At 37.1% G+C, this 72,089-nt stretch overlaps 2 protein-coding genes and 1 long non-coding RNA gene across 3 annotated transcripts; 1 reads left to right on the top strand and 2 right to left on the bottom strand.

Annotated features, from left to right (window-relative positions):
* The first annotated feature begins 36,360 nt into the window (after positions 1-36,360).
* On the top strand, positions 36,361-37,898 carry LOC145066139 (Nucleic acid-binding, OB-fold-like protein). The gene is made up of 3 exons (XM_079013327.1): positions 36,361-36,519; positions 37,023-37,290; positions 37,686-37,898. The coding sequence occupies exons 2-3, from the start codon at positions 37,035-37,037 to the stop codon at positions 37,748-37,750; spliced, it is 321 nt and encodes a 106-aa protein (XP_078869453.1). The 5' UTR covers positions 36,361-36,519; positions 37,023-37,034; the 3' UTR covers positions 37,751-37,898.
* A 27-nt stretch (positions 37,899-37,925) lies between these two features.
* On the bottom strand, positions 37,926-40,129 carry LOC145066138 (F-box/kelch-repeat protein At1g57790-like). The gene is made up of 3 exons (XM_079013326.1): positions 39,972-40,129; positions 38,211-39,320; positions 37,926-38,135 (listed from the first exon to the last, which is right to left on the bottom strand). Exons 1-2 carry the CDS (start codon positions 40,001-40,003, stop codon positions 38,219-38,221), a joined length of 1,134 nt encoding a protein of 377 aa, XP_078869452.1. The 5' UTR covers positions 40,004-40,129; the 3' UTR covers positions 37,926-38,135; positions 38,211-38,218.
* A 5,519-nt stretch (positions 40,130-45,648) lies between these two features.
* LOC145070496 (uncharacterized) lies at positions 45,649-46,614 on the bottom strand. The gene is made up of 3 exons (XR_013689966.1): positions 46,265-46,614; positions 45,975-46,017; positions 45,649-45,907 (listed from the first exon to the last, which is right to left on the bottom strand). It is a non-coding gene; the product is annotated as an uncharacterized LOC145070496 (long non-coding RNA).
* Positions 46,615-72,089: the final 25,475 nt, after the last annotated feature.

Genomic DNA, 72,089 nt, shown 5'->3' with positions numbered 1-72,089 from the left:
CACTGGTCCGAAGTTTAACCACAAGAGGTTGGGGTTCTGTGACCTGACTCGCCGAATCCAAGAATACACTCGCCGAGTCCAAGGCAATCTTCAACAGTCTCACCGAGTTGTTCTTCCAACTCTTCGAGTCCATGCCCATCTTCATATGACTCTCCGAGTCCACCTATGCGACTCGCCGAGTCCCTTCAGTCCTTCATCCATACAGAGGCTTTTCGAGCCATGCATGTCCTCCAAACTGTAGACCCACTCTTCTAGGGCATAATCCCTACGTAAAGTTACAAACTGTACGTGAAACCAAAGAGTTAAAGGTCCAAATCACTCTGGGGCTTGGGTTTTAGACAAATGGGCTTCACCAACAACTCATTGACTGACGCTTTATGACATTCTGGACCAACACAGGTCTAGATCTGAAGTAGCAACCTCAGATCTAAACTCCAAACCCGAAATATGTCTCAAACATACCCAAAACGGCCCCAAATCTCTTTCATGAATAGATCTAGATGCAAACGAGTGAAGGTAACAACTTATTACCTCCAAGATGTGCCCAAACTTAAGTAGATTATGGATCTACACCACTCCCTTGATGCAAGCCCTTTTTGATCTTCAAGTTTCTTCCACAAAAGACAACTTCCAAAGCTTCAATCTCCCTCCAAAGGCCTCACACACACGGGCTTAGGGTCTTCTGGTTCTCAAGGGAAATAAGGAGGCTGAGAGAAGGACATAAAGTCCTTCAAATAGGGTGCAACCCTCGAGATTAGGGTTTTCTCATTCCAGCACCAACTCGTCGAGTACAGCTTCCGACTCGGCGAGTTGGCCACTTAACTCGCAATCAAATCCCGCTCCGAATCGACGAGTAGCATACCTACTCGTCGAGTAGCTTCCTTGATTTACACTTTAAGCTCTTCACTCATACTTCTGGAATTTGGGATGTTACAACTCTCCCCCACTTAAATTAGGCTTCGCCCTCGAAGCTTACTACAGTATACGATACTAAATAAACCTCTTGGACTGCAGACTTTGATTTTCCAACCAACTCAGGTCCTTCCAGACCCTACCACTGCACCCCATTTAAAATTTCTTCTTCTCGCGTGGCATCCTTGCCAGTTATTCTAGGCCGACCATTGACCTTCTTTTCCCTGATGACAACACATAGCAACTAAGTATCACCTGATGATACTACCATATTCCCATCTTACACATTCATTCGCATCTTGCGAAAACTGGATACCATTATAAACCATCGGGCCCTGACGCAATACTAATCTGCTATCCCTTGCCCAACAGGCACAACTTCTATCAAATTGCACTGTTGGGAACTCATCCTACTTCCTTCCTGAATCCAATCCCTTTCCGCGCTGACATGATAACACATTTTTCAGCTTCCGAGCAACTCTCATGAACACCCATCTATAAAGCATATACACATCGTACTTGGCCTAAACAGCCTTGGGCTGGAAGACTAGGCACACCTACGATGGGTTCATCCATCCCTAGGATGGAACACCTCCACATACATAACTCATGACTACACCCCTAATTGGACCCCAAGGGTCTACCCTTGCATCACTTCTGAACCTTCTGCTTCGACATCAGATCTAACCATTCCACAACCTCACGAACATCCAACCCGGATGTGCTTCCACACAACTGGTACAATCTCAGTGCTCACTATCAAAAACTGAAATACTTTCGATCATCATTTACACTACTGCTTTCTCTTCCGATAACCAATACTCCTTCTCGGAGCTACATACCTTTCCCTTCCATTCTTTCAGGAAGTCTACTCAACAACCTTTACCACACCCCTAAGTGCCATGGTGCTAAAACTCCACTCTACACTACCCATGTAGAGCAACTACTATTCTCTAACTCACATATACTCCGAATCCGATCACATAACTAACAAGCCCATGCACAACCTTTAGCTAACTCCATCATCATGATCAATACTTGGGGCCAGACCTTATCAATTGCTATTTCATGGCGACATACTCACTCATTCTCGGCATACAGGTCAACTAACACACACAGGGTCTTCAACATGACTGGATCGCCTTACCAGGCCTTCAGCCTATCTGGACCACCCTCAGAACCTTCAGCATGTCTGGACCGCCCTTCTGGGCCTTCAGCCTGTCTGGACCGTTCTTCGAGCCTTCGGCCTGACTGGTACGCCCACTGGCCTTCAGTCTATCCGGACCGCTCAAAATTTTCGTACATCACCCTGAACCATTATTTCTAGGAATCTCTCTCATGCATACTATTCTCCAGCTCCATTTCATATACTCACATTCCAGCCTAACCCTAGGCCTCACAACAATCAATCACTTTCTCTGAAAACCATGGTCTGTTCCCTGTCCCACGTGTCTATCACCACATTCTCGGCTAAAACATTGTTGGATCCAACATTTTAATTAAAACACCCATTCAGATCCACTCTCTGTCCCCAACTGGAGTATTACTCGATCCACAAAGATAAAACCTCGGAGACACTCCGAACTGATGAGATCACCAAGATCCTTTGAACTCCGTTCGACCACTAATAACAACTTCCGATCAACCAAGACACATCGGAGTCCTCAGCCTACTCTAGCAGCATGCTCAATACGTGGAACAAACCTATTGAGTGCTAAAGCGTAGCAGCCTACTCAATACCCAAACGTAGATCTATAAACATAAACAGAGTCTTCAGCATGACTGGACCGCCCTACCAGGCCTTCAGTCGATCTTCAGCATGAGTGTTAAAGCGTAGCAGCGTACTCAATACCCGAACATAGATCTTATCAGTAACCTGTCCTTTGGATAAGGGATCATATATTCCTCCATTCTAGATATCGTATAGACATGAGACATGGATTGAAATCATTCTTTCAGTCTATGTGTTGTTTCCCGATTTCCGATTTACGACGACTGACTAATTGAACAAATCAAATTATCCCTAGCTCGGCCGAACATTTACGTTTGTCATCACTAAATCATCGAGGAGCCCACAAATATCGCTTTTATCCCACTTTGGGTAAAACGAACGGATAAACTTCAACTCAATGTTTGCTTGCACTCACTCACCAAATCACACACAAAAATAAGTTTTATAACACCAAGTTACTGGTGCGTTTACATATTATCAATGTGTAACCGATTCGCAAGATACAACTCACACATCTCAGTTTCAAGAATACAAGATATTATCGTCTCACCAATCGCTCGTGATAAAATCCATGAAGCAGTCCAAATGAGCGTGGGTTTAATCCAATGCTCAAAATCATATTCATAAGCACTCATGAACGTTGCAGCAAACCTTTGCTATGTCTAATACACTTTAGACAATCTGCAAACCAATTCATGACAGTCTTCATTCATACCTACTTCCAACATATGAACGACTGTGGACCATTCGAATAATTCGATTATTCTTAATAAACTCAATTATTCTAGAAGTCAAAACATGCAAAGTGAAACACAAGAATAATACTAATCCTATATGGTCCCAAACCTTTGAGTATAAATAAAACACCTTTTATTTATCACCATATCGATTACTCATTATTTGTTGTTTCGGTTAATTAACTTATTACTTGAATTATTACTACAATTGTCCCATGCTCTTAGCATGCACTCAATGTTTACCTATGGTCTTTACTTTGTGGAATAGATCAGTTGAAACTTTTCAAATGCAACTCATTTCATAATCTCCAATCCTTATATTTAGTGTAAGAATACCAAATTCTTGCCACCTTTTAGAATATGTCAAATTCTAATATTTTATGCAATGATCCTCTTGTGAAGTCACGGCACAAAATTCACAAAGACTCGGCCAACGAAATCACAAGGTACTCTATCAAAATTGTTACAGAACAAGTCTATAGATGTGATTCCTTTGAACATCCTTTTGCATAAAATTTTCTAATCTAAACATAAATTCTTAATTTCCAACTCCCAATTATGGAAACATTTCCATATTTACCATATGGCAACTCATTCTTAATAGAATCTTATCTATTCATAATAATGTCGATATGGTCCATTCAATACCATACTTCCAACTACTCACAAGCGACCGATCCTCAGCAAAATTTTGGATCGTCCTTTGACAGTTGTTTAATTATCTTAGTCAAAACCGATTCTTATCCTTTTTCCTTCTTAATGTGCTAGACATTTGGAAAAATTTTAGAATGGTCAAATATTATAGCACTTGCAATCGATCCTTTACCCGAAGCGTATGCGACACGATGAATAATGTCTTACATAAAGATACGATACTCTATCAATCTTCTGCCATAATATTTTATGTGTCACGTTCTTACAATTCGAACTATGAAGAGGGATACCGTAATCATAATCGAAATTTAAGAAGACACTATGTATCCTTTGACTAAATTTATTAAAATTTCTCAATCTAAGCTTTAGATTATGAAACGAAGTACAATATTCTCTCCCTTAATTATAGAAAAACAACTTTTCAACCCTTACGAATTTGCAAAGTATAACTCTTGTTTTCTATAATTAATATTGCTAACTTGCAATACTTACCATAATGATCATGCTCCCACTTACATGATGATTATTTCTTTACCAGCATAACACTTATGCTCTCACTAGCTTTGACATGTATTCAGAAATCAGCTGAACTTCTAGAAAAACAATATCTTAAGTTCATATTTCTAATACTAGATGCTTCGATAAGACTCTATCTAAGCTTCTCAAACTCATACACTTTTCCTTGGACAACTCATATGTATATGTCTAAACGATTCTAGGACTCATATCAATAAGTCTAAGATGTTCGAACCTATTTGCCATTTCCCACAATTCGAACTATGAAGAGGGATGTCGTAATCAAAGTTGAATTTGAGAAACCCAAATCATATAATGCTATCTTCAAAATCTTTCTTAGTGAAGGCGTTTCCTCACAATCATTCTCATGAATGAAAGAAACCTTATGACACTTAGATTTTGTGATGTATACGTTCCCTTCCATGTGAATTCTTCATAACCATAATCACAAGATAATGTTAGTAACAAATCCAAACTCTTATGGATATAACTTGTTCTTCTTAATTTCTTGCTATCAAGGGTCCCACCATTGCTTACAAGTTATTTAGCAGCCCACCCCTTCATTTCAGTGTACTTTCCATTGAACAAGGTGTCTTGCCCCTATACAATCCATTGAGAACTCGTAGAACTCACATGCATAATTAAATCAATTGGAATGGCACTGAAATAAAATAGCGTCAAAACGATGGGTTGTAAACCTCAAGTCATGTGCTAGTGATGAATGATAAGGTCTATTCTTGATTTGTTCTTGAAACCTTTCAAGACCATTAAGACTCCCACTGACTCCTTGACATATGAGATTCTCTTGTCAAGACACATTCCAAACAAACAAATATTCAAGAGTTAGTGTAGCTTTTATCAAGACAAAACACTTCATATGATTGGTCCTAGTTGGTCTTTGTCTTATCCAAGACATCACAACTTACCAATTTCAAATGTGTGAGAACAATTTTTTTTTCAAGTTCCACATTTGATGAAAGTTATAAACCTTCTTAAGACTTGTCACCCAATTCACAATCTTGGAGTATAACTCTAAGACTTGATATTGGAACGAAGTATGATTGACTTCTTGATTTAACCATTTCCACAATTCTTGATTCCTTTTCTTAGACATACAAATTGTACTAAGAATCACTTAGAGGATCAATTGAGATATGGTTCTTAATCATTAAGTCCTATCATAAAACACAATAAAAGGTACTCTCCCTTCTTCTTAGAACGGAGAAACTTTTATCTTTCTGCCTACTTGATTCTTCTTATTCATTCTGCTATTGATTGAAACTATTTTAATCAACTCAGAATTATACTTAATCTTATAAGTACAATCATATTCACTAAACTTTAGTAAATCATGATGAATATCTTTGTTACTCTTATGTTAGACTTGATCAACGTACAACCTAGTGTACTTAATCTCTTAAATTGACACTTTGTCAAAGTCTAGTATAAATTTCCCAAATGTGAAAGTTTTTCTCATTCATCATACAATACTTGTTGCATGATTCCAAGTTCATATCCACTTGAAACTTGGGCGATGAGAAACTCTCCTTATTTTGTAAACTCTTGACACTTCCACAAATAACCTAATTAAGAATCAAATCCATTTTGCTAATGATAGAAGTACACAAACATCAATTTTCATATATGCCATTGTAAGGATGAACAAATAAGATAAAACCAAAATTTATTTTATTCATCAAAGCAGCGGAAAACATGTCCTTACAATGCAAAATTCAAATGAAAACTATGTATTCAAATACTCCTAACAAATCTATCATGACTTCCTAAGCTCAAAATTTGATCTTCGAATCCATGCGATCGTAATCCATTTCTTCGTGATGAGACTCGTCTTGGTGTTCCATACAACTTCCTTTCTTTTCTTTGATCTTGCAAAACATGCAAATGTAATCTTATCACATAATGTATAAAGAATAGGAATCTAATGGAGTTAGATAGAGGATTTTATACCTGAAGTAGAGCCACACTTCTTGACTCTTCCATATCTTAGACTCTTCAGTTCCTTTGGGCAGCTTCGTATCCATTTCCCTTTCCCTTGGCAGCAGAAACAGGTGGATTCTCCTAGAACGTCCACAGAAGCATGGTTGGTTGAATTACTAGACAAATATGCTCCATTACTTCGCCAAATCATTTCTGATTCAGCAGCAATAAGCATGTAAGTTAAGTCAACGAGGGTCACGTCAATATCCATCATATAATACTCTCTTATGAACTTATCATATGATTCAGGGAGTGACTGAAGAACCCAGTCCACAGCCACCTTATTGGGGAAAGACGCACCCAACATAATCAACCTATCGATGTGTGATTTCATCCCTAGGACGTGAGCACACACGGGTTTACCATCTTCATGTTGCATTGCCAATAGGGTCTCGGTGATCTTGAACCTTTCAAATCTTTGATCTTGTGGGTCGGGGAGAACAACGGGAGGAGGAGGAGGGAGTGAGATCAAGCTAGTCCACATTGATCCTTCACTTTGGAACAAGCTATCACTTTCAATAGGAACACCTTTTCCTTGGGATCCGGGAAGACCACGATTAGAGTCAGACATCTACAAAACGGGAGAATTTTCAAGTTAGTTCATTGAATCCATAATGAAACACCCAAATGAGATATTAAGGCTAGGACCCAGCACAATACTCTACAACTTGGGAGAGGGATGTCGTAACCCAAATTGCAGAACATTTGAAGGTAAGTGAATGACGATTCACTAATTTCCACCATGAAAAACGAAAAAAAAAAGAAATTTAAGTTTTGAATCTATTGAAAATTCCTAGATCTTTTGAGATTCATTGAACTTTTCAATGGCATGTTTAAATCTCGATATGCCCCTCGATATGTGATTGGGATGCCGAGGATCACAAAACAGGGTGTGAATAACCATGCAAACTTACATGGTGCTCCCAATGTTACAGTCACCTATTTGATGTGCCGGTTAACCACACATGCTCAACCGAACTATGACAAACAATGAGTCACCCTTTGCTACCTTTGATTAGAACCATTTAGTGTGCCGGTTAACCACACGCGCTCCACTAACGTCTTCGCAAGGGCACAAAGTGTAATTTCATGGAATTGCATCAATTCACTTTTGCCTAAAGTAACTAGGATTGGGAATTTGTAAAATCGTTTAGTTACTTTACATAGATTCATTATACTTATTAATGAAGAGAGGATTGCCCTATCCTACCCGTTCGGCTAACAACCCTCCACCAATCAAGGAAGCGGTGCGTAAGAGTGGATACACATTAAACGACTATTTTATAGGCCATAACCTTGTACCCCCCTTATAGATCGGCTTCGTGAATGAGGCCTACTAACGGTAAGACTAGCATTTTAGTTATACATATATAATATTGGACTTTTAATGTTATACATAGTATAAGGGTGTATTTTACACTTTTAAAATACTAGGTGGTTTAATTTACACTTTTAATTAACCAATATCATTATGGATTTATTAACTCTCTTTTAATTATACACTTAATTAATTTAATAAACCATAAGGGTTTAATTTCAACTTTTTCAAAATTAGGGTTTTAGAATTTAGACTTTCAAAATTAAACTTTTAATCAACTATTTAAATTCCAAAACTTGAGGGCAGGTTTTGAAACTTTGCAAAACAATTAAGTTTTAATCTCACTTAAAATTTTTGAAATTTAATACTATTTAAATTAAAATTTTAAATATTAAAACTCTTGATTTAATAATTATCTTGAATTAAACTATTAATTTATATTATCAAATCACAAGGGATAATCTAAATCATAGGGATAATTACCATTTAAACATTTAACTTATCCTAATCCCTTAAACTTCTACATAGATTTTGAAAATAAGGATAGGATAATGCAAAATCTTTAATTACCATATATAACAATTAAAGGATAATTACAAGATATGGGATAATCCAAATCTCTAAAATTTAGGGTCTTATCTTGGGGAGGAGGCTAATTTCGTAAAACTTGGGGTTTTGCAAACCCTAGATTTCGAAATCTTGGGGCTTAAGGAAAGGATTTGAAAAACCCTTTCAAATTTTCGCAAATTAGGGTTAGGAAACCCTAATCTCGAAATTTCTTGCTTCCTAGGGTTTATTGGCTATAAACCCTAATATGTCAAGTTCATATAATTATCTAATACTATTTGAAAACATGTTAACCAATGGCTCTGATACCGCTGATGGGTTTTATACAAACAATCCTATGTGTGCATGCAACCCTAGAGTTGGATCTATGTTATCACTATTAGTTATACAACATTATGAGCACTTGAAGAAACCTAAAATGCTTATAGGAATTTCGAAATCCACAAGGAAAGATGAAATACATACCTCTTGTTGTTATGTTGTAATAACAACTTAAATCTTGAATCTTTTTGTCTTTGAAAGCAAGTACCACAAGTGTAGTACCTCTAATGGCTCACAAACACCAAGAGAAAATGGAGAGGATATATAGAGAGAAGAGGAAGGTAGAAATCGGCCCTATGATCTCTTAGAATCAAGTGTACGAATTCATGAGGCCTAGGGGTCTTTATATAGGTGTAGGGATTAGGGTTTCAGTCCTTATCATTATCTAGTTGTTTGCCCACCAAGTAACCATAAGATAAGCCTTGAAAACCCTTATCCTTATCCTTTGGACGATTTCAAGGATATCTTATCTTGAATTCGTCCAACCTATATCTAGGATAACCATTACCATATTTTGTAACTATCACATAATTACAATTCAGCCCCTCTAGTTTAATTAATTACACTTGATCACTAAATTAATTCTTAATTAATTATTGACCAATATTAATTAAACAAATATGATTCCTCCTTTAATATATTATTCTTATAACATATTAATAAATCATAATAACCTCTTTCTCTATTATTTCTCCAGTCAAGTTGCTCTAGTGAAGGCAACCCAAAAGGACCATGCACAATCGGGTCAAGTACTTGACAAATATGGTTACGGGCTTAGACACTAATCCAACATAAACAACTCCAAAACCCAACCCTAGGGGTTGTGACTTCCTTGCTACGCGTATGGGTCCTGTGCTTTCAGTAGTACGGGCCCATACTACCTTCCACACCTACCCATATTTGTCTCAAGTATCATCACAACGCCCTAACAATATACATAAATATAGCAAGCGCTTAAATCCTCACTCCTAGAGGAATGCTGAACATCTCATAACTGGCCTCCCGGCCTCTAACTACCCACCCAATCCATGAAACTTCCACCAACCCCACAACATTAGTGTATACTAGCCACACATAACGTTGCACCTGATAGACTTTCGAATATCCAATTCTACCCTAAGGTCGAATCAAACATTCTCCGGCTATAAGATCTTGATGATGCACAGCCGTGATGCATACACTAAACAAATACAGTAAGGATGTCAATCTCATATAAGAAAAACCCTAGGCTAGTAGGCATCATGAAATCAGACAATTCTATCATGCAATTCCTGAAGATCCCTAGCCTAGTACTAGCATGCTGTTCTAACATATCACAATATCAAATAACAGTATGGTATTTTGGGGTCTACTTACTGGCTCCAGCTAATCGTACACTTCACATCCTCTTTTATTTATTTTGAAAGCCATTTTAGAATTCATTTTGAAAACCTTTCCTTCATTTGAGACCAGAGTCACGTGAATGTTCCTCCAATTCACTCAAACCAAGGCTCTGATACCAACTTGTAACACCCATAAAATTCAAGCCAATTTAAAACATTTTAACCCATTCAAAAACCATTAAATTATACAACTTGTTTTCAAAATAGTTTAAACATCAGAGTATCCCCATAACCAAATCACAAAATCATGAAGTATGAGGAGCGGTACGATCACGCCTTTGCCTTGCCACGATCCCCTAATGTACTTGAAACAATAAACTAAACTGTAAGACCGAAAGCTTAGTGAGTTTCCCCCAAAATACCAACCACATACAACCATAATCATATCATATCAAATCTCATTACAGAATAGCCATGCCTCTAAAGTTTGCAGTGTGATTGGTCTGCCCTCAACAGGCCTCCAGTCCACCTGGTCCACTCTCTGAGTCTATAGTACGACTGGACCGCCCGCACCGGGCCTTCAGTCTATCTGGATCTATCCCAAGCATTCAGTATGACTGGACCGCCATACAGGCCTACAATCTATCCGGACCGCTCATAGGGTATGTTGGCCTTCAACATGAAGCAGGACCACCTCAACCCAAACATCAAGCAAATAACCATGTGCACATATAACAGGTAATCACATAACAGTCCATAGACAAACAAATCGATCTAGCAGGTCATAAAGCATAGCAACATCCTAACCAGGACACCGACCTAACCGGTCACTAACATAACATCATCCTATATACCAGGATACCGACCTAAACCAGGTCACTAACATTACACTGTCCTAAATACCAGGACGCCGATCTAATCAGACCAATAAGCACATCAAACCGTATATGTACAGATATCAAATATAACTATCTCACAGATCATCGGTCATAGTAATCTCTCATAACCAAAACACCAACCTAACCAGGTCACTAACATACTAACCCTAATGGATCATAAGAGCATGACAACATACTGTCTATCCGGATACCGATCTAACATATCATAACCACATGTAGCATACTATAGCCAAGATAACAACTAAAAGGGCCGACTTTGGTGCCTTAGACCCTATTGATATATTGAGGATAACTCACCTTGCAACTGCCGAACCGAACCATGAAAGCACTGGCCCGAAGCAGTGCTCCAAACTCCAACACCTGATGCCATCAATGGACCATGACATAAATATCCAAAATACATAACACCCCTGAAGGTCAAACAGGTCAAAGTTAAAGTCCTTGCCAAAGTCAACCTTCATGATTGACTCTACTCGCCGACTCAACCCATCGACTCGTCGAATTCTTATACTCAGAAAACTCCCATAACACGACTCAACTCACCGAGTCGCCCCAAGACTCGTCGAGTTCAACGATCTTTGAATTCCATCTTGTCCAACGATCTTCCACAAAAGACAACTTCCAAAGCTTCAATCTCCCTCCAAAGGCCTCACACACACGGGCTTAGGGTCTTCTGGTTCTCAAGGGAAATAAGGAGGCTGAGAGAAGGACATAAAGTCCTTTAAATAGGGTGCAACCCTCGAGATTAGGGTTTTCTCATTCCAGCACCAACTCGTCGAGTACAGCTTCCGACTCGGCGAGTTGGCCACTTAACTCGCAATCAAATCCCGCTCCGAATCGACGAGTAGCATACCTACTCGTTGAGTAGCTTCCTTGATTTACACTTTAAGCTCTTCACTCATACTTCTGGAATTTGGGATGTTACATATACACACAATCAGACCGATCTAACATATCACTAATCATAGCATCCTTCTATAAAACAGGATACCAACCTAACATGTCACTAAATGTAGCATCATCCTATATACCAGGATACCGACCTAACATATCACTAAGCATATCCTCATACGATAATCAGGATAACAATCCAAAAAGATGGGTTGGCATTAGTGCCTTCGACCCTGTTGATATAGTGAGAATAACTCACATCTCAATGTCAAACTGAACCGAAAAGATCAAACTCCTGAAACATGGATCTCAAACTCAAACTGAACCGAAAAGATCAAACTCCTGAAACATGGATCTCAAACTCAAACACCTACAACCACCATTGATCCAAACCCATGAATTCCAAATTACCAAGATACCATCAAAAGTCAAACCGGTCAACCATTGGTCAAAGTCAAAGTCAACGGTAAAGGTTAACATTCCATGTTGACCCAACTCGTCGAGTTCCTTCAGAACTCAGAAAATCACAAAAACCTGAGTCAACTCGCCAAGTTACCAAGTAACTCGTTGAGTCCATGCAACATCCAGAATATTGGGTAAACCCTAACCAACACGTCGAGTTATCTCACTAACTCGTCGAGTTCACGCAGAATCCAGAAAGCCGGAAACCCTCATCCAACTCGTCGAGTTGACTATGCAACTTGTCGAGTTCCTTCAGTCATTTTCTCATTCAAATGCTTTTATGCGAAACCAAGGCTCCAAACTATAGATCTAGCCTCCTATGGTGTAGTTACCACGTAGAGTTGCTAACTTTATGTGCATGCAAGGCATCAAGAGGTTAAAATACCCAAAACTAGCCTTAGGAAAAGGTTTAGGGTATGGAGAAATGCCAAATCTTGCTAAAGTCAAGAACTTTATGTCCATGAGGGCATAGAGGAGTTCAGATATGAACTCCTCAATTCAAAATGTGCTCAATACCAGAAATGCCTCAAGAACAAGCTAGAAATGACCTTAAACTCTTGATTGAAGAGATCTAACAAGAAAATGATCAAGGTAATGACTTTTTACCTTCAAATGAATGCCAAAACGAAGTAAATGTTGGATCTGATGGGTTATGGCCATAAGAATATCCTATGTGCTCATACAAACCCTAATGCTTGGATCTAGGTTTCTCTATTGCACATGCAATTCATCCAAGACTTTAAACCCTAGATCTAGCATATGATAATCAATATTGACATAATAATGGATTTAAGATATTTACCTTGATTGTTATGTAGCAATAACAATCTCAAATCCTCCTTGTATTGACTTTAGAAAGCTTAGAGTCACAAATGTCACTCCTCTAATGGCTCACAAACACCAAGAGCAAGAGGATGAAGAGGAGAATAGAAGGAGGCTGCCCAAAACGTGTGGAAACCCTAACCAATTAGTTCACCACGTTTTTGGGGCTTAAGGGTTCCTTAAATAGTGAGGCTATTAGGGTTATCTAACAAGGAAACCCTAATTTGGATGCTTAGGCCCTAAGCAACCCATGGGCTCCTTCCTTAAAGGCCTTTGGACGATTTCTAATGGGTTTCCCCATTGAATTCGTCCACCCCTTTAATTATGGAGTCCATTAGCTCAATATTCAACTATCATACAATTGACAGTTCAAGTCCCTTAAGTTTAATTCATCTCTTTTAGTCACAAACTTAATTCTTATTAATTCTTGACTAATATTAATTAAACAATATGATTTCTCCTTTAATATATTATTCTCATAATATATTAATAAATCATATTTAATCCTTTATCTCCATAATTCATCCTATCAAGTTGCTTTGGTGAAGGCAACCCAAAAGGACCATGCACCATCGGGTCAAGTATATACCAAAATAGTTATGGACTTAGACACTAATCCAATAGGATCTACAAGCTCCTTCTCGTTCCAAGCTTCTAAATCTTCAAGTCTCTTCAAGAAATGCACCAACCACACACTTTTAGCCTGGCACACACTCAAAAAGTAGGTTAGCTTGATTAGGGTTTGATTATGGATGTGAAAAGTGGTAAGGAGGCTAGAGGGAAGGACTTAAGGTCCTTTAAATAGGGTGTAAACCCTAAAAATTAGGGTTTTCATGTCCAACTTCAACTCGTCGGGTTGAGTCCTCCAACTCGTTTAGTAGGTTTTAGAATCCATGCAACTTTATCAGTTTCTACACGACGAGTTGGGACGGCCAACTCGTCCAGTGCGTCTATAATTATGAATATAAAAGCTTTAAAAATTTATACATGAGAGTCGGTATGTTACAAGTATGCTGATGCGAGGTTGGGACGGGACTTCGAACACGTACGGTGGGCGTACATTTTTGTACGCGGGGGTGTACATGAGGTATGTTGAAACCCTAATTTAGGGTGTTGTACCCTATATAAAGGCCTTAAGACCTCATGGCTGGCCTCTTACCGACCTCTATTTCCATAAAAACCCTAATTAAGAAAACCATTTTATTGTAAAAATCTTTTAGCCCCTTAGTTTGAGTCCAGACACCCCTGAGGGCGTGTCCGGATCCCTCAAACCAGGGCTCTGATACCAACTTGTAACATCCCAAAATTCAAGCCCAAAAATTCCATTTTTGATTAATTAATTCATAAAACATTCATTAGAAAGTATTGTATAAACGCGACATCTCAAAACCAAGTATCATATTTGAAACCCACAACCATGAACAAATGTCATATCAGAGTACAATCCTAGAAAACACCATGCAGAAAAATTCATATGTGTGTGTGATGTCATGCTACGCTGCCGGCTCCTTCCCCTTAGACGAAGAGGTACCTGAAACCAAAAACTGAAACCATAAGCACAAAGCTTAGTGAGCCCCCCCATCATACCACATACCATACAATACCATCAGTATCTTTCAACTGGTAATCATCATCGGTATCTTTCAACCGGTAATCGTCATCAGTATCTTTCAACCGGTAACTGGGGACTATGCAACCCCCTACTACCAGCGTACAATAGCAAGACATAAGCACACATTCAGACATAACCGGGTACTGACCTACCCCTTGGTCTTAAGGTGTAACACCCAAAGTCAGAAAGGCCAAGAAAGGAAAGGAAACCCTAAGTTTAGGGGACGAATCGGCGAGTCCAAGGAGGAACTCGACGAGTCCAAGCGGGATCCGGGTCGAGGTGTAAGTGACCAACTCGGCGAGTCGGCCAAGTGGACTCGGCGAGTCTGGTCTGTGTGAGGAAAACCCTAAATTCAGGACTTGGAGCCTATTTAAGCGCCTCATTCTCTCCCCTAGGGTTCCTTTACTGCCTCTTTCACCCATAACATTAAACCCTAGCCGCCATATCCTCTATTTGAGCCATTTGTTGCCTTGGAAGGTGCATTAAAGCTTGGAGACGGAAGAAGGAACTTGGAGGAGCAAGAAAGGACTATAGATATGGGATTGTGAGTTCATTCTGAGCATTTGGAGGTAATAAACTAGTTCCTGGACCCTTTTTGCACCTAGATTTATGTGTGGTTGTTGGGGATTTTTAGCCATAATGTTATTATTTTGAGTTAGAAGCCAGATCTGAAGTTGCTACTTCGGATCTAAGCATATTATGGTCTTGAGAAGCATAAAGTAGCAGCCCTTGAGTTGATTATGGAGCCTCCTTGCCTTAAACCCTAGTTTGTGGTGTATTTTGCCTAGATCTCCTTCTCTATACGTAAAGTTTGCAACTTTACATGAGGAATGGGCTTGGGAAGGGTAGATCTACAGTTTGGAGTCCATGCATGACTCAAAATTCCTCTACATGTTAGGAAATCTGAATGGACTCGACGAGTCCTTTGAGTGGACTCGGCGAGTAGCATGAAGATTTGGAGGAACTCGACGAGTGGGATGAACAGCTCATCGAGTCAGATGAAGTTGGGCAGGAACTCGGCGAGTTGGAAGAACAACTCGGCGAGTCTACTGAAGGTTGTCCTGGACTCGGCGAGTCTGTTCTTGGACTCGGCGAGTCAGGTCGCGGAACCCCAAACCCTTCGAGTTGAGACTCGAATCAGTGAGTCGGGTGGAGACTCAGCGAGTTGGACAGGTCAGGACTCGGAAATCGTTGGACTCGGCGAGTCATGGACTGACTCGGCGAGTCGATTTGCGAATAGAAGGACTCTAAACATATGAACTCGGTGAGTCAATAGGGTGACTTGGCGAGTAGGGTTGACCTGGAAGGTTGGCTTGGACCAGGACTTTGACTTTGACCAGATTTGACCTGGTAGTCTTTCGGGGGTCAGTTAGACTCAGTGCTGCTTTGACATTGGTAGCTCGGGGAGCGAGTGGAGCGGGAGTTCAGAGAGTTGTCGGGTCGCAGCTAGTGGGTTCATCAGCCAGTTCAGCCAGTGCAGGTGAGTTTCCCTTTGTATGAATGGGTCTACGGCCACAATGCCATCCCATGTAGCTATGAGTAGAAGTCCTGGGGGTTAGCCCTAGGCACAGTATGCTAGTATGATATTCGGGATGAGGTCCAATGATAGAGGGAGGGTGCCCAAGGAGTGGTTTATGTGATAGTTCATACTTGTTGTCTGCGTGATACTTGTATGTGCCTGGTAGGGAGGTGAGTGTGGGCGAGGTTCTGTGTCTCACCAATTGCAGAGTGTGGATGGTGTTCCACATCTCATTAGCAGCAGATCAGGGGCAAGGCCCAAGTTAGGGAAAGAGTGAGTGTGGGCTGGGCCCGTATCTCACTATCAGTAGGGGCATGGATGGGGTTCCATGTCTCATCAGTAGAGTTCGGTTTTTAGGACCAGAAGGTAGTCAGACGCCCCAGAAACGTCTGACAGTATGTGACGATATGTTTATATGCTGGCCAGTTATGTTATATGTGATAGTGGTAGTAGGAGGGGAATAGTCCCCAAGTTCGGTCGTTAGGACCGAAGGGTAGATCGGACACCCCAGATATGTCTGATAATATGTTGTGTTATGATATATGTGATAGTAGCAGTAGGGGGTGAAATAGTCCCCAAGGATCGGTTGTTAGGACCGATGGGTAGTCAGCACCCCAGAACGGCTTGACATGGGTAGTCAGCACCACATAATGGCTTGACATGGGTAGTCAGCACCCCATAACGGTTTGACCCGGGTAGGTCGGCACCCCAGAATGGCCGTACCGGGTAGGTCGGGCACCCCAGAATTGCCTGGCAGTGTGTATGATATGTGATTGTATGGTATGTGGTAGGGTGGGGAACTCACTAAGCTTCATGCTTACGGTTTTCAGTTTTGGTTTCAGGTACTTCCGGTAGCAGATGGAAGAGCTCGGGGTGATCGCATGGCACACACACCATAGAATAGACAGCCTGGGAATGTTTACTCTGATAACGAACATGTATTTTGTAAATTAATACTCTGTTTATGTTTTGGAATGATGAATTTGCTTAAAGAAATGTTTCGTTAAAAGAAATTTTTAGTCTTGAATTTTGGGACGTTACAAGTTGGTATCAGAGCCTTGGTTTGAGGGATTCGGACATGCTCTCGGGTGTGTCTGAACTCAAACTGAGGAATTGGTATAGAAGTTTTCAAAATGAAAAGAGAGATTTGTAAAAACAGAGTTTTGGGAAAGAAAACAGTTTTAGAAAAGCAAAAATAATTCAGAAAGAAAAGAACTTTGAAAAGAGAAAAAGGGTGTGGTGCATGCAATCAGCCGAGCTCAAGTAAGTACCCCAAAATACCCATACAAGTTTATGTTATGATTATCAGTTAGTAGAACAGCATGCTAGACAAGGACTAAGGATCTAGGGAGGATGCCTTATGTGCCTATTATATGTGCTTTGAGCTGCATGATAGTGCTGATTAGACAGTAGTAGGATAGCCTATTTAGGTTATGCCTGAGTTTATGAGTTTGTGTAAGTCTATGAGTTTGTGTTGCACGCTAGTTCGGTTTCTTGCTACGTGGACATGATTGCTTGAGTATGTTGTGGTTAGATCTTCCCTTGTCTGAATGTTTCTTGCTTTGTGCATTGTGGGATTCTGAGTGTTAGCCATTAGGTGAATACGTCATGTCACATGTGATCAGGGTTGAATAATCTCAGAGTGCTGGATTTGGCCCTATTGCGCAGCTCTCGTTTGAGTCTAACCATTGTAGGGACGAGTCTTTTACTCGAAGGATTATCTGAGCCTCGTCACATGTGATGGTATCCAGGTAATGGCTAATTGGCATCACAAGGAGACCTTCAGCAGCTGAGGACTGCTTGAGTTGAGTCAGAGGTTTCCCTAGGGTAAGCCTAGGATGAGATAGTGCTGGGTGCAGTAGTAGTGGATAAGGGACCTGGTGGAGTCGAAGCAATTCCTGAGGAAAGTACGGATAGATGTGGAAGGTAGTATGGGCCCGTACTACTAAAAGCAGAGGATCCGTACTCGATTCGGGAAAGATCGAGACAAGACCGGGAACCTGGTAGGGTGTGTTTTGGTCTTGCATCAGTGATCAGTATTCTGATAGGGGTTGTGGTATATTTTCAGCATGGTGACGTTGCGAGAGAGACCAACGGGCGGATCAGGCGCCGGAGAGGGATCAGGCTCGGGTTCAGGGGCCGAGCAGCTCGAGGAGCGAATGAGGGAGTTGATATCCGTCGAGGTTACGCGCAGTATTTTGAATCAGACTCATGTGATCTTTGGCACGGTCAAGGAGGGTATATTGGAGATTTTGGATGAGAGGCTGGGAGACTTCCGTACTGAGATGATGGCTTTGATGGGAGCGCGTACCTTGACATTTCGGGAGTTCAGGGCTTGCGGGGCACCAGATTATCATGGGGCTAGGGACCCCATCGCTAGCAGCAAATGGTTGGCTGATGTTGCCAACGCATTCCGTACGAGCCGGTGCCCTGAGGGGGACAAGGTCAGACTCGCTTCCTGTCTTCTGAAGGACAGAGCGAGGGATTTGTGGGAGGAGATTGGTCATGCTTTGGGTGATGATGCCGCGTTGGACGCGATGACTTGGAGCGATTTCTCGGCCAGGTTTAGGGCGGAGTTTTCGCCGATTATTGAGGTGCAGCAGTTGGCACGGACTTTCAGGATTTGAAGCGGACCACTGAGACTGTGGCAGAGATCACCGCCAAGCTCAGGGAGAGGGCTCTTCTTGTACCACAGTATGTCGCGGATGAGGAGACGAAGAAGGCCCGGTACCATGAGATGTTGAGGGATGACATCAGGGAGTTCGTGAGCAGATCCAGCTGTAAGACGCTGGAAGATATGATTTCTCGGGCTAGAGAGGGAAATTGATTTGGAGCAGATCCGGAAGAGGAAGCCGGATGAGTTTCAGGTAGCTGCAGGTTCGGGCAAAAGGCCTAAGGGATCGGATTCGAGGTCGAGGGATTATCAGGACCGCAGCCGGTGCGGGAAGTGTGGCAAGGCACACGGGGGCGCGTGCAGGAGTGGTAGCGGTGGTGAGTCTGGCTGTTTCAAGTGCGGTCGGACTGGTCATTTCAGCAGGGATTGTACTGTTACCACCACGCAGGGATCTGACTCGTTATGTTTTCATTGCCATCAGCGGGGCCACAAGAAGGCCCAGTGCCCCAGTTTGTTTTCAGCAGGGCGGGTGATGGCACCTGCCCCTGCAACTTTGAGGATCACAGACGGCCGTCAGGGCCGTGTAGAGGCGCCTGCGGTAGGAGGCAGAGCTCTTCAGACAACTACCTTAGAGGCGCGATCAGCACCGGACGTTGCAGGTATGCGATTTCTGTTTTCAGTTCTTTTATTTGTGCATGATTATATTGTTATGGTTCTGCATCATTATCGGTATGAGTATTTTATTTTTGAGCGGTTGATTGTGATCGAGTTATATGCCATCTGCATACCTTGGATATTCGAATGGTAGTGAGGGGATGTGCCCTATTGGAGTAGGTTACATAGGATGCAGTAACTGTAGCATGCTTGGGAGAGACTTGGTATGTCTTGCTAGATCGGAGTTGTATAGTGTTAGAGATGGATTGGTTAGATCCCTAGCTATGGTAAGCTTGGGTTCCTCAGCAGATTGATTATGGTATGGTAGCAAGGATTGGGATTTCTTTTTGAGTATTGAGTAACAAGGGGTAAGCAGGATCGAAGTGGGGGAGAATCCTCCGAGTGTGCAAAGGTAGGAGCACGCAGACCCAGAATGAGTGCGCGACCTCCGAGAAGGAAAGGAAGTAGTTCAGCGTTTGATGGATTGAGGATTTCAGGGTTGGGAGTTTGAGAAACTCCCCGTCAGCTAGTGCGTGTGATGGTAATGGTTAGTGCGTGGTTGGGAATTCAGGTTGTGGATCGCCCGTAGGACTTGAGGGAGTAAGAATGAGGATCTTGAGAGCTAATGGCACATGGGTGCCTTTGGATTATCAGCCAGTGGTAGGAAGTGATGTAAGACTACGGGGCAGCCGTAGCATTCACTAGCAGTCAGTGGTTGAAAGTGATGTAAGACTACGGAGCAGCCGTAACAATCACTAGCAGTCAGTGGTGGAAGTGTTGTAAGACTACGGGGCAGCCGTAGCATTCACTAGCAGTCAACAATGGATGGTGATGTAAGACTATGGGTAAGCCGTAGCATTCCGTAGTAGCTTCGTTAGCGGAGTTGGGGCGAGGCCCTTATTTCCTAGTGATCAGATAGGGATCAGGAATGGGTAGTGGATGAGAATGATAGGGAGTTGCCTGTATGGCCCTAGAGAGGTGAGACCTTGGGAGAGGCCGCTCCAGGATATAGTTGGGTGAGACTCGTGGGCGAGGCCCGAGCAAGAGTGATTAGACTAGTGGGACTAGAAGGATAGAGGCGGGTGGGACCCGTTGGCGAGGCCCGTGAGTTTTAGCAGCACAGGTGGGACCTGGTAGGGACCTTAGTGTCAAGTTAGGGGAACGAGGATCCCAGGTTTGTAGTGCCTGAATAGCAGAATAGATTGAGCAGTTATAGGTGGTCGAAGTTTCTTCGGAAGTCGCTGGGAGCGACTAGTGGTGGTGTTGGGACTAGCTACCAGTGGGAGCCGGTAATCCAGGCATTGAGAGGTTGGTAGGGACCAGGGTGGTCTCAGTTCATCTGGAAGGCAGACAAGGAATAGCGGAATTTTCAGTCAGTAGTACTGCGGGTAAGCAGTGTATGGTGGGATTCAGATAGTTGAATCGAGGGGTGCTCGACACCAAGTTTTGGCAGAGAGGAGTGTCAGTGGTTACTGACGGTGATGACCCGTACTGGGATTAGCGGGGGTGATGGAGTTGGTGAAGGATAGGGCCTTCATAGTGATAGAAGAAATAGTTGGATATGGAGCATCGCCTTAGGAAGGCAAGGGAATCGCGTAAGGAAAGAAGGGGTCAACCCCTATGAGTCCAAGTGCAGTACCCGGAGAGTACCAGAAGGATTTTCAGTTGAGTAAGTTATGTTTCTAAGTTGTTCAGGGTCAGGTTTGACCTGAGGTTTTATCTGCGAGGATTATCTTAGTCAGAATGACCAGGTGGAAGACCAGCGAAGGTAGGCAGCTGGTGTTTGGATAATTTGTAGAGTATGGGAAGCAGATCGCAGGCGGTTGGCCATAGCGAACTTCGAGGACGAAGTTTAGTTTAAGTGGGGGAGAGTTGTAACACCCAAAGTCAGAAAGGCCAATAAAGGAAAGGAAACCCTAAGTTTAGGGGACGACTCGGCGAGTCCAAGGAGGAACTCGATGAGTCCAAGCGGGATCCGGGTCGAGGTGTAAGTGACCAACTTGTCGAGTCGGCCAAGTGGACTCGGCGAGTCTGGTCTATGCGAGGAAAACCCTAAATTCGGGACTTGGAGCCTATTTAAGCGCCTCATTCTCTCCCCTAGGGTTCCTTTACTACCTCTTTCACCCAGAACATTAAACCCTAGCCGCCATATCCTCTATTTGAGCCATTTGTTGCCTTGGAAGGTGCATTAAAGCTTGGAGACGGAAGAAGGAACTTGGAGGAGCAAGAAGGGACTATAGATCTGGGATTATGAGTTCATTCTGAGCATTTGGAGGTAATAAACTAGTTCCTGGACCCTTTTTGCACCTATATTTATGTGTGGTTGTTGGGGATTTTTAGCCATAATGTTATTATTTTGAGTTAGAAGCCAGATCTGAAGTTGCTACTTCAGATCTAAGCATATTATGGTCTTGAGAAGCACAAAGTAGCAGCCCTTGAGTTGATTATGGAGCCTCCTTGCCTTAAACCCTAGTTTGTGGTGTATTTTGCCTAGATCTCCTTCTCTATACGTAAAGTTTGCAACTTTACGTGAGGAATGGGCTTGGGAAGGGTAGATCTACAGTTTGGAGTCCATGCATGACTCAAAAGTCCTCTGCATGAAAGGAGATCTGAATGGACTCGGCGAGTCCTTTGAGTGGACTCGACGAGTAGCATGAAGATTTGGAGGAACTCGACGAGTGGGATGAACAGCTCGTCGAGTCAGATGAAGTTGGGCAGGAACTCGGTGAGTTGGAAGAACAACTCGACGAGTCTGCTGAAGGTTGTCCTGGACTCGGCGAGTCAGGTCGTGGAACCCCAAACCCTTCGAGTTAAGACTCGAATCAGTGAGTCGGGTGGAGACTCAGTGAGTTGGACAGGTCAGGACTCGGAAATCGTTGGACTCGGCGAGTCATGGACTGACTCGGCGAGTCGAGTCGCGAATAGAAGGACTCTTAACATATGAACTCGGCGAGTCAATAGGGTGACTCGGTGAGTAGGGTTGACCTGGGAGGTTGGCTTTGACCAGGACTTTGACTTTGACCAGAGTTGACTTGGTAGTCTTCTGAGGGTCAGTTAGACTCAGTTTTGCTTTGACATTGGTAGCTCGGGGAGCGAGTGGAGCAGGAGTTCAGAGAGTTGTCGGGCTGCAGCTAGTGGGTTCATCAACCAGTTCAGCCAGTGTAGGTGAGTTTCCCTTTGTATGAATGGGTCTACAGCCACAATGTCGGCCCATGTAGTTTTGAGTAGAAGTCCCGGGGGTTATCCCTAGGCACAGTTGTTGGAATAGTGTTTAAGGCTGCAATTATATTAGGCAAGTATTTGACCCAGTTGTGCATGGTCCTTTTGGGTTGCCTTCACCATAGCAACTTGATAGGATGATTTATTAAGAGAGAATAAATATTATTAATATATTATGAGAATAATATAAAGAATAATAATATTATTATTTGATTAATATAAGTCATAAATTAATTAAAATTAATTTGGTGACTTAAAGAGATTAATTAAATAAGAGGGTATAAATTGTCAATTGTTTGATAGTTAAACTTTAGACTGTAAATCCATATTGGATAGAGGATGGACGAATTCTAGAAGCTAGGGATAGCTTAAAATCGTCCAAGGTTATCTAAGGAATGGATTTGGATTTCTTTAAGGAAAGATTATCCAACTAGGGTTTAAGTTGTAATCCTTAAGGAGTCTACAAGTATAAATAGACCCTATGGCAAAGGGAAATCGATATCTCATCTCAAGTAGAGAACCCCTGGCCGATTTCCTCCCCTCTCCTCTCTCCCAAATCATCCTCCTTGCTATTTGGTGTTTGTAAGCCATTAGAGGAGTGACAATTGTGACTCTAGAGCTCCAAGACAACAAGATCAAACAAGAGATTCAAAGGTATGATTCTAGATCTGATTTTGTATTGTTCTTATACCTAATTAGTCATTAGAAGTCTTGGATTCAAAGCATGTTTAATTAGAAAGCCTAGATCCAAGCATTAGGGTTTTGCATGCGCACATAGGAAAGTTCTTATGGCTAAAACCCATCAGTGGTATCAGAGCCTAGTCTGGTTTCTATTAAATTGTTGCTTGTTTGTTTGAACTTAACTGCAAAATTCGTTTTTTGTGTTTCTGAGTCATGGACTCGGCGAGTTGGCCTGACTCGGCGAGTCCCTTGGTGCACTCCGCGAGTCCAAGCGTCAGGAATGGCCAGATTCGGAATTTCTTCATGATTATCTTATGGAAACTTACCTTAATCATATTAGATCAACCCTAATCCGATTTTTTGATATATATGACTATAATCTTGATCTAATTAAAGATATTTATCAACTAATAAAATATTTAATTTCCCTATATGATAATTAATTATTTTGATTAATTTGGTAATTATCTTGCAAGAAATCTCGAATAAATCAAATATAGATAATTAGGAAATTAATTGTTAATTAAAATTATTTGTTATTTGATCCTCCATGTTTTAAATGTTTAAAACTTGTCCTCAAGTTTTGAAATTTATATTTTGTGATTAAAAGTTTTAATTTAGACAATTCAAATTTCAAACCCTAGATTTTTTAAAAGGTTTAAAAAATACAACCCTATACTAATATAATATTACAAGAATAATATATATATATATATGTATATATATATATATATATATATATATATATATATATATATATATATATATATATATATATAATGCTAGTCTTACCGTTAGTATACCTCATTCACGAAGCCGATCTATAAGGTGGGTATAAGGTTGTGGCCTATAAAATGGCGCTTAATGGATGTACACTCACACCCATCGCTTGCTTGATCGGTGGAGGGTCGTTAGCCGAACGGGTAGGATATGGCAACCTCATCCTCTCATTAAAAGTATAATATGAAATACAAAGTAACTACACATATTTTTAAAATTTCCCAATCTTAGTTACTTTAGGAAAAGTGAATTGATGCAATCCCATGAAATTACGCTTTGCACCCTTGCTAAGAAGTTAGTGGAGCGTGTGTGGTTTACCGGCACACTAATTGGTTATAAGCAAAGGTGGAAAAGGGTGATTCATTGTTTATCATAGTTCGATGGAGCGTGTGTGGTTTACCGGCACATCGAATAGGTGATTGTTACAATGAAGGCACCGTGTGAATTTGCATGGTAATTCACACCCGCTTTGTGATCCTCGGTATCCCAGTCACAAACAAGAAGGGCATATCGAGATTTAAACATGCCATTGAATAGTTTCAATGAATCTCATCCGAACCTAGGAATTCTCAATACATTTAGGACTTATAGTTAGGTTTTTATGGTGGAGAATTAGTGAATCGTAATTCACTTACCTTCAAATTGTTTGCATGTTAGATTACGCCATGCCTTTTCTAATATGTAAATAATGTTGTTGGATCCTAGCCCTAATTTTTCTTATTGGGTGATAATTAGGGATTCATATTCTAATCTATCTTTGTCCTTTCTATTTGTAGATGTCGAACGCAAACAACGTTGCTGCTAGTTCTTTCACATTGATGAGCCTTTGTCAAAAGGTCACTTTCGATGGGACGAACTTTAGCGAATGGATAAGATACATTCGCACCATTGATCGCTATGAGGATAAGGAGTATGTCCTCGATGAGAAGCTCGAGAAAATCAACCCTGAAATCGCTACTCCGGCTGAAATGACCGCTTTTGAAACTCATGAGCGCGACGCAACGAAGGTACATTGCATCATGATAGCCACCATGAACTCCGAATTCCAAAAGTCCTATGAGGACATGTACCCGTACGAAATACATCAAGACTTATTGGAGAGATACCACCAGAACGCGAGACAAGAGCGTTATGAGATTTTCACTAACATGATTTCCGCTAAGATGGGTCATGGTGAGTCTCTTACCGTGCACCTGCAAAAGATGCAAAGGTATGTCGACCGCCTTCGCAAGTTGAACGTTGACTTTGGGGAAGACTTGGCGATCGACATGGTGCTTCACTCTTTGCCTCCGAGTTACAATCAATTTAGGATGACCCACCACATGAACAAAGAGGAGGTCACCCTAAGCAAACTCCAAGGTCTCTTGAGGGTCGCTGAGAGCAACTTCAAAGACAAGTCTGTTGCACCAACTCCCAATCCACCCGCTGCTCCTGTCTTGGCTATTGGTCAAGGAAAGGGAAAGAAGAGGAAGGCTTCGTCTAAGAACTATCGCAAGGTTAAAGCCCGAGATGGTGCCTCTTCTAGTGGGACCAAAGTTAATCCTGCTAAGCCCTGCCCTAACCCAAAGGAGGCAGAGTGCCACCACTGCCATAAGATAGGACATTGGAAGAGAAGCTGCCCAGAGTACCTGCAAGCCATTAAGGAAGGAAAGATCAAGCCGTCTTTCGCAGGTATATACACAATTAAATCTAATGATTCTAATCATGCTATTTCTTGGGTTCTTGGTACCGGTTGTGGTTATCACATTTGTTCTAATGTGCAGGGACTAAGAAGAAGTAGGGATGTGGAGCAAGGAAGGATCAATCTAATCATGGGGAACATAAGATCGTCGCCTGTGACCAAGATTGGAGTGTATTCTTTAGTGCTTAGGAATAATTTATGTTTAGATTTGAACAATTGTTGCTATTCGCCAGAAATGGCTAGAAACATCATTTCATTTCATGGTTTATTTAGACAAGGTTTTAGATTTTCTTTTAATAATGAGAATGGTTCTATTTTGGCTTATCTAAATGGTGTCTTTTATTTTGAAGCTATACCATGTAATGGAATTTATGAAACTGTTATGATTGTTGATAACTTAGGAAATGATGTTTTAAACATAGATTCTTCCAATAGTATGGATAGAGCATCCTTGTGGCATTGTCGCCTTGGACATGTCAACAAGAAACGCATTGCCCAACTCCAAAAGGATGGAGTGTTGGAGTCCTTCGACCTTAGGGAAGATGACACGTGCGAGTCTTGTTTGCTTGGAAAGATGACTAAATCACCCTTCACAAGCACGTGTGAAAGGGGTGAGGGTCTATTGTACCTAATACATACCGATGTATGTGGACCATTTAGATCAACCACGAAGGATGGGAACCGCTTCTACGTGACTTTTACCGATGATTATAGTAGATATGGGTATATCTATTTAATCAAGCAAAAGTCAGAAACCTTTGAAAAGTTCAAAGAGTTCAAGAATGAAGTGAAGAATCAATTGGGAAGGAAAATCAAGATGCTTCGATCCGATCGAGGAGGAGAGTACCTAAGTCTTGAATTCCACGATTATCTCAAGGAGCGTGGAATAGTTTCGCAATTGACGCCTCCTAGGACACCGCAATTGAATGGTGTGGCAGAAAAGCGTAATCGAACCTTATTGGATATGGTTCACTCTATGATGAGTCGTGCTTCACTACCTATCTCTTTTTGGGGGTATGCCTTAGAGACTGCCGCCCATATCCTTAACCGAGTCCCTATTAAGAAGGTTACCAAAACACCTCACGAAATGTGGACAGGGAAAGCTCCCTCGTTAGCACATATCAAGGTTTGGGGTTGTGAGGCTTTCGTAAGACGAGATACTCACGACAAGCTCGAACCTCGAAGTGAGCGATGTATTTTCATCGGCTACCCGCAAAAATCCTTTGGATATCTCTTCTATAGACCGAAGGACAATGTTGACTTTGTTGCGAGGAGAGGAGTTTTCCGAGAGCGAGAACTCATAGGCCAAGGAGATAGTGGGAGTCAAATCGAGCTTGAAGAGATTCAAGAGTCAATATATGAAGGAACCTCTACCGCTGGCACTCAACCCGAGGAGGAAACTCCGGTTGAACCGATTGACGAGTCCTTACCTCTTAGACGTTCCGATAGAGTTAGAGTTCAACCCCAGTTTTATGGTTTTCATATTACTACCGAAGGGGACACGTATATTAATGATGGTACACTAATAAATCTTGATGAACCTAATAGCTATAAGGAAGCCATGGCAGTCCCAGAGTCTGCGAAATGGAAAGAGGCAATGGATAGCGAGATCCAATCCATGTATGATAACCAAGTTTGGAATTTGGTTGATAATGTGCCCGGACGTAAGACCGTTGGGTGCAAATGGATCTTCAAGAAGAAGACCGATGTGGATGGAAACATACACACATATAAAGCGCGATTGGTTGCGAAGGGCTTTACTCAAACTCCCAGAGTTGACTATGATGAGACCTTCTCACCAGCTACGAAGATAAAATCTATTAGAGTGATGCTAGCGATTGCCGCATTTCATGATTATGAGATTTGGCAAATGGATGTCAAGACCGCTTTCCTTAATGGAAAGCTGGCTAAGGATGTTTACATGGCTCAGCCAGAGGGGTTTGTGGATCCGAAGCATCCGAATAGAGTGTGTAAGCTTGAGAAGTCCATTTATGGACTTAAGCAAGCGTCTCGCAGATGGAATCTTTGCTTCGATGAGAAAGTCAAAGAGTTTGGATTTGTACGAAGCGAAGATGAATCATGTGTATATGTCAAATCCAGTGGGAGTATAGTTAGCTTCCTCATTCTATATGTCGATGACATATTACTCATAGGAAACGACATCCCGACTCTGCAGGAAGTTAAGTCCTGGCTCGGGAAGTGCTTCGCTATGAAGGACCTCGGAGAGGCTTCTTATATTTTGGGAATAAGGATAGTAAGAGAGAGAAGTAAATGACTAATAGGACTTAGTCAGAACACTTATTTAGAGAAGGTAATAAAACGTTTTGTATGGAAAACTCAAAGAAGGGAGAATTACCGATACAAAGTAATGCCAAGTTGAGTAAAACTCAAAGTCCGGGTACCGAAGCTGAAATAGCAGAAATGAGCCGAATACCATACGCTTCCGCAGTTGGCTCAATCATGTACGCTATGACTTGTACTCGCCCTGATGTACCCTTTGCTTTGATCATGGTTAGCATACATCAAGGGAATCCTGGCAGAGCCCATTGGATTGCGGTGAAGAATATCCTTAAGTACCTTCGGAGGACGAAGGAATGGTTCTTAGTCCTCAGAGGGAGTGATGACTTGAAGGTGCGAGGGTATATTGACGCCAGCTTTCAGACCGATAGGGAAAACTACCGTTCGCAGTCGGGATGGGTCTTTACCCTGAATGGAGGAGCAGTGACATGGAAAAGTTCCAAGCAGGAAACCGTAGCCGATTCAACGTGCGAATCAGAGTACATTGCAGCGAGAGAAGCGTCGAAGGAGGCAATATGGCTGAAGAACTTCATCGGTGATCTTGGAGTTGTACCTGCCATAAAGGAGCCCATGAAGATTTTCTGTGATAATGAAGGAGCGGTTGCCTTGACCAAGGAACCAAGAGATCATGGTAGATCACGACATATCAACAGAAAATATCATTTCATTAGACACCGTGTAGAAGAAGGACAACTCGTAGTGAAGAGGATATCATCAGAAGATAACCCAACAGATCCGCTTACGAAAGGGACTGAGTAGGGTTAAGCACTTGTAGCATGCTAGGAGTATTGGGCTGAAGGATGATATTAGCATAGATTAGATAGTATTAGAAACTTGTAATAGATAAATGTAATTAACATTTGATGATTAAATAAATGAGTTTTATTTATGAGTAATGTTATTGTCTTATGTTAATTGTTTAACTATTGTTTCTCTTTGCATGTTTTGACTTCCAGAATAATTGAGTTTATTAAGAATAATCGAATTATTCAAATTGTCCACAATCGTTCATATCTTGGAAGTAGATATGAATGAAGATTGTCATGAATTGGTATGTAGATTGTCTAAATGGTGTTAGACATGGAAAAGGGTTGTTGCAACGTTCATGAGTGCTTATGAACTAGTTTTGAGCATTGGAACAAACCCGCGCTTGCTGGAATCACCTTATGGAATATGATATAAAATGGTGATCGCAAGACGATAATATCATATAGTCTTAAAACCTAGATATATGGTTTGTTATTTGTTAATTGATTGTACATTGATAATGCGAAAACGCATCAGTAACTCGGTGTTATAAAACGCATTGTTGTGTATAGTTGGTTAATGAATAAGTAAATGCATATAAGTCGAAGTTTATCTGTAACTTTTATCCCAAGAGGGTAAAAGCGATATCTCGGCCGCTCGATGATTTGATTTGACTTATGTGCCGGGCCCGGTCAGAACTGAATTGATGTGTTCGATTAAGTCCTATGTCAAATAAATCAGAGATCGAGAAACCTAAATGATTGACTAATCATTCCATAGAATTGTCAACATGATATCTAACAGAGGACTGTACGATCCCTTATCTAAAGGACAAAGATTGATTAGATCAAAGTTTGATAGCGTCTTTGAGAGCTACGATTGCAAATCGAATTGTACTTGTGCATATAGTTACTAGACTTATCCAAGTGGGAGACTGTTGGAATAGTGTCTAAGGCTGCAACTATATTAGGCAAGTATTTGACCCGGTTGTGCATGGTCCTTTTGGGTTGCCTTCACCATAGCAACTTGATAGGATGATTTATTAAGAGAGAATAAATATTATTAATATATTATGAGAATAATATAAAGAATAATAATATTATTATTTGATTAATATAAGTCATAAATTAATTAGAATTAATTTGGTGACTTAAAGAGATTAATTAAATAAGAGGGTATAAATTGTCAATTGTTTGATAGTTAAACTTTAGACTGTAAATCCTTATTAGATAGAGGATGGACGAATTCTAGAAGCTAGGGATAGCTTAAAATCGTCCAAGGTTATCTAAGGAATGGATTTGGATTGCTTTAAGGAAATATTATCCAACTAGGGTTTAAGTTGTAATCCTTAAGGAGTCTACAAGTATAAATAGACCTTATGGAAAAGGGAAATCGATATCTCATCTCAAGTAGAGAACCCGTGGCCGATTTCCTCCCCTATCCTCTCTCCCTGATCATCCTCCTTGCTATTTGGTGTTTGTAAGCCATTAGATGAGTGACAATTGTGACTCTAGAGCTCCAAGACAACAAGATCAAACAAGAGATTCAAAGGTATGATTCTAGATCTGATTTTGTATTGTTCTTATACCTAATTAGTCATTAGAAGTCTTGGATTCAAAGCATGTTTAATTAGAAAGCCTAGATCCAAGCATTAGGGTTTTGCATGCGCACATAGGAAAGTTCTTGTGGCTAAAACCCATCAACAGTATGCTAGTATGATATTCGGGATGAGGTCCAATGATAGAGGGCGGGTTGTCACGATCGAGATTCTAGACTCTTCCGGAGTACTCAAGAAAAGGGGAGAACTTACAAGTATAACACATTAGAGCCTGGAACGTCCTAGATTTCTCTAGGACATCAAAGAATGATTTAGAACATTTCATGAAGACTTGTAAATATATGTAACTTGGTAGAATATTCTAGAATAGTCAAGAATATAGGACTAATGTAGTAATATCTAGAAACTTCCCAAGAAGGGGAAGGACAAGTATAAATAGGGAGGAGCTCATTTGCTCCAGACCATTGGAAGTTCTCTTGTATTCTCTTGTGCTCTCTAATAGAAGTCTTCTTTCGTTTGTAGAAACTTTGAAGCCTTTATTCTCTTGCTTACTTAGTCGTTTATACATCCAAAGGAAGCGTTGTAGCCTGACTTAGTCAAAGTTACACTAAGTGGCACACGGTGATTGTGTTGTCCCGTGACACGTGGTATCAGAGCCAGGTTCGTACAAGCAAGAGATCATGACTACGGAAGCAGGAAGTAGCGAAGTAGCTAACCTACCCCCTGTTGTCGAAGAGAGAGGAAGAAAGTCCAAGAAGAGGGACCAATCGATAGATGCCTTGGCAAGCTTAGAAACCAAGCTTACAAGGACAGAGATCAACGTCGGGGAGATCCTTGAATGGAAGGATACCGTTGATCAGTTCGTTGCGGAGATAAGTGACACGAGCGATGGATTGAAGGAGACCATCGGTGTCATCAAGGAAGAAGTCCTCGGACTTGTCAACACCTTGCGGAATGAGTTTCGTGAAAAGATAAGCGCTTTAGAAGATGAAGTGAAGCTATGCAAAGCAGCGATAGCCGGAGGATCTGTCACGAAAATGACGCCACACACAGAAGCACCTAAGCCCTCGAAATATGGAGGTAAGCGTGATCCTAAACTACTAGAAGAATTTTTCTGGTCCCTAGAATGTTATTTTAATGTCGTCGGAGTAAAGGACGACAAGTACAAAATAGACACGGCTGTTCTTTATTTGAATGAAAACGCGGCACTATGGTGGAGGCGGAAGCATGGTGACATTGAAAAGGGCTTGTATGTCATAGACACGTGGGACGAGTTTAAGAGACAACTCAAGAAACAATTTTGTCCCCATAATGCTGAAGACGTTGCCATGAAGAAACTCCGAGGATTGAAACATGTCGGGTCTATCAAAGATTACGTAGCAGAGTTCACGGCCTTGATGTTGGAGTTACCCGACTTACAGGAGAAAGACAAGTTATTTTACTTCCAAGATGGACTACAATCTTGGGCTTACAACGAGCTCAAGAGGAGGAACGTCCAAGATGTTGATGAAGCTATAGCAGTAGCGAAAGACCTTATGGACTTCCGAAGAGATACCCCGATTAGGAAACCTAGTGGGGGAGAGAGACCGACAACTAGGCCGCAACAGAAGGATGATAAACCCGCTGGAAGACCATCAACTTTCAAGGGGAAGGCGATTGAAGGGGGACCTCGAAGGGAAGTCAAGTGCTACTTATGTGATGGCCCTCACTTAATCAAAGATTGTCCCAAGAAGAAAAGCTTCAATGCGATGGTCTTTGAAGAAGAAAAGGAAGAGAGAGACGAGGCACAACTAGGCTCAATGCAACGTCTCAATTCGGTGGCAAAAGAAGAGCCCCACTCGAAGAAGGAAAGAGGACTCATGTTTGTGGAAGTTAGTATAAACGAGAAAGTCACTAAAGCCTTAGTAGACACAGGTGCGTCCCATAATTTCGTTTCTAAAAATGAAGCTGAAAAGATGAACATTCAATACACCAAAGAAATAGGCTGGTTGAAAGCTGTCAACTCTCCTTCTGAGCCTATTCTTGGAGTCGCTTATGGGGTAGTTATCGAGATCGGAGGATGGAAGGGTCCTATCGATCTAACCGTAGTACCCATGGATGATTATTGCATGGTCTTGGGGATGGAGTTCTTCGACCAGGTACGCCCTTTCTCGTTCGAAGATCAAACCATGCGTATCACCAAGGGTTCAACGATACACATCGTACCCTTGGAAAGAAGCAAAACAGAGTCCCGAATCCTGTCGGCCATGCAGCTCAACAAGGGACTAAAAAAGGGAGAACTGACTTACTTAGCAGCGTTAAAAGAAAAAACCACCCCTTTAAATGAAGAGATGCCAGAGATAGTGAAAAAAGTACTAGAAGAATTCAAAGACGTGATGCCGCCAGAGTTACCAAAGAAGTTACCACCGAGAAGGGAAGTGGATCACGAGATAGAACTCGAGCCTGGAGCTAAGCCACCCGCGATGTGTCCTTATAGAATGGCTCCACCGGAGTTGGAAGAGCTAAGAAGACAATTGAAAGAGCTACTAGATTCCGGATTCATCCGCCCCTCAAAAGCCCCATTCGGTGCCCCAGTCTTGTTCCAGAAGAAACATGACGGAAGTCTAAGAATGTGCATATGATATATGTCTGATAATATGTTGTGTTATGATATATGTGATAGTAGCAGTAGGGGTGAAATAGTCCCCGAGGATCGGTTGTTAGGACCGATGGGTAGTCAGCACCCCAGAACGGCTTGACATGGGTAGTCAGCACCCCAGAACGGCTTGACCCAGGTAGGTCAGCACCCCAGAATGGCCGTACCAGGTAGGTCGGGCACCACAAAATTGTCCGGCAGTGTGTATGATATGTGATTGTATGGTATGTGGTAGGGTGGGGAGCTCACTAAGCTTCGTGCTTATGATTTTCAGTTTTGGTTTCAGGTACTTCCGGTAGCGGAGGGAAGAGCTCGGGGTGATTGCATGGCACACACACCATAGATTAGACAGTCTGGGAATGTTTACTCTGATAACGAACATGTATTTTGGAAATTAATACTCTGTTTATGTTTTGGAATGATGAATTTGCTTAAAGAAATGTTTTATTAAAAGAAATTTTTAGTCTTGAATTTTGGGACGTTACATAAGGACCACTATCAGGGAAACTATCCCTATCATGTAACATATCATACAGATATAACTCATAACCAAACGTAAACCAGACCAAGATAAATTATCACAAAGACAATTATCTTCTAAATACTCCTCAATGGTGGGCCGACATTGTGGTCTTAGACCCACCCCTACTGGAAGGTAACTCACCTCGTATCAGCTGAATTATGCGGGAATCCTCTGATTGCTGTCGCTTCTGCTCCGGAAGTCCTCCGGCTAAAATTCCCACAAAACACTTAGTCAGAAACTGACATATACCCTTAGGATAAAATGACCATTTTACCCCTTGACCAAGTCAAAGTCAAAGTCAACTTCTAGTTGACCTGACTCGTCAACTCGCCGAGTCCCTATCCTTCCATCAGACCTCATACCCGTCTCTACTCGTCGAGTTAGGCGATGACTCGACGAGTTTTCCTTCTAAATGAACACCGACTGAATCCACATCTGACTCGTCGAGTTGTATGAACAACTCATCGAGTTCATCATCAACTGATACTTATGTCCTGACTTGACTCGCTGAGTTGTATGAACAACTCGTCGAGTTACTCTTCATCCTATGAACACGTTCTGTCCTCGACTCGCCAAGCTGATGAACAACTCGCCGAGTTCCATGAAGATTGTCTTGGACTCGCCGAGTCCGTTCATGCACTCGCCGAGTACCATGAATTCCCAGAACATTTTGCTTAGTCCAGAACGTTGGGTCACTCCCCGGGACTCCTAAAACCCTTCCACACTTAACTGGTCCTTATGACCCTCATTGATATGGGATCAAAACCCTTGGACTCGCCGAGTCTATCACATTCCTTACTAAGAACTTCGATTTATGATGTACAACACTTAACCAGATGATAGATCCAGGCCCCTAAACTCGATCTAGCACGTAAAGTTACAAACTTTACGTGCATGCATGGGACATTAGAGCTTAAAAGGCTCTAAAATGGTTCTTTTGTTGCATGGGGCCTTCCTTGGTGCAAAAAGCAACCTAGATCTGACTTGTGGCTCATAAAATGACATGATACAGAAGCCCAAACCCCAACCATGTCTGCAAACATGGTTGGCCACCAAAAATGCCTTATAAAAGCCCTAAATCACCCCAAAGTGGGATCTAACAAAAGAATGAGCAAGGTTCAGACTTTATACCTTCCAAAGACTGCAAATGATGAACCAAACTCGAATCCTTCAGTCCCCTATTGATCCTTCTATGCTCTTCCTTCTTCATTGAGATGAAAACTCACAAGAATCACTCTTAAAGCCTTAGATCTTCACAAAAACGACTAGGGTTTGCTATGAGGAGTGTTTGGGAGCATAAAAGGAAGAGGAGCCCGCATAAGGTCATTTAAATAGGATGCAAACCCCTGGATTAGGGTTTTTGTCCAAACAGCGGCTACTCGCCGAGTCCGGGACTCGACTCGCCGAGTCCGCAGCTTAAACTCCGCGCCTCATCCCGCTTCTACTCGACGAGTCCGTCCTTCGGCTCGCCGAGTCCAAGGTCAAAAATGCAAAATAAATGAAGATTTAATAACATAATACATACCAAGAACCAGGTGCTACATTATCAATGTGATTTAACAGTACGAAATGAGTTTCTTCACCATGTTTAACAGGTTAAATGCACCAATATCGAACCATGATCTGTTATGTTAGAATACTCATTGTCTGTGTGACACTAGTATGTGTATGTGTTTGTATGGTTACTAGACGGGGCCCGATGATTATTCTGTATGCTATTACTTGTTATGTAGTATGAATTGTATGTGGGCGGGGCCCGTTATGCGAGTTAGGGCAGGGCCCATTATGTGTTATATGTTTGGTATGCGGTATATTGGGAACTCACTAAGCTTTTTGCTTATGATTTTAAGTTTATGTTTCAGGTACTTCTAGTTCCAAGGGGAAGGGCTCGGGATGATCGCAGAGCACACACAATCTCTTTTCGCTTTTAGTGTTTTACTTTGATTGTTATGATGTTTGACACATTATTTTGTTTGGCTTGCATTGATGATGTTTTAAAAATACTGATTTTACTAAATTAAAAATGAAAATTTTTGGTCTTATTTTTAGGACGTTTCAATTGCCGCTCCTGTTGACATCCGTAGTCACACCTGAAGCTCCATTGTTTTGTTATACTTTTTCGACTAAGAACAATTACTTAAGAGTTGCGAATTACTTACTAAGTCACAATATCGTAACTCATTTAAATTCACGTTGATAACAGATAGATGAGGAGCTCTTTGTGGTTCTCTCCACGACCATTTAGAGACAATGATAGTGTGTGTAAGAGAAAAAAAAAGAAGATCCATGTGGTGTGAATAGTCAATTTTCTATTTTCCTTTTTTTAAAAAAAAAAGTGTTAAAAGAAGAGCAAAAAAATTAAAAAATAAAATAAAAATGGAAAGGCATACTTTTCAAATCTTCTGAGGATTAAAACCACAAGAATTACTTGATTTTGCATGCAAGTGGAATTTTTTTTTGGATACTATGTACAATTTTTTTTTTCAAACATAAGGATTAATTTTTTTTTTGTTTAATTTTTTTAATGATAAAAAAACAAGGTTCTTGATATGCACCTCTACCAATAAGTCGTAACCTATATTTGGCTAGGCCCAAATATTTCTGTTTGAAGTTTGAACTAAAAATCATTTCCATAAATTTTGTAATCTAATCAAAACATAAATCGGGTCCTGTTTATTCGGAAAGCCGACCCACACCAGTTACGGGTTGGCGGGAACTTTTACCGCCTCTGATGGCATTAGGGCTCCAAAAATATCAGTCCAGTTCAAAGAATTTTCAATCTGCGCCTCTGCATCACAGATCGTCTCCCCGAAAATCTTATCTGATCGACTCAGCTCACGGCAACAGGTTGGTGATGAACTCTTCTATTTTTCTTTGTCCGATTGTGTGTTTGTGTTGTAAAATTCTTTGATTGTAACCTTGTTATGCGCTTTCACCAGTTAACAGTATATGTCTAGTTTTCTACAAAATTTGCGATATGTCGATACTGGTAATGGAAACATACCGGTTTTTGGCGTATAGGCCGCTTCATCGGGTGATTCACAAGAAAACACGTTAGAAACCCCCTTTCTTTTCTCTCTCTATGTACTTCACATTTTAGTAGGGTTCGGGATATGGATCACTGTTTTACTAATCGTGATTCTGTAGTTTATAATCCTGAAAAATATGCTACACCATGTCTCGACTTAATTTGTATGAACACCACATGTTCGATAAAATGCATCTGGGGGTTTCTGCTGTTCTCTTTGAGGTCTATACTATATATACCTAGTCGTCTAGCTGATTGAAAGTTATTTTGTTTCTAAGTTGAGTGAACGAATCAGATCTTGAAAACCTTTTGCTGTTTAAAGTGTTTGTAGGAGATGGATACATCGAACCCAGCTGTCCTTGTCAATGGTGATCTGCTTCGTAACTATGTGGGCCGAAGAGTACGGACAGTGATTCAGGTAGTAAGGCCTGATGGTGGTGGCCTTATTGGGAGATCGACAGATGAAAAGCAAATTTCTGTAAAGGGCCACCCTCCATCTGATCTTAGTACTTTTGTTGAAGTAATTGGTGTTGCTGATAGTGCACAATCTATTCGTGCAGAGATAGTGACCAACTTTGGTGATACTTTTGGTATGGCTTTTCCCCCAATATGAAATGTCCATTTTATCTTCAAATCCTAATGAATTAGTAAATATGTGCTTAATTTCTTATTTTAACTGGTGTTTGCTAGTTATGTTATAATATGGGTTAAAAGCAATTACATAATTCATGTAAAGGTGATAGGAGCTACAAATGCTATAAACAAGTGCTATTTAAGATCTACTTTTACTTTTTTTTTTTTAATCTGGGAAATGTTTAAAATGTTTAAAGATTCCTACTTTTGTTAAAAAGAATCACCATTGATGCGGGGAACCATAGTGCATCAAAAAGACACCCACCACAAGTTTGAAATATTTGAAATACCAATTATGATTTGTTTCTCTATAATTGATTATTTGTTTATGTTATTGATTGATATTTTGCAGATACAAATAACTTCAACCAACTTTGCCAACTTGCTAATGGAGAGTTTAGGCACTTGTTTATCTGAAGAGGACAAAATGGAGTCCTGTCTACTTAAATGAATTTAGATGAACTTGGCTACTTATCTTTTTTTCTTATCTTTATTTCTGAAACTTTGGTGGCATTTGGTAAAAGTTGTCTTGTGGCTTTAATGCAAAGTTGAAAGATATTATGCACTCAAACATATAAATGCATCATGTATCTAGTCAAAACTCAGGTACATTAATGATTAAACAAACCATTATCACAAGAAAAAGATAAAAGTTATCTCTTACTTTTACATAATAAACTACATAAATTATGTAACTTTCTAAATCCTACTACTTGGGTTCTAACAGCATCTCCTAGTATACATCAATCCTCATGTTACATCCACAACACATTTTTCCCAACTTATTAATCTTTAATCACAACTGCAAATAACAAAAAACGAATTTAGCCATAACAATGAAACCAATCATCAGAAATAAGTAAAGTAAAGAAATTACCTTCTCCACTAGCTTTCCAATGCTGATACGTCATCAGGCGGGTCGACCCAAATACTTTCAAATGGATCTTGTTCGCCCCAATCATGACACTGTTTCCGAGGGTAATATCGTTTATGATCAAGAGAATAAGAAATACACCGTTTCCCATAAAACCGAACTTTAGAGAAATAAACACAATTCCTCATCATACCCAAAAGATCCGTTCTTGCATGTGACGACAAAAAACTAGCGAACAATGTCACACCTTCAAGCGTTTTCATTTCTACCCACTCTTTATTTTCTTGATCTAACTTGTAAATAATCGGGTTTTCACTATAACATGTGTAAATAACAAAAATATCACCTTTATTTTCCGCCATAAACTTCCCTTTCCACCAATTTTTCACAAAGAAATTATCAGGGCAACGAGGTGGGGGGACAATCCGGATGCTCCATGTGTGCTCTATCGGGTCATAAACTCCAAGCCATCCGGTTAAACTCAAACAGTAAAACAACCCGTTACAGAAAACAAGTTTGTTCCAGATACTGCTAACGAATGGCAACCGATTATGGTAGTTTACAGTAGTCCATTCGGTTGCATTTGGTGAACAGGTGCTAATGGCGACGACTGTAGGGCTGACGTGTTTGACTGTGAAAAGAATACAGTTTTGCGATTTGGGGGAGTTCGAAAAGGCGACGATTTGGTATGTCATTTCGAATCTTGGTAGTTTAATCATTTCCCTTGTGAAGGGATTAAAGAATAGGACGCGTTGTGTTCTTGGTTTGTAGAGTAATAACCATCCGTCTTTGTTGTAACAGATTCTGCATCCATGGAGTTGTGGTAATTCGAGAGAGTATGTTTTGCGTTTCGATGGGTCGTAGAACTCGAAGAGGTGGCCGAGTTTTGGGAAGTACATTAGCCATGGCGGTTTGTTGACTTTTCTGACTGATAAAGCGACTGAAAGCCATTTTTTGCAGACGGAAGATGTGCGGATGTTGTCTTTTAGAGTTAATCGGGAGATTATGAGTTCGAGAAGTTCAGACGGAAGGATTGACCATGATTCGTGATGATCTTGCTCGTCGTTTTCTTTCGTTGATACTCTTTTATCATCCTTGAATGTTTCAGACAACCTACAAACGGAAAATTTTAAGAATTATTTTGCGAAAAGAGTTGAATTCTATGAAATGCAGACTAAAGTCACGAAACCAGGATCTACATTTATGATCTATAGACTATAGATAGAATTGAATGATGAAGGAGAACGGAAGCACAAAATTTCTCTGTTGCCATTAAAAATACCTGATTCATACACTAAACAGAAACGTAAGTTACGTAATCTAGTAAGAGATAAAATATAATCAACTCAGATCGAACATTGAGAACATAAGTTTTTACTAGAAACCCTAAAACCTAAAAACCTACACCTGCCAAACTTTATAAATTGTCGATGAATGAACCAAAACCACTATTTGTCACATACGTATACAATCCAATCAAGCAATTACAGAAAACGCAACAAATTCCATAAACTCCAGCTGAATTACGACAATATGTAAATTACCACCAAAACGCACACATGCTACCATTAATTTGGACCAAATTCACTTGAATTGAACAGACACTGTAGCTGGATTGTAAAATCAAACACGGATCTCATGTGTATAACCCTAAAACCCTAATTCATCAATAAACCCAACGATAATTCAAACTCCAAACAAAAAACAGTAAGGAATCCTCAAAACCGAATTGGATTTCACTTGGAGTTGTTGAAGAGGACTTACAATCGGTGTTTTCTTCTCTTCCTTCCTGCCATAATTGCGAACAGATTAAGCTAAGCTCCTCCCACCACCAGTGTATGTGTGTTTTTGTAGAGAGAAAGATATGTTGAAGAGAGATGATGGGAATGGGAATGGGAATGACTGTTGTTGTCACGTTATGAAAACACCTAGGCTTTGTTACTACAACACGTGTACACAAAGGACTTATCTGGTGAGACGGGCTGCAGGGTACGTGGTAGTGGTAACTAATGGGATTGTTAGGTGAAAGATTAAGGGATGAGGTGGCAAGTTTTAATTGGTTGAGGAATGAGGGTGTTTGGAATACATTCGGTGGTCATCTCTGGAACTACCGTCACATGTGGGAATCGACAAGCTGGGTGCTGTCTATCCGCTTGTGGGTAAATCTGTAAATGATCCAAGCATGATGTGGCAATCATTCTTTGCACCTTGATAAAAGTCACAGCACAATAAAAAAAATGTTAATTTCTATTCTAATAAATAAATAATTTTAATTTTTTTTTTTTTTTTTTTTTTTTTTTTTTTTTTTTTTTTTTTATGTAAAGTGTCATTTTAATAAAACTTTCATAAATATTATGCTTTGTGTGATATAGATATATATTAGACAATTCATTTCAAAATTCAAATTATGTTTTCTAATTATATGTTAAATTTGAAGTTATAATAATTTTAAAAATTTTAATACATCTCTTAATTAATAATTTATTTAAAATGAGTTATTTAAAATAATTGATTAATAATTATAAATTTCTATATTAAAATTTTAATTAATTTTATAACCGTGTTTTCCATATGTTATAAACTAGTTATTTAGATAAACTAATCATCATACATACTTATAAAGCTAGTATTTTTTTTGAATCTCATGCATTTGAAACCCCCATTCTTTTTTCTTTTCACCACATTCATTTGAAACTCCCATGACTTTTCAATTTCCTTATAATAATAATTATAATTTGGTATTTAGGTTAAATAAATATCAAATCTAAAATGTATTCATATATAAACTAAATTTGAATATTAAAATAATATTTTTAATTCTACTTATAAAATTATGTTTTTTAAGTTTTAACATATTATACTTAATTTATTAGTTTTAATAAATTGTTGGATGTAAACCATTATCATTTTAAAGGTATAATTTTTGAATAATTTGTATAAAATACTTAAACTATTAATTAAAATATAACATTATAGGCTCAACTTAAATATAAATTTTATTTAACTAAAACAACCCAAATATTATTTTATAAATAGTTAAAAGTGATAAATTGTAGTGTCTTTCTAATAATGATTGTAAGTTGGGTAATAAGGTTAAATAAATATCAAACCTAAAGTATAATCATAAATAAACTAAATTTCAATTTTAAAATAATATTTCTACTTCTATTTATAAAGTTATGTCTTTAAATTTTAACATATTATACTTAATTTATTATATTTAAAATGTTGTTGCATGTAAACCATTATCAGTTTAAAGCTACAATTTTTGAACAGTTTTGAAAAAATACTTAAATTGTTAATTTAAATATAACACTACAGTGTCAACTTAAATATAAATTTCAGTTCCACTAAATAAACAAAATAATATTTTGTAAATAGTTAAAAGTGATAAATTATAGTGATAAATACAAAAACTAAATTTTAATATCAGTTTAACTAAAATATTTCCTAAATATATTTATATAATCGTTAAAAATTTTCAAATAAGTAGCTTAAAATAACTTATAATAACAATAGTTAAAAATAACTCTATATAAATGATTATATTGTTACCTTTAAAATCAAAAAATAATGTTTGATGTTTTAAATAATTATAATGATAGAAATTAAAACATTAAGTAAATAAAATTTAAAAAATTAGTTAAAAATAACAACTATAAATAATATTAAACCATATATAATATTTAATTTTATTGATGTGTAACTCGCGAGTAGAAGTCATTCAAGTGATTGAGATTATGACGTTATAATAGATTTATATATTATCATATAATTCAAAATAATCAATATATTATATCAAATTAATATACGAATTATTATATCAAATTTAACAATAACGTTAGTGTTATATTTTAAAAAATATATATTTGTAAAGACTTCAACTATATATGTGTTTCTGCGCATTACAATGTCAACTAAAATATAAATTTAAGTTCCATTTAAAAAAACTAAAGAATATTTTGTAAATAGTTAAAAGTGATAAATTGTAGTGATAAAAGCAAAAACTAAATTGTAATTTCAATTTAACTAAAATATTTCTTAAATATATTTTTATAATCGTTAAAAGTTTCCAAATAAGTAGCTTAAAATAACTTACAATAACAATAGTTAAAAACAACTATATATAAATGATTATATTGTTAGCTTTAAAATAAAAAAACAATGTTTGATGTTTTAAATAATTATAATGATAGAAATTAAAATATTAAGCAAATTAATTTTAAAAATTAATTAACAATAAAAACAACTATATATAACATCAAATCATATATTATATTTAATTTTATTCATATGTAATTCGCGGGTAGAAGTCATTCAAATGATTGAGATTATGAAGTTATAATAAATGTATATATTATCATATAATTCAAAATAATCAATATATTATATCAATTTAGTATATTCAAATTATTATATCAAATTTATCAACAATGTTATTGTTATATTTAAAAAATTATATATTTGTAAATACTTCAACTATATAGATGTTTCTGTTTCACATAGTAGTATTATATTTCGTTCCACATTATTTGTCTCAGTCGCATATCGGACAACGAGTTCAATTTAACACCGCCCCTTCTTCCAAATTAGCAAGATTGATCAATCCAAGGCCGGTATGCCATATTCGAACCAAGGCCCAACAATTTTGAGGGCCCAAAATCTTTTATGTTTAAAATATAGCAAGTATCATTATACTCTATCTCATACAATATAGACTTTATGAGCAGAGTTTTATTAATTTAATACTAAATTATTATTTATTATCTCCCTACATAATAAAAGAATAGCACATTTGCTACATGTCAATCAATTAGAGCTTCACATTAATTATTTGACACTTGTCATTCTAAGGTTTTTCCTCATTAATTAAATTTCCACTAATTCACTCCTTCATTTTAGACATATCAAACACGTTAACAAAAAAATTATTTATAATATCTATTGCCTAATTTATTAATTTTTTTTATCATAGCTCAATAATTACCTTATAATTTAATTAAAATTATTTTTACCTTTCTAATCCGTAGTGCCTACGGGTTATAAACTAGTTAAGTAATAATTTTCTACCATTTTCCCAAGTTATGTCGGAGATAACGACGTTTCTATAATTATATATCATCCTTATTATCAAATAATAATGTTCATATTTAATGTAAACATGTTTAATGGACCATGTGATTGGAGCTGAAAAATGTTCCATGGTTTTCTAACTGTTTCAAAGTATTTTCTACAACCAAACATTAAATTTTCATGTACTGTTAGATACACCAAACAATCGAGGGAATTAAATACGCCACAAGATTTGTTAGTGGCTACATGTTGGAGATGTTTTTGGTCCGATAACATTTCCATTGGGAAAGTTAGTTATAAGCCCAATCAAATTTCCAAACCGTTCAAATAGTCAATTATGTTTTTATCTATTCAATAAAATCCAATAAACTTAATATTTTGTTTAAAAAAGCTCAATGAAGTTTTTGAACCGTTTAAAAAATTCAATCATGCTTATCTGTTCAAAAAGTTAAGTTTGTTGAATTTTTTTTGAACAGACAAAACATAATTGGAGTTTTTTCAACAGTTTGGAAACTTCGATGGTCTTACAAGTCATTTTGATGATATGGTAATAAGCAACGTTCTTTGTTTTTCTTCTTTGACTTCCATATAATTAAACAAAAGTGTAATTTAGTTGGGCTTTTTTAGATAAAAAGTTAAGTTCGTTAGGTTTTTCTTGAACAAACAAAATATGATTGCGGTTTTTTGAACGATTTGGAAACTTCGTTGGTCTCGTAAGCCATTTTCCCCATTTCCATTCAGTTCATTGAGGCCACAGGTACCATAAATTATGGTATAGCAAAATATTTAGATATTTCGCTACTAATACTCAATACGAAATCATGAAACAAATTTTGGGGTTTTTTTTTATTCCTTAAACATATTTCATCGATTTACAAGACCTAGTAAAAAAGGTTTGTTTTACATGTTTCTGATACACAATTATTTAATAGGTTTATCTTCACAAAGCACTTTCACATTTTAAATATAATGGATGAAGGAAGCTGGTTTTTCTCAGCTACCTACAATGAAAGTTAAGAGGATGTGTTAGAAATATATTGGGAAATTTGAGTGCTGGTTGTTGATACTTTTCGATACATACATAAGCCAAAGAAAAAGTAGAGAATATATGTTGTGTACCATTAATGTTTCATTTGTAACAGTTTTGTCCTTAAGTATGGATTATAAGTGAAAAGCAATATGCAACAACATCACTAGTCTTTTACTATAACCCTTTCAAATTACCATCAAAAGAAAATTTTGGGTTGCCCGAACCACCCACTACAACATCTTCAAGGTTCACAAGAAGAGAGGGTTCACCTTTGACGATTGGACTAAAGCAGTTTTGACTTTTGAACCCCTCCTTGTTGCCTCTAAATTGAAACCTTCAAAATATATTTAAACCCAATACATTCTTTATTGGGAGTTTATCCTTTGTTTCTCAACCACTCAACAACTATGATGGTGGTTATTTGAAAAAGAAAGGGCCAATGAAGTTGTAGCCATTTTTTTCTTGAAAGATGAGGCCATTTCAAGATTGGAACATACGGGATTCAAATCTAGATCAAGTCTAATTTAGATTGTTTTTATTCTAAACGATGGAGGTATAGCCCTTATGTATAATTAGGGGTGACAAATCGTGCTATCGTTTGTGTTTCTGTCTGACACAACACGACACGACAAGGTTTTTGTAACACGAACACGACACGACACGATGTCTTGTTTTTTTTAACTAACACGAAAACGAACGAAGTAAAAAAAACGACAAACACGACACGACACGACAAATATAACATATACTAAAAAACTAGTTCATTTAATGAATAATTTATCAAATACATGACGATAAACACGACAAACACGAAAACACGATAAATAACTGCTAAATCGTGTTGAATTTCGAACACGAACACGACACGACATTGTGTTTTTTATAACTAACACGAACACGACACAAACACGAATTCAAATTTTAGTTTTGTCCTAATTTCGTTTCGTGTCGTGTATTTTTGTCGTGTCGTGTCATAAATTGCCACCCTATGTATAATCATCATTCTAAGACATCGTGATCTATCGTTTTCTATTTAAAATTTCTTGATTGAAGCAATTTACCATCAAATAGGCCATTATATTATTGTAATAAAATACTAAATGAGCAAAACATAATTTTAACTAGATGAGGCGCCCCGCGTTGCGGGGATGAATCTAAATAGATATGATAGTTTTTGGCATCTGGTGCTTCTTATGAATACGAAGGATTACATTTGTGGGACGTCATCGCTTTGCTATAAGAATATTGACCAATCATGTTTTAGAAAAATACAAGATTAAAAAGCAATGGCTTTAAGAAAAGATCAAAAGAATAAGAATAATTACATTTGTGGGACATCATCGCTTTGTTGTAAAAGTGTAATCTCCTAAAATGCAAGTATTTAATAAAAACTTAATTTATAAAAATAAAACCCAATGCAAGGATAGGAAAACCTCAATTAAGGGCCAAAAGTGTGAGTTGGTTTCTCTAGGGACAAAAATTGAAAAAGGGTTATACATATCCCGTGGATCAAAATACCAAGATGAACCTTTTGATCATATACCAACTTCAACATCTTATCATCTGACTTTTGTTGCTCCGAAGTTGGCAATTCATTCTGCAAAAAAAGAACCTTACTTTAATGATTAATACTTTGTGTAAATTGGGAACTAAACAATACTTACCTGTGAATTTTGTAAATCCACTTTCACCAGCCTTTCTAAATCCCTAAAAAGGAGAATCAAAGGAATCAACAGTAGATACGGAAGAAGGTGAAGTAAAAGATATGTAGGTTTTCTGATGCTTATTACGCATGTTATCTAGTCAACTTACAAACCCTCAATCAAATTGCTCAAATCTGAAAAAAGTCATTGACTATTCAGACAAAGAAGTCAATCTACATGATTGTATCTACTGAATTACTACAATTTCAAGGCCAAAGCTATAAGAAGACCTCAAAATCAACCATGCTTACCTGTGATATAATATAACCTATCTATTGTTTGGCATTATAACAATCTGAAGAGTGAAGCTTCCCGATGACGAATAGAAGTTCCACATCATACAGGTAGCTACAATATCAAAACTCAACCTCATTAAAAAATTTAAAACCAGTTGTGTGAGAAGTCAATCCATAAGATATTAGCAACTCCCAAATCATAGAAAAAAATTATAAAGCAGAACACTTCTTTGTAGGGGATTCCAATGAATCAGTAGATTCATGTGCAGGGCCGGTCCAAATGTATATGGGGCCCAGGGCAAAAAGACAAAAAAGGGCCCCTTAAAGACAAATATAATAAAAATTAACAAAAAAATATCTTTTATTCTTCACTATAAACACGTTCAATTAGCAATAACAAACAAGCCAAATTGTTTATGTTTTGAACTGGTTTGAGTTTGAACCAACTTTAGGCCCTAAAAATCATTTTAGTAATAATTGGTTTATATATATATACACTATATAACCCATAAATTTTGGGCCCCTGGAATCGTGGGCCTTGGGCGGTCGCCCGGGTTGCCCACCGTCTGGACCGGCCCTGTTCATGTGAATAATTATGACTATCTTCATCATATTTTCTTACAAGGTTAAATAGTTCATGGAAGAACTCCTTGAACTTACTTTGAATCAGTCTTGGATTATGAGTCTCTGCAGGGTGCTGAAAGCTAAATATCACAAAAAGCCTCAAATTTTAGGAGAAGAAGATGATGGAAGTGTAAAAAGAAAACCGTTTTTACACCTTTAATAAGTTACTCATTGAAGTCAGTTACATTCAACAAACCATCTCCATCAGCATCAGATGCATTGAAGCGCTCCTCTTTTCGCCACGAAGGGTAAAATTAGGGATGAGCATCGGAACTGGGTACCCGCTTTTGGAATCGGAACCGCCTCGGAACTGCCGGTTTTGGAACCGAAACTGCCTTAGGCGGTTCCGGTTCCGGTTCCTAAAGTTATGGAACTGCCTTAAGCGGTTCCGGTTCCGGTTTTCGTTTTTTCGGAACCACTACCCGCTGGGTACCCGCCGGAACCGGTTAATATATATATATATATATATATATATATATATATATATATATATATATATATTATCTCATATAAATATGTGTGTTACTTAGACCAATTTAGAATATATATTGGTCCGGTTTTGTCCGTCTTTGGTCCGAATTGACTTGATTTGAATCGAACTAAATTGCGATTTTATCGACAAAAATTAACAAAATTAATGTAACCGGGTTACCCGCTCCCGGAACCGGAACCGCCGGTTCCGGGACTGGTTCCAAACATTTAAGAACTGCCTAGAGCGGTTCCGGTTCCGGTTCTAACTTTCTAGGAACCGCCGGTTCCGGTTCCGGTTCCGGTTCTCGCCAAATGAGGCGGGTACCCGCCTATGCTCATCCCTAGGTAAAATCACTGAAAAACGAAGATTTGAAATAAAATCAATGTTGGGCGTAATCAAATTGAATGAGAAAAAAAAGCATATGAAATTTAGGGTTTAAACATTAATGGAGGGAAAATAGAAACGAATTGGACCAACACATATGCACCAAAACCGAAAGAGATATGCTATCCTTCATCTGATTATCTAAAAATCAAATGAAATTAAATGTAAATAGGAACGTCGATGCGTAGGAAAAAAGGAAATTAGAAATTGAAGCCCTTTACCTGAATTGATTCCAGATGAGAGAACGGATACACGGAGCACGTTCAAAACCAGTCGGTATTGGAGCTGGTTGAAAACCACCTCCGCTGCCAGATTTAATAGCTATAATTAAAATCACAATAAACCCAAAATAGAAACCATACCTAGATGAATGATCGACTTGTACCTGCCGAGAAATAAAGAAACGAAGTCGCTAAAAAGAAAAAGCGGAAACATGTCTGATCTGAATTGGAAGCGGAAGAAGGGAGAGGCGGCCTCAAAATGGAATAAAGGAGTATTAGATGATGCGGTGGAGGAATAAGCAAAACGGTGAAGAAGAATAAGCCAGAGTACGTCGCAGTCGGATATGGGAGTCAACCAAAGATGGGGGCAGCAGATGCAGAAGAAGAAGTCGATGAACTATTGTTTGAGTTTGGGTTCGAAGACAAAGAATAGTTGCAGTTGAATAGATAGGGAATAAGAACGGTGACAGAGAGAGGCGGTGGGAAGGATCCGGAAGCCGCAACCATGGCATAAAGGAGAGTAGCCGGAGGAACAGTACCCTGGTTAAACCCCGGTTAGATACTGTTTCTAAGGATTGTCCATCTTTAATATTTATATATAATGTCGACTTCTATTTATATTAATTAAATATAGAAATCCCTTTGTCTAGCCATTTTGATTTTTATTGGCAAACAAAAATCACTTATAGTAAATCATATCCAATTAAATTTACCATGACGAGAAAACAATGTTCACTTACGAAAAACTTATATAATTAAGTAGAAAAACGTATAGTAACTAACAAAAGATAATTATAAGTTGTATTTTGAGTTTCTTTAACGAAATAGATTTTAATAAATATGTAATAAGACGCCACAAAGAACAAATTATAAAATTGAAATGACTAAACTACTAATGTGTAACCAACCAATACAACAATTTTATCGTTTTGCCAAGAACCCGACAAAACTTAATTGCAAACAATACTCAAAGTCATGCTTAGAATTTGGAAGTCAATTGAATTTCAATCAGTGTATTATTTTCTACACCATATTGAGAATTATATACATTTTTTGAAAAATAACATCTTATCTAATTATTCTCACTATTTTTGCCCATAAAACCTAACGCAAATCAGCAATCAACCAAATATTCTAGTCGTTTTATGCAATAAGGGTTGAGTGGCCGCCTGACCGGGTCTTTTCCATCTCTTGCAAATGATCATCTTTTTCATTCATCCCATCTCACATTTTTCTATTAAACTATTTAAAAAATTGAAACTAATATAAATTTAAAAAAAAAAAAAAAACTAGTAATTAAAACGAGATTCTTGTAGTAAAAAAAACAAGTCCAAATGAAGAACATAAAAGCTAGTTTTCGAGGTTGGATATGTATATGTATGGAATATCTTCAATGAGTTTTGGTCGCAAGTTGTTGCGAGTTTCTTTGAACTTATAAAGTGTTCATGGTTTCGAATAGTGGGAGCAAATTTTTATTGTGAAAAAATAAATAGATTAAAATAATATCGAGCAGAATGTTTTTTTAAATAATTGAAAAATAGGAAAAGTAACTGCTGGAGGGGAGCCCGTAGGCAACGGTTGAAAATCGATAGTAAACCCCAAATCGGGTTTAAAAATCGCAGTACTGTGAGTCTGTATCGACCGGTTCCACTCTTGTTGCTTGTGGCTCGATATTGTCTAGCCTTATAACGGGAAGGACTAAGTTTGTGGTGATTGTTTGAAGAGCGTGAAGAGGTCCGGTCCAAAAATATAATGAATTTAGGATGAAAAGAAAAAAAAAGGCTTCCCAAAATGATAAATATAATAAAAATTAAATCGAAATAGACGCACCGTTATAAAATTTAATATTAATATTAAAAAACATAAATATCATCAAAACATTACAAAAATAACTAATCAAAACATTACAAAAATAACTAATTTAAAGAAAAATACATATATTAATACTTTTAGCTAAGTCAGTTTTTAAGAAAAAAAATATATAATTATATAAGAATTTTGGATCCTTAGAGATATGGGTCCTGAAAGACTACCCGTGTTGCCCACCATCAAAACCGGGGCATGAGCATAAATGGTGTGACAAAGAGTTTAGTGCCGTGAATTTTGAGAAGTAAACTTAGAAGACAAACAAATAGATTAGGTTGACGATTTGACCAAGTAATACAGAGTATTAGATACGACAACCTCAATAGAGGTTGACCATGACCATTTTGATGAAGTTGATTTTGATTTTTGCCTTTTCAACAAGGCATATGATATTTACGTCTAACAAACACTTGAATCCATTCTGGTTTGTATATATTTAATTTATATAAAGTGTAAAAAGTTTTTGTCAAACAAACACTAAAATAACTATTCGTTATTTTCCATTTTAAAATTTTTATATTAAATATAGGAAGTTTCATAGGATTCCATTGGAATTGTTGTTTCGTCTTCATTTGCAATGCAGAGATCTATTTTGTTTTTTTTGTGATTTTATTTATTTCTTTCATGTTATATATATATATATATATATATATATATATATATATATATATATATATATATATATATATATATATATATATATATATATATATATATATATGGAAAAGTGAATATATCGTTAAAGGTATATAAGATTAGAAACCCAATATTTAAAACTACGTAGTTTTAATTAGTGGTTTCATTTTCTGAAAAAAAAAACAATTACCTAAAACAAAATTATTACGTTTCCTTATTCACATTGAGTGACAACATCGAACACAATGTATCCTTGATTTTCGAATGATTCATGGAAATCACAATTCAATATAAATCGGCCCAATTTATGAATAAAGTTAATCAATCGTCTTCTACAACAAATTTATTTTTTGTGACGCTATTCATCGGTTGAAACACATACACAAAATTGATTGAACTGGAGTTTTTCTTTATTTTATGCTCGTATTATTAATTTAATGAATCCAAAACACAAACAAAAAACTTGAATCCTAGTGGGTGTGAATGTAGTCATTTAATCACTTTTTCAAGATTGAATTTGGATTTTCGTTTAGTTTATACGAATATTACTAATTCCATGAATCCAACACATATACATTAACATGAAACCTTACGCGTGGCTATAGACATTTAATCAATTTTTTTTCCTCCGATTACTAACACCATGAAGTTATAAAAAAAATATTTGAACATGAATTAGAAGCCAAAGTAATTGATAGTGGATTGAATAACATCGTTAGGTTTGGATGAAGGAATAAAAGAAAACGAACCAATACACTTTAAATATTGTTTTTGGATATTTTTTTTGGTTAAAAATTAAACCACTAATCAAAACTACGTAGTTTTAACTATTAGGTTCTTAATCTTAATATACCCTTGAGGGTATATTCACTTTTCTTTTATATATATATATATATATATATATATATATATATATATATATATATATATATATATATATATATATATATATATATATATATATATATATAACATTTGTGCCCACGTAAAACGTCCTCAATAAACAGTTTTTTTGGTAAATAATTAAGAAATAATTATTAGATTTTATTAGTTATTATGTAATAAAAAATTATCACTTTTAAATAAAATATTTAAGTTTATACCTTATATTTATAATGTCTGTTTATAATATTGTTTTAAATTAATTAATATTGATGTTTAGTTTAAGAAATATAAATTAATTTAATATTTTAAAATTTTCATTTGGTTCAAATTGAATCTCTTAATTACTTTTTTTTAATATAAATCTTAATTTTTTAATAAGTATTAATGAATTATTTATTTAATAACTGATTTGTATAAAAATTTATTACTTATATCTCTTAAAATTCAAAATATGAATAATATGTTTTAGGATATATATATATATATATATATATATATATATATATATATATATATATATATATTCTTGATTTGGTTTTACCTTAGGGAAGTTTTTGTTTATCTTTAACAACGATAAAAAAACAATAGTTTTATAATAAATATATATAAAACATTTGTGCCCACATAAAACGCCCTCAATAAATAGATTTTTTGGTAAATAATTAATTACTAAGAAATAATCATTAGATTTTATTAGTTATTATGTAATAAAAAATTATCACTTTTAAATAAAATATTTATGTTTATACCTTATATTTATTTTGTCTGTTTATAATATTGTTTTAAATTAATTAATATTGATGTCTAGTTTAAAAAATATAAATTAATTTAATATTTTAAAATTTTCATTTGGTTCAAATTGAATCTCTTAATTACTTTTTTTTAATATAAATCTTAATTTTTTTAATAAGTATTAATGAATTATTTATTCAATAATTGATTTGTATAAAAAATTTATAACTTATATCTCTTAAAATTCAAAATATGAATAATATGTTTTAGGATATATATATATATATATATATATATATATATATATATATATATATATATATATATATATATATATATATATATAACATTTGTGCCCACGTAAAACGCCGTTAATAAATTGTTTTTTTGGTAAATAATTAATTACTAAGAAATAATTATTAGATTTTATTATTTATTATGTAATAAAAAATTATCACTTTTAAATAAAATATTTATGTTTATACCTTATATTTATATTGTCTGTTTATAATATTGTTTTAAATTAATTAATATTGATGTCTAGTTTAAGAAATATAAATTAATTTAATATTTTAAAATTTTCATTTGGTTCAAATTGAATCTCTTAATTACTTTTTTTAATATAAATCTTAATTTTTTTAATAAGAATTAATAAATTATTTATTCAATAATTGATTTGTATAAATAATTTATAACTTATATCTTTTAAAATTCAAAATATGAGTAATATGTTTTAGAATATATATATATATATATATATATATATATATATATATATATATATATATATATATATATTCTTGATTTGGTTTTACCTTAGGGAAGTTTTTGTTTATCTTTAACAACGATAAAAGACAATAGTTTTACAATAAACGAAAATAAATAAAATAAATATTCATAAAAAACTATAGCCTATATGCACGTATATATGAAATAGTTATAATATATATTTTTTATTAAGGACATATTCGGTAAAATTAACTGATAGTGGACAGCTTGTAGTTTGTAGCGTTTTATTAAACGTTATATGAAGTGACATTTGGATTTGAAGCGTTTTGTTTAAACTAAACGCTAGAAGTTTGTAATTCCAAACAAGACTTTTTGTTCAATACGGAACGTTTTGTCAAACGCTAGAAATTAGAAGTTCTCAAACGTTTCGTACCGAACACGCCATGTCTCTCACAATCCTTTTGGAGGCGAATCAAACTAAAAAGAAAAATACTAATATACCAAATTTATCTTTTTTATTCTTTATTATCTATCATACTTACAAAAGCATATATAATATTATTGCAGTCCAACTCTGCACAAGCATTAGTAATAATCAAAATTGGATGATACATAGGAATCTAATTTTTCGTTCATAAATTTGTACTTATTTTGAAAAATAGTTTTATCATTTAAGACTCATCGACGAAAGCATATATTCAACACATGTATTTCAGAAAATCTAATCCCACGTGAGTTCATATTATTTGCCTTCAGGCTAGCATCTGGCAACTCCATATGAAGATTATTCGATTTGTCCACCATTTTTTTCAATTCTTTTAAAAATATATCAACTAAGAATTTTTCCATGATATGACGGGAATGAAAACAAGCTATACCATTAATATGTTACGAATGCTACAACTAATATTTTTAGAAATTACATCCATAAATTTTAGGATTATAATATTACTATATATTATGACTCGTTATAGAAAAAACATCATAAATGGTCCTTGTGGTTTTCAAAATCTAAAGTTTAGTACATGAGGTTTAGAAACGTCATAGTTGGTCCCTGTGCTTTCAAAACTTTTGACAGTTTGTCCTTATCCCTAACTCCGTTAAATTTTGTCCGTTAACTGAATGACATTTTCGTCATTTCGCTACCACAGGGACCATTTATGATGTTTTCTCGTATTTAAAAAAAATAAAAAAATGAAATAACATCCTCTCTCTCTATTTGGGTTGGGTTTATCTTCCATAAACACCTAAGAACATCCCGCCTAAAAAAACATCTCTGAAACAAAAAAACTTACACAAAATCTGGGTTTATTCTTTAGTTAGCCCCTAAAAATCATTCCAGCCTCTCCATCTTCATCTTCATCTAAAAGCCATCTTAAGCAAAACATATGTATTTCATCTTTTTCTAACAGGTACCATAACAACACCTTCCAAAGTCTGGTACATACACCTGCGATGCAAATCAAGTTTGATGGCCAGATTAGAAGTGGATACATCTTCCCTGGAGGGGGTTTTATAGTGGAGAATGGAGTAGTTTCCGTTTATGATTCAGATCGAGTTTAGGCATGTTTCAGATAAGAAATCGATTCAGATCCGGTTTAGATTTTGGTTTCATATAAAAAATCGTTTCAGATTAAGATTAAGTTTCAGATTAAAGGGGTAGTTGTGAATGGTTTCTGGGTTCAAAATCAAAGTAGAAGATGATGAGGGCAGTTGAGGAAAAGAACCTCCACCCTGCCTCAATTAACACAGAGAAGGTATGTAAAGCTTCCATCTTCCTTGATTATTGTCGAATCATACCACACCCCTCCCTTCTTTAGAATTAGATGGAACAAAACCCATGAATGCCTCGTCGGAATCGGCTAAGGAAGATGTCGCTGCCATCTACTTCTCGTACTACACCACTGTAACCACCAACGAGCACCATTGTTGCAACAACCAGCGATCACCGTTGCTGTAATCCCTGATGGGGTTTCAAACCTGCAAAAACAACCTAGATCATAAATGGGTGGTGTGTGATGGAGCAGATCTAAAACGCATGAATGGCTCATTAGAAATTGTTACTCAAGGTATAGACAAATGAGAAAAGCAAATCAATTTAATGGTAATGGGTTGGTGGTTTAGATTAGGATGGGTTTTGAAAAAATTTGATATGGGATGAAAATTGAAGAAGACGATGGGATGAGAGAGAGACCTTTTATATTTTTAATTATATTTATTTATTCATTTATTTTTAAAATACGAGAAAATGTGGTAGCGATATGACGAAAATGCCTCTCATTTAACGGACAAAACTTAACGGATTAAGGGATAAGGACGGACTGTCAAAAGTTTTGAAAGCATAGGGACCAACTATGACGTTTCTAAACTATGGGTACTAAACTTCAGATTTTGGGAAACCACAAGGACCATTTATGATGTTTTTTCCTTGTTATATTATATAAAAGATGAAGTAAATGTAAAAACACATATCAAGTTTTATTATAAAAAAAATATAATGTTAATAACGCTGTTAAATTATATTTTATATGAAATTATTTTGTCGAAGCTAATCAAACATTTTCTTGAAAATTGTTGCATTTTGTTAGTTTAGTTTTTTAGTTATTTAATTTTCGTATATCTTTCTCCAACAACTAATATGTGTTTTATTTAATTTCTTAATTCGGAAATTAGTTTTTATTTAAGGGTTTTTAGAAGATAACTAGGACTCTCATTTATTTGGAAGAATTTCCCAATGAGAGATATGTGAGTGTTACTAGGAACCTTGTATTACCAGTATACAAAATCAAATGAGGAAATTCTCCCAATGTGGCTATAATGATGCTTTAAATTTGTTTGAAGGTAATGACCAAGTTGATTGAGAGTCTTAATTACCGTCCGTGCGTTTATATAATTGTCATTTAATGAGTTTTAGAATCTCACGCTATAGGAAATTTAAACAATAATGTTTTATATTCGGTTGAAATTCTCTCAAATAAATAGAAGTCCCAAGTATATCACTATATTCTCACACTCAAATATCCCTCATAAATATGAAATTCTACCAAGTAGTAACAGTGATGCTTTAGACCTGTTTGAAGATAATGTAGGAAAATATTATAGGGTTTGTAGTTAGAGATCTCGATACAACTTGGATCATGTGAACACTTTCCGATCTGATATTTCTATCATATGCCTGGTTCATAAGAAATTCAACGTAAGATAATCTAAGAGTACACTTATGATTCCAGACATAGAAATCGTAATCCAAATTGCTAGAAGAATTATGTGAGTGTTTAAAGAAAAATGAGAGCTAATTTTCGTGTATCTCTACTCAAAAGGAAGAGCCATTTATATAATAAACGAAATAGTGTTGTTGATTATTAGTGTCACCATGTCATTTTAAGTAACTGGAACTAACATGTGAGCTAAGAGGCTTCATGATTTGTACTCTAATACATGTACGGGGTTGTGCGGAGTGCACGCATGTATAAGATCGAGTCAGAAGCCGATTCGACGACTAGTCAGGGGTCCGGGGGCAGCGCCCTCGGGTCTGGGGTTTCCAAAGGGGCAGCGCCCCTAGCGGGGTCCAAGGGGCAGAGCCCCTCACCGAATTTTGCATGTGGGAACTTAATGGAAATCTCAATTTCTTGAGGGTGATTATGGTAAAACTAACGAAACTCGTTAGTTTTGGTAACCCTAATCCGGATTAATATTACTTGCTTCCAAAGCAACTAATGACGGCCCAACCCTAATGAAACCCTAATCGTGTTTAATATATAAACAACTCTTTTGTTCCAGAAGGGGTCACGTTCTTTAGCTCTCGTTTTTCATCACACATTCACAGAACCCTTTAGCATATTGGCTTACGTTTTCTGTGCCTAGAAATATAAGTGTTCGCTTGGATTATCCTAGGCTGAATTTCTTGTAACCCAAGCATAGGATAGAAATATCAGTTCGGAAAGTGAAATCACGATCCAAGTTGGTATCCAGATCTCTACCACAAACCCTAAATTTCCCAGCAAGTGTTTCATTAAGGTTGTGCTGTCATGAGTTGCTTTGGAAGCAAGTCAGGGTAATCTGGATTTTAATGAGGATTTAGGGTTTCCAAAACTAACGAGTTTTGTTAGTTTTACCATAATCACTCCCAATAATCTGAATTTTCCCACTATGTTTCCATATGTAAAATTCGGACAGGTTTTGGGGGCGATGCCTCTCGACCCCGCCCGCCCCAACTAGGGCAGACCTTGGACCCCGCTAGGGGTGTTGCCCCTAGACCCCGCCAAAGGGATGCTGCCCCCGGACCCCCCGACTTGTAGTCGAACCGACTTCTAATTCGATCTTATACATGCGTGCACTCCGCACAAACCCATACATATATTAGAGTACAAATTATGAAGCCCCTTAGCTCAAATGTTAGTTCCAATTACATAAATGACATGTGACACTAAAATCACCAACATATAGTGATCAAGATACTTGGACTACGGATGAAAAAACATGAAGGATAAGACATCATTAACTCAAATTCATTTTTACCATCACGATAACATTTTCCAAGAAGTACTCAATGAAATAACTGCAACTAAAAATTGGTCAAAGCTTGAATTAATATTCATGAAGAAAGATCTTACAAACTAGTTGTGAGACCCATGTATTACAGGGGTTTATTAAAAAAAATAACCAGGAAGTAACTATTTAGAAAATTTAAATTTATAAGAAAAAACGAAAAATATTTAATTATTAAAATTGAAGCGCTTATTTATCTTTTAAATTTAAACAAATAGTCCTCCTTAATAAATGAAAACAATTTTGTCACTTGTTATGTTCTTATGTATTATGTCACATGTCATTTTGTGGTAAATTTAAATTAAATTATATCCATATGTCATTTTGTGGTTTTTTCTATTTCCTTAAATTTTATAGAATACTTAAATGTAATGTAATAATAAATGTATATCCAATTTATTAATGTAATAAATAAATAAACAACTAAAACAATTGGATTCAATTTACAAATTTAGAAGTTATAAGGAATGTTGCATTAATAAATTGGACATATATTTATTATTACATTTAAGTATTATATGAAATTTAATAAAATAGAAAAAACCATAAAATGATACATTGATATAATTTAATCTAAAATTACCAGAAATTGACATGTGGTATAATGCATAAGAAGATGACAAGTGTCAGATGTGTTTTTATTTATTATGGAGGATAAGATGCACTTAAAGCTATGTTTTCTTACATGAACTTCAAGAAAATGGATAACTCTTAACCCTCACGTCTTTTTTGGTCTACTTTCAAAATTGTGGTTTTTAATTTCTTTTATTCTAGTCCATTGACTTTTAAAATTGTGGATATGGTTTTCTTGATCTATTTTCATTGTGGATTTTGTCACTAGAGATAACCACTGCTAAATCACATCTATTAACACCCCACATGCCTGTCCCGTGAGGGTAAAATTGTCTCTTCATCTATGTACCCCTTTATAATTTGAATAACTAAATTGATTCTGCCTAATTTCTTTCCTCTTCTCCTCCTTCTTCTATATGCTAAAGGTATGAGGAAAATCAAGCAACAAGACTATATGGAAGAATTACGGTCGTAAAACATCATGGACAATGCTTAACCATATTCTTCGTTTATACTTAGGTACTAGGTATGTCAGATTCTTATATAAAATAATTGATATCATGGTTTTCTTACTCTTTTTTTTTTTTGAAACATAAAATATATATAACTTCTCATGACCCCAACTAACAAAAAGCTAGAGGAGACGAAAAACTGAATACAAAGAGAAACAGAACATTGCATGGAGCAAAATGGAGAGCGCATCCAATCCTCCCATTTACAACTACGCAATTTACCCCTGTGTTTAAGCAAAAAAAAAAGACTAATTGTGGCATCCCCAAAATCACGGCCAGAAAAGACCGGTTTGATTTATGTTTTTAAAATGATTTCAGAGTAATCCTTTGATTAAAACAGTTGCGGAATTTGTTCCCAAAAACAAAATGTGATAAAATAATATTTTCCAAAGCATTTCATAAAGAAATGTATTTTCATTATATAATCAAAACTCGGGATGTCATGTTTTGATACAGACCATAAAGCATAAACGATAACATTACAAGTCATTCAAATATATACATATACAAACTTGTAAACAAAACAACTTGATGATTCATCCATCTTATGCCCTTGCCACTTCCTGTAATACAAATAAACTGAGTGGGTCAGGCTTGGGAGCCTGGTGAGCATATAGAGTTTTCAACCCACAATAAAATAATTATATTTAATTCCATCAACCAACAATAACCCAATTACTCATTCCCGTTATTCTCACTTTACGTACCTAAAACAACTAACACAAGGGACATAGTCTTAGAATATTTCATCGGGGCGGCAACACATGCATTCGGGGTTTCCCTGCAATATATGTCAAATAAGGCAACCATGAGGGGGATGGAGTACAACGAATGAACACCCAAGTTCATTAACACCTACAGGTGGCGAACCTGCTAGCGTTCCACAGAACTGTCTAGAAAAGTTTGTGGTCGTCATCTAAACTCCGCTAGATGACCGAATCAAAAACAATATCGAGGCCTCTCATCTGTTTATCACACAACTATCTACCCATGTTCTACCTGACATATTAGTAGATAAATATATATATATATATATATATATATATATATATACATAGTTTAAAACCTGTATAGCATTCTCATTCAATACATATTCCAAACAACAGATGAGACACATACACATAACACGTATTTCATAGAGACTAAATCATATCTATGAGATGGAAGAAAGTGAATATACATTCACACATATAACAAAAAAATATACACATAACACGTATTTCATATAAAATACTTCATAATTATGCGTTAGAAGAAAGTAACCACACACTCACTTGATCAGAAGATCATTGGACTGCACTACGGCTTGTAGAAGTAGTATTCTTTGGTAGATCTAGAAGATCTTCACAAAAACCGGACTACTCGCGGGCAGAGCTTCGGCTCGGGAATTGCACTTCTTGGGATCTTCGGGGCCTTGGGACTTGCTTCGGGGCTCGGGAATGATACCGGGGCTTCGGGATAATTCTTGCACGACAAACGATGCAAAAACGCGAGAGAAAGGGAAGAAATGAACAAAGAACTCGGCTGCCCTCGACATCCTTTTATAGGGGGCTGGAAACCCAAATTACACTGGGCGTAAATTACATTACGCTGGGTGTAATGGGGATAAGACCGTTGACTCCCCCCCTTTGGATAATCTCGGTATTTTATATTTAAATTAAATACCGAAAATATTTAATAAATTTCAAAAATTCATATCTTCCTCATACGAACTTCGTTTTCGACGTTCTTTATATCTCCGCGTAGGTGAGACTACGCTCTACAACTTTCGTTTAGACTCTGTCGGCTAATTTTGACTTTATTTTTATTATTTATTTTTAGTAGGTCAGGACAGGAAAACTCCGTTATAAATTCATAACTTCTTCATCTGACGTCCGTTATCGCCTATCTTTTCATCGTTTCACTACAATTAACGAGATCTTCGATTCTCGTTTAGATTGTTTCAGCTAAAAACCGTTCGGTCTCAAATCGAGTATTCGGGCTGCGTACTGCTAAGTCGAAACTTAGAAAAATCATAACTTACTCATACGAAGTCAGATTTGGGCGTTATTTTTATGCACGCTCTCGGTTTAACGAACTATACGAATTTCATTTAGATTGCTAAGGCTAAATATTGCTCTAAAGTAAATTTCACTTTTTCGTCATTCAACGTTGCCGGTTCTGTCGCGAAACTTCGACAGGTCATAACTTCTTCGTTATAACTCGGATTTCGGCATTCTTTATATCTTCGAAATCCTTGTTTCGGCCACTACATCTTTATGCAAAGATATTGGGCTTATCTCATACTTCAAATTTGTCGCTTAGTTTATTCTTAATTCATTAAATTATAATAATTAAGAAAATAAACACATAATTCACATAATACTCAAATATTTCATCATTAATACTTCAAAAAGAGTTACAAGGGTTAACCTAGACTATTACATCAATGATAATGCCTAGCCTGGAAATGCGGGCGTTACACTAATGACTTTACATTATCCCTTATTTTTGTTGGATGTGTGAAGAGATGTTGAAATAGCCTCTTATTCCTATGTTTCCATAGACACCATAACAACCCATAACAGATGATAGTGAACCTTTTTTTTTTCATTTTTGGGCTGTGTCCCCAAGATGCAACAAAAGTTAGGAGGTCATCCAAGCTTTGAAACACGGTTTGCTGCTGTATTCCACACTAGTTAAGAATTGAACATGTAATCATACGAGAAAATGGGCATCCAACTAAGACATGGTCAACACAATCAACCCCATCAATACATGTGCTACATGCAATTGTGTCAATCTCAACTCCTCTTGACCTCAAGGCAGTGGCAGAAGGGATCCTTTTCTGGATTGCGTTCCATAAGAAACATAAAACTTTCACCGGGATTTGTTGTAGCCACTATAGTTGTACAAAGTTTGGGGAGATAGGGGTATGAGGGTCAATTACCTTCCGCAGTGCACTAACCATGTAACATCCATCAGGTTATATGATGCATCGCCAATTATCCGGACCCGATGCAAGCGTAATATTGCCTAGATCTTGTTCAATTGATAAAATGTCATGCTCAACATTATTAGCAATAGGAAATGATGCCCAGTCCCATGCCCAATCTTCTTCAAAAGCACGATCAACTACAGTACACCTTTTTCTAGACTCAAGATCATATAATGTAGGATATTTTTCTTTTAGGGGACTAGTACTTATCCATGTGTCAATCCAGAATAAAGTGTTTTCACCTGACTTTACCTCGTGATTAAAAATATCATTTAGACCAACACCATGTTTTTGCAAAACTTTTCTTGCATTCACTATGTTTTTCCAAACTCCGGTTATGGTATTGTTGCAAAGGTATCCATTTGGCTTTCCATGTAGGTTATGTATTCCTGAAATAACTCGACTCCATAATCTTGGTTGATCCACCTTCAATCTCCACCACCATTTAACAATTAACCCCAAATTTAGTGCTTTAATTGATCCGACCCCGAGTCCACCAACTTCCTTGGGTGCAATTACCTTCTCCCACGCAACCTAATGTGTCTTTCTCTTGTATTCGTTACCGCCCCACAGATACCTTCGTCGAATCTTCTCAAGAGTTTCCAATACACCTGTTGGAGTCTTAAAAAGGGACATGAAATAAGTCGATTGGTTTCCTAATACCGACTTGATGAGTGTTAGTCTACCACCAAATGACAACATTTTCGATTTCCACACAGACAGTTTAGATTGAAACTTCTCAATTACCGGTCTCTAATTTTTTGCAAGGTTTATATTAGCACCAACCGGTACCCTGAGATAATTGAATAGTAGGGTACCCGACTCACATCCAAGTACGTTTTCCCAATTTGTTGATTCAAGTTCAATTGCGCCAATGCCAAATACCTTCGATTTATGATAATTTACCTTGAGCCTAGAAGTCACATGGAAACATTGTAGAATACGAGCTAAGTTTTTAAGGTTGGATCGTGACCAATCCCCGACAAACAGCACGTCATCTACATAAAATAAGTGTGATATATTCGGTCCACCATAAAGTATGTCAATACCCTTGAAGATTCGTTGATCTTTAGCAGCCTCCAGAACTACATTTAGGCCCTCAATTGCAATTATAAAGAGAAACGGGGACATCGGATCCCCTTGACGCACCCCTTTTGAGATTGAAATTCTTTTGTGGGCGAGCCATTGACCAATATTGAGGCTCGTGATGATTGAAGGCAACCCTTGATCCATGAACTCCACTTAGACCCAAATCGCATCTGAGAGAGAGTAGAATCAAGGTATTCCCAATTAATTGAGTCGAATGCCTTATCAAAATCGACTTTAAAGAGAAGGATCTTCTTTTTGATCTTTTTTGCCCAAGAACATAGTTTGTTAATAACCAATGGACCGTCGACTATGTTGTTGTTGGATTAGGTGTCTACGCCTATAACTATATTGGTATGTACTTGACCCGATTATGAGCATGGTCCTTTTAGGTTGCCTTCACCATAGCAACTGATATGATGAATTAAGGAGAAAGAGGATTAATTATGATTTATTAATATATTATATGAATAATATATTAAAAGAGAAATCATATTGTTTAATTAATATTGATCAAGAATTAATTTAGAATTAGTTTTGTGGTCAAAAGAAATTAATTAAACTTAGGGGACTGGAATTGCAATTATAAGATAATTGGTTTTTGGGTTGTAGATCCCTTAGGAATAAGGATGAGCATATGGACCGGGGAACCGGCAGGAACCGGTACCGGAACCGGAACCCGATGGAACCGGTCGGGCCGGGACCGGGACGTTATTTTTGTAGATTTTTGGAACCGGGAACCGATATAACCGGAACCGATAGAACTGACAAAAACTGGTAGAACCGGCAAAAAATGGAACCGTATGATGCTATTTTTCGAGGACCGGTTCCAACATTTGAAGACATGATAAGAACCGGTAGGAACTAGGAACCGTAGAACCACCGGGCCGGTTCGGTTCTTGATTTTGGCCGAAGCCGGTTCCCGGGTCGGGTCCGGTTCGGGCCGGTTCCGACCAGTTCAGTCCTTACGCTCATCCCTACTTAGGAATAAGGTGGACGAATTCAAGGTGGTAGCCCACTTAGAAATAGTCCAGGCCTTGATTATGGAAGGATCTAAAGGGCTGCTTGGTGGCTAAGCAATCCAATTAGGGTTTTGACTGAAACCCTAGCAGCTCACCTATAAAAGAAACGCTAAGGCTCTCAAAATTCGGCCCTATGCTTTCCAAGAGTGCCTTGGACGAATTTTGTGCCTCCTCCTCCCTCTCCTAAGTCATCTTGTTCATTGTGGTGTTTGTGACTCCATTAGAGGTGCAATACTTGGGGCATAAAGCTTTCGAGAGTCAAGGACTTTGTGGTTTGTGATTGTTATTGCTACATAACAAGTAAGGTAAGATCTAAACCCTAATCATGTGTGATTTTCGGATTTGATATGCTAGTTTTAGGGTTTATTGCTTTGGTATTCAATGTTGTATGTTAAAATTAGAAAAACCTAGATCAAAGCAATCATAGTTGCATGTACACCATAGGAATGATGTTATGCTCATAATCCATCAGTGGTATCAGAGCCTAGGTCATTTTTCTAGTTGAATAGATGCAAAAGTAAATTGCTAAAGGATCAAAAAGTCGAATTTTTGCTGTCTGCGCAGCCGACTCGGCAAGTCCATTAGTGGACTCGGCGAGTTGCATGAACTCGACGAGTCCATCAGTGGACTCGGCGAGTCCAGGGTGTAATTGCCAGGATTTTCGATTTTTTGAGCAGTTTTTGATGATGATAATTACCTAAACTCGTTTTTCTTGCCTAAAATCGATTTTTCATTATTGGTATGTTTATCCTTATCAAAATTAAAGGATTTGGTTAAATATGGATAATATAGGATTATTATGATTCAAATATTTGACCTAGTAAGTTTGAAAAGTTTCAATTTACACCCTTTAGGTTTTATAGTTTAAATTTGAACTTAAAAGTTTTAGTTTTTGAAATTTAAATAGTTAAACCCTAATATTTTGAAAGGTTTCAAAATTTTTCCTCAAGTTTTGGAATTTAAAATTTAATTAAAAGGTATTAATTTTGAAATATTAAATTCTAAAACCCTAGTATTTTGAAAAGTTCATATTACACCCTTATGGTTTTATTAAATTAATTAAGTGTATAATCAAAGGAGAGTTAATAAATCCATAATGATATGGTTTGTGTTTATTTAAATTAAAAGTTTAATTTTATTAAATTCGATCACATAGTATTTTAAAAGTGTAAAATACATCCTTATACAATATACAATTAAAAGTCTAACATTATATATGTATGAGTAAAGAGTGAGTCTTACCGTTAGTAGGCCTCATTCACGAAGCTGGTTTATAAGGGGTGTTTAAGGAAGCAGCCTATAAAATGACCGTCATTGGGTATCCACTCTTACCCACCACACTCTTCACTAGTGGAGGGTCGTTAGCCGAACGAGTAGGATACGACACAACCTTCCATTATAAGTATAATGAAATACGAAGTAACTAAACACTTTTACAAATTCCCAAATCTTAGTTACTTTAGGAAAAATGTGGAATTGGTGCTAATCCATGAAACTCTATATTGCACCTTGTTGGTCGTTAGTGGAGCATGTGTGGTTAACCGACACACTAATATGGGACCAATAAAGGATAGCAATGGGTAGCTTTTAGACTATCATAGATCAATGGAGTGTGTGTGGTTAACCGACACATTGATTAGGTGATGGACATCTTCGAGAGTATCAAACTAATTTGCATGGTTATCCACACCTTGTTTGTGATCCTCGACATCCCAGTCACAAACATGAAGGGCATAATCGAGATTAAACATGCCATTGAAAACTTTAATGAATCTCAAAAGAACTAGGAATTTCAATTCATTTAAAACCTAATTTTCAATTTTCGTTTTTCATGGTCGAAATTGGTAAATCGTCATTTACCTACCTTTAAATATTCTGCAACTGGATTACGGCATCCCTCTTCCAAGTTGTAGAATATTGTGTTGGATCCTAGCCTTAATAACTCATTTGGGTGTTTCATTAAGGACTCAATCAACTAACTTGAATTTTCTCCCGTTTTGTAGATGTCAAATGACTATGGTCTTCCTGAATCCTTTAGAAAAAAGTTTCCCACGTGAAGGTGATGTTCCACGATTGGATCATGGAAATGAGAATCATTCTTCACTTCCCCCACCTCCTCCTATTGTTCTCCCTGACCCACGTGCTCGAAGAATTGAAAAGTTCAAGGTCACTCAAGCCCTATTGACAAAAAGACGTGAAGATGGAAAGTCTGTGTGTGCACACGTCTTAGAGATGAAGTCACACATTGACTGGTTGAGGATTTTGGGTGTCGATGTCTCAAGGAAGTTGGCTGTTAACTGGGTTCTTCATTCACTTCCCGAATCATATAGCGAGTTCATTAGAGAGTACTATATGACAGACCATGAAGTGACCCTCATTGATCTTACCTATTTCCTTATTGCCGCTGAATCAACAATGATTTGGCGCATTGGTCAAACAAATTTGTTGGGAAGATCAACCTACCAAACTTCCATGGACATTGGAAGTCAAGAAAAGTTTTCTCTACGCAAGAGAAAAGCTAAGTCTGAGATTGTCCCGTGTACCATTCCAGAAGAGTCCATATGTTTCTACTGCCAAGAGAAGAGGCATTGGATGCGAATCTGCCATGTTTACCCGAGAGATCGCAAGGATGGGAGAGTCAAGATGTATGGCTCTACTTCAGGTAAAAATCCACTATCTAACTCTATTAAGTTCCTATTTGTAGATTCTTAATACATGATGTGATAAGATTGCATTTTGATGTTTTGTAGGATCGAAGAAAAGAAATGAAACTTAAAGGAAGAGTGAGCTGAGTCTGATCACGAAGAAATGGATTTCGATCACATGGTTCGAAGATCGGATTTTTGAGCTGTTGTTTAAAAGTTAGGATAGATTTCTTAGGAATATTTAGTATCATAGTTTTCATTTGTACTTGAGTTGTAAAGACAACTATTTATGCACTTTATAAATAAAATAAATTTTGTTTTGTCTTATTTATACATCCTTACAATGGTAGTAATGAGAATTGATGTTTATATGTTTCTATTGAAATGTGGATATGATTCTTAGTTATGTTATTTGTGGTAATGTCAAAATTTACCAAATAAGGGAAGATTCTCATCACCCAAGTTTTGATTGGAAAGAAACTTGGAATCACGCGACTTGCATTGTATGATGAATGAGAACCTTCATCTTTGGTAAATTGAGACTAATTCCTTAATCACATATGAATGTGAGTCAAGTGAAGGACTAAGGGACCTAGTACACATTGTTGTGCACTGGTCAAGTACACCACAAAGAACATAAGACTATTCATTATGTTTTACTAAAAGTTTAGTAGATATGGTTATACTTAAAGGTTTAAGTGTAATTCTGAATCATTGGAAAACGCTCAATGAATAACATAACGAATAAAAAGAATCAATTAGGCATAAAGATAAAAGTTTCTCCAATCTGAAAATAAGGGAGAGTACTTAAGTATCGTGTTTTATGATCGTCCTAATGATTATGAGACCATATCACAATTGATCCTCTAAGGACACCTTAGTGCATAAGTATGACTAACAAGAGGAATCTGAAATTGTTGAAATGGTTAAACCAAAATCACGAGTCATACTTCGTTCCAAAATCAAGTCTTAGAGTTGTACTCCAAGATTGTGATTTGAGTGACATCATCTTAAGAAGGTTTATGACACTTATCAAATGTGGAGTAGAACAGGTTCTTACTTTTGTACATTTGAAATTGGTAAGTTGTGATGTCTTGGATAAGACAGAGACCAAATAAGACCAATTGTGTGGAGTGTTTGTCTTGATAAGAATCCGCACTAACTCTTGAATATTTGTTTGTCAAGTTATGTTCTTCGACAAGAGAATATTATATGTCAACAGGTCAGTGGGAGTATTAATGGTCTTGAAAAGTTTCAAGAACCAATCAAGGATAGTTAATCACTAGCACACGACTTGTGGTTTATAACCTATCGTGTTGATATATTCCTGTTTCTATGCCATTCCAGTTTTAAGTCCACTATGCATGTGTGTTTTATGGGTTCTCATTTGAATGCATAAATGCAAAGCACCTTGATCAATGGAAAGTACATTAATATGTAGAGATGAGCTGCTTAATAACTTGGAAGCAATGGTGGGACCCTTGATGGCAAGAAATTAATATTAAACAAGTTCAGTCCACATGAGGTTGGATTTGTCACAACAATTATCTTACGGTGATGGTTATGACAAACTCACATGGATAGGAGCACATACACCATAAAAATCTAAGTGACAAGGTTTCTCTCCGCTTCATGAAAATGATTATGAGGAAACGCTTTCACTAGGAAGATTTTAAGGAGATAGCAATTGTGTAAATTGCATTCTCGAGTTCGATTATGATTACGACATCCCTCTTCATAGTTCGAATTATGGGAAATGGCAATAGGGGCTGAACATTTGGGACTTATTGCAAAAAGTTATGAATTAGTTTACACATACATATAAACTATCTACGGAAAGGTGTATGAGTCTAAGAAGCTTAGATAAAGGCTTATTGAAGCATATCGTATTAGAAATATGAACTTTGGAAGTCAATAAGTATTGATTTCTAGAAGTCCAACAATTTTCTGAGTACATGTCAAAGCTAGTGGGAGCATAAATGTTATATTGGTATGGATATAATTATCATGTTAGTGGGGGCATGATTATTATTTGAAGTGTTGCAAGTTAGCAATATTAATTATAGAAAACAAAAGTTTCACTTTGCAAAGTTGCAGGGGTTGAAAATTTGTTTTGCTATAATTAAGGGAGAGAATATTATAGTTCGTTTCAAATCTAAAAGCTTAGATCGAGAAATTTTAATCAAATTTAGTCAAAGGACATATATGGATGTTACGTTGAAAAGGTTCAACTTAAAAGGATTCTATATATGGCAAGAAACTGGTAAAGTATCACATTTTTCATGAATCGTGTCCCATACGCTTCTGGTATAGGATCGATTACATATGCTGTAATATTCGACCGTTCTAAATTTTCCAAATGCCTAGGGCATTAAGAGGGAAAAATGACTAGAATCGGATATGACTAAAATAATTAAACAACTGTCAAGGACAATCTAAGGTTCGCCAAGGATTGGTCACTTGTGGGCAGTTGGAAATATTGTAATAAATGGACCATATCGACATTATTATTAAAGATAAGATTCTATTAAGAATGAGTTGTCATATGTTAAATATGGAAATGTTTCCATATTGGGAGTTGGACGTTAAGAATTTATGTCTAAATTAGGAACTTTTATGCAAGAAGGTTGTTCAAAGGAATGTGCTTTGAATGTGAGACTTCATATCTATGGAATTGCCTTGTAACAATCTCCAATAGAGCACTTTGTAATTTCATTGGCAAAGTCTTGGTGACTTTGGCGTTATGACATTACAAAAGGATCATTGTATAAAATATTAGAATCTAGCATATTCTAATAGTGGGAAAAATTTGGTATTCTTGCACTAATGATAAGGATTAGGAGTTGTGAAATGAGTATCATTGGAAATGAGTTCAATTGATCTATTTCACAAAGTAAGGACCATAGGTAAACATAGTGTGCATGCTTGGAGCATGGGACAACTGTTATTATAATTGAAGTAATAAGTTGATTATCCGAAACATTATACAATGAATAATGAGTAATCAATATGGTGATTAAATAAAGGTGTTTTATTTATACTCAAAAGTTTTGGGGCCATATAAGATTAGTATTATTCTTGTGTTTCACTTTGCATGTTTTGACTTTCCGAATAATAAGATTATTCAAACCATCCACAGTCGATAAATACTATGGAAGTAAGTATTGAAGCTAGATTGTCATGAATCCGACTGTAGATTGTCTAAAGCGTTTAGACATAGCAAAAGTCTGCTGCAGTGTTCAGGAATGCTCTTGTAATAAGATTAGAGTATTGGATTAAACCCACGCTCACTTGAATCACTTGATGTATTTTATCACGAGTGATTGGTGAGACAATAATATCTTATATTCTTGAAACCAATACGTGTGAGTTGTAGTTTACAAGTCGGTTGCACATTGACATATGTAAACACACCAGTAACTTGGTGTTATAAAACATATTGTTGTGTGTGATTTGATGAGTAGGTACAAGCGAGCATTTGAGTCGAAGTTTATCCGTTCCTTTTACCCTAAGAGGATTAAAGCGATATCTGTGGGCCCCTCGATGATTTAGTGATGACACCTAAGCGCTTGGCTAAGCCTAGACTAAGTTGATGTGTTCAATTGTAGTCTGTTGTCAGTCGTCATAAATCGGAAATCAGGAAACAACACATAGACTGAGAGAATGATTATAATCCATGTCTCATGTCTATACGATATCTGGAATGGAGGAATATATGATCTCTTATCTAAAGGACACGTTACTGAAAAGATCAGAGTTGACAATGACTTTTGAAAGCTACGATTGTTGATCAGGTTTTGAAGTCGTACTTGCAAAATAGTTATTAGACTTATCCAAGTGGAAGACTGTTGGATTAGGTGTCTAAGCCCATAACTATTTTGGTATGTACTTGACCCAATTATGAGCATGGTCCTTTTGGGTTGCCTTCACCATAGCAACTGATATGATGAATTAAGGAGAAAGATGATTAATTATGATTTAGTAATATATTACATGAATAATATTAAAAGAGAAATCATATTGTTTAATAAATATTGATCAAGAATTAATTTAGAGTTAATTTTGTGGTCAAAAGAGATTAATTAAACTTAGGGGACTGGAATTGCAATTATAAGATAATTGGTTTTTCGGCTGTAGATCCCTTAGGAATAAGGTGGACGAATTCAAGGTGGAAGCCCACTTAGAAATCGTCTAGGCCTTGATTCTGGAAGGATCTAAAGGGATGCTTGGTGTCTAATCAATCCAATTAGGGTTTTGACTGAAACCCTAGCAGCTCATCTATAAAAGGAACCCTAAGGCTCCCAAAATTCGGCCCTATGCTTTACAAGAGTGCCTTGGACGAATTTTGTGCCTCCTCCTCCCTCTCCAAAGTCATCTTGTTGCTTGTGGTGTTTGTGACTCCATTAGAGGTGCAATACTTGGGGGATAAAGCTTTCGAGAGTCAAGGACTTTGTGGTTTGTGATTGTTATTGCTACATAACAAGTAAGGTAAGATCTAAACCCTAATCATGTGTGATTTTCGGATTTGATATGCTAGTTTTAGGGTTTATTGTTTTGGTATTCAATGTTGTATGTTAAAATTAGAAAAACATAGATCAAAGCAATTAGGGTTACATGTACACCATAGGAATGATGTTATGCTTATAATCCATCAGTCGCGACCCTCAATGTATACGGATTGAACATTACCAATAACACTCCTAATTACCGTTTTGATCCTTGTAGCTAGAAGTTAGGAAATTATTTTATATATGGTACCGATCAGGCTGATCGGGCGGTAATCGGTGAAAGAGACATGGTCTTTAAGTTTTGGAACAAGTGTAATGAATGACCAGTTACACCCGCGAGAGAGAGAGAGAGAGAGAGAGAGAGAGAGAGAAAGAGAGAGAGAGAGAGAGTTCCATGCTGGTCGAAGTGTTCCACTAGCTGCATGATGTCAACTTTTATAGTATTTCAGAAAGTTTTTAAGAACTTGAATGTAAATCTGTCGGGCCCCGGGGCTTTCTCGCTACCACAAGCCCATACAACAACTTTTACTTCTTCAATGGTGAATGGAGATTCAAGTCGTATGTCATCCATCATTGGATCTGAAATAAGGGCTAATAAGTTTGGGACGCGACACCTAATTCTCCTTGAATTTGGCCTGATAAAACCGAAATACTTCACCTTTAACCTCAGCCACCTTTGCGGTTCACCTACCATTTACCATGAGCACGTTTATATGGTTCCTTCTATTCCGACCATTTATGTACCCATGCAAAAACTATGCCTTTTCATTACCATCAATCGACCATTTGATGTGTGCCTTTTGTTTTAGGTCGAGAGTCACCAACTTTTTAATTTCTTGTAACCGTTGAAGACCACGTGCCCGAGATTGTAGCTCATCGATGGTTAACTTGCGTGATTCAGACTCTTTCTCAGATGGGCAATATTTTACTTCATGGTAATTGAATCCCGTTCTTCCTCTTTCCCCGTCTCTAATTTCCATCTTATCATTTCATTTTTTAAGAATTTGAATTTGGCAACTAGGTATTTATCAGTATTTCCATAACCTTCGAATCTAAGCCAGGCATTAGTAGCCAACTTCTTGGATCCTTCATTTAGAATCCATGAGTTAAAGAATTTGAAGGGTGTGTGTGTGTGTGTGTGGGGGGGGGGGGGGGGAGGGGGGTAGTGGGGCATAATCAGACTCTGTTGAATGAGTGTGATGGGGCAGTGGTCGGACAGGTCTCGAGGGTGTGCTGTAACGGAAAGGGAGATACTCATAGTTTTCTTACTCATGAACTAAAGGTAGTTATTTTTGAAATTAATGGATTCGAGGTGCAAATTTTATGGATGGGTTGACCCACTTATGTGTATAGAGTCAATGCCGATTATCCATGGTTCGCTTATGAACTAATATTAATAGGCTCAAAAAATCTATCAAAT

The sequence above is a fragment of the Lactuca serriola genome, chromosome 8, assembly GCF_051521515.1.
Source record: "Lactuca serriola cultivar US96UC23 chromosome 8, Lser_US96UC23_V15, whole genome shotgun sequence".
Taxonomy (NCBI): Eukaryota; Viridiplantae; Streptophyta; class Magnoliopsida; order Asterales; family Asteraceae; genus Lactuca; species Lactuca serriola.
This window is presented reverse-complemented; position numbering and strand designations above follow the sequence as displayed.

What these genes read in the sequence shown, in the direction of transcription:
- LOC145066139 (XM_079013327.1), top strand. Translation starts at nt 37,035, where the DNA reads ATGGATACATCGAACCCAGCTGTCCTTGTCAATGGTGATCTGCTTCGT. An exon ending in CAACTTTGGTGATACTTTTG is followed by an intron (nt 37,291 to 37,685) that starts GTATGGCTTTTC and finishes GATATTTTGCAG; the next exon opens with ATACAAATAACTTCAACCAA.
- LOC145066138 (XM_079013326.1), bottom strand. Translation starts at nt 40,003, where the DNA reads ATGGCAGGAAGGAAGAGAAGAAAACACCGATT. An exon ending in AAGAGAAGAAAACACCGATT is followed by an intron (nt 39,321 to 39,971) that starts GTAAGTCCTCTT and finishes TTCCGTTTGTAG; the next exon opens with GTTGTCTGAAACATTCAAGG.